This window comes from Dermacentor variabilis, chromosome 9 (genome assembly GCF_050947875.1).
Source record: "Dermacentor variabilis isolate Ectoservices chromosome 9, ASM5094787v1, whole genome shotgun sequence".
Lineage (NCBI taxonomy): Eukaryota > Metazoa > Arthropoda > Arachnida > Ixodida > Ixodidae > Dermacentor > Dermacentor variabilis.
Genome location: NC_134576.1, coordinates 34,159,039 through 34,231,127, shown reverse-complemented (window position 1 = coordinate 34,231,127; position 72,089 = coordinate 34,159,039).

Below are 72,089 nucleotides of genomic sequence, written 5' to 3'. Positions count from 1 at the left end.
GGGATCCAGAGAAAAGACGGGGAATGCGGGAGATGGAAATTCAAGACGATGAGCAAAACGTGAACAAAGTGAATCCAGGAGCCAACGTTTCGACAAGTGGACTTGTCTTCTTCAAGGCGACATATGCTTTCCTCGCCACAGTATATATAGGTGGGGTTCTTCTAAAGGGGAGAGGGTGTGATGCGGGAGGACGCGGAAATGAGGGAAAATGTGTTAGCGTGTCGAATTGAGAGTAAAGAAACGCTGAGTACAAGGTCAAAGCCAGGCCCCCCACCCCGGTCTGTCAACACACGCGTGTTAGCCGGCGTGTCAAGGGCGTCTGACACGCCGGCTGACAAAAAAAAAAAAAAGAAGGGAAAGGGAAGGGTGGAAGAAAAAAGAAGGAAGGGGGGCATACACCAAGAAATTAAACTAAGTGTTGTTGCCTATAGCTTGAAGTTTAGCATAGCGAATAGATTCTAAAGCTCCCTTTGAAACGTTTATGTCTATTGGTTGCAATGTCTGGAACTTATGGATAAGGTATGATTCTCTGTATTTTCTTTCTCGTTCACAACGGAAATTTGACTAAGTTGTAGAGTTTAAGTTCATCAAAGTTATGACCTGGTTGGCTGAAATGCTCGGCGACGGCTTTGGGAAGCTTTTTAGCTGTGTCCGCGCGATGTCCCTTTAATCTGACGTTCATTGATTGTCCTGTTTCACCGATACATTGTTTCTTACAGAAGGCGCATTCAAGCATATAAATCACATCCGCACTTGTGCAAGTGAAGCTAGATTTGACTTGATGTGTATAACTATTTGCGGTGCTTTCAATTTTAATGCCACTTTGAAGGTGCCTGCAGGTTTTGCTCCTAGAGCGACAACATGCTTTTATTACGGGGGAATGCTGCTGGATGACTTTTGCGTGCACTAACATGTCTTTAATGTTCTTGTTTCGGCGATAGGTAACCCTGGGTACATCCGGGAACGCTTTTCACAGACGCTCGTTACTTGATAATATTGGGTGGTATTTTCTTAGGATGTTGTTTGTGTTTGGGAGTGCATTAGAATAATTTGTTATAAAGGCCGGCGGTCTGTCAGATTCTAATGTGGGCTGTCTCTTCGCCAATTCCGACTGTCTCTCCAATCTTGACGCGGCATCATAAGCTCTATCGAGAGCAACTTGGGGATAGTTCCTTTCTGCTAGCGTTGATTTAAGGTCGTTCAGGTGGTGGATATAATCGTGGTCTTCACTGCAAATTCTTCTTATGCGTTTCGCTTGTCCGACGAAAATTCCTTGCTTGCAATGTCGCGGGTGATGGCTGTTGTAGTCTAAGTATTGCTGGCTATCTGTAGGCTTCCGGTAACGTGTCGTTCTCAGTTTCCCGCTTTCTATGTAGACCGTCGTGTCCAGGAAGTTGATTTGACTAGGAGTGTGGTGAGCAGTAAATTTAATACTCGGGTGGAAGTGATTGAAATGGCTAATTAAGTCGGTTAAGGCGCTTGTGCCTTGTTCCCATATTTTAAATATGTCGTCAATGTAACGAAGATAGGTGTGGGGTTTTAAAGGGTAGGATTTCAGCAGGTCTGCTTCAAACTGTCCCATGAAAATGTTCGCATACGTGGGAGCGAATGGCGTACCCATGCTATTGCCGAAAAGCATTCCCCCGTAATAAAAGCATGCTGTCGCCCTAGGTGCAAAACCTGCAGGTACCTTCAAAGTGACATTAAAATTAAAAGCACCGCAAATAGTTATACACATGAAGTCAAATCTAGCTTCGCTTGCCCAAGTTCGGATGCGATTTATATGCTTGAATGCGCCTTCTGTAAGAAACAATATATCGGTGAAACAGGACAATCAATGAACGTCAGATTAAAGCGACATCGCGCGGACACAGCTAAAAAGCTTCCCAAAGCCGTCGCCGAGCATTTCAGCCAACCAGGTCATAACTTTGATGAACTTAAACTCTACAACTTAGTCAAATTTCCGTTGTGAACGAGAAAGAAAATACAGAGAATCATACCTTATCCATAAGTTCCAGACATTGCAACCAATAGACATAAACGTTTCAAAGGGAGCTTTAGAATCTATTCGCTATGCTAAACTTCAAGCTATAGGCAACAACACTTAGTTTAATTTCTTGGTGTATGCCCCCCTTCCTTCTTTTTTCTTCTACCCTTCCCTTTCCCTTCTTTTTTTTTGTCAGCCGGCGTGTCAGACGCCCTTGACACGCCGGCTAACACGCGTGTGTTGACAGACCGGGGTGGGGGGCCTGGCTTTGACCTTGTACTCAGCGTTTCTTTACTCTCAATTCGACACGCTAACACATTTTCCCTCATTTCCGCGTCCTCCCGCATCACACCCTCTCCCCTTTAGAAGAACCCCACCTATATATACTGTGGCGAGGAAAGCATATGTCGCCTTGAAGAAGACAAGTCCACTTGTCGAAACGTTGGCTCCTGGATTCACCTTGTTCACGTTTTGCTCATTTCCTCCTTGGGAGTGGCAAATGATACAATGCTATATATCTTTCCTACAAGTTACAAAGGAAGCCGCAGATATCGAAATCCGAATGCATTTCCTGGAACTCCAGTACAAGTACTCCTGCACGGAGTTCTACACAGACGCATCGAAGTCACGCGACGGGGTGTGCTATGCAGCCGTTGGTCCATCCTTCTCGGAATCTTATGTACTGCATCCGGAAACTAGTATCTTTACGGCTGAGGCCTACGCACTGTTGTCGGTTGTAAAGCATATAAAGAACTCAAAACTCCAGAAATCAGTTATATATACGGACTCCCTAAGTGCTGTGAAGGCCGTAAGGTCATTCTCTAAGCACAAAAATCCAGTAATCAATGAACTGTATTCCGTCCTATGTAAAGCGTATACATGTAACCAGCATGTCATCATATGCTGGGTGCCAGGTCATAGGGGCATCGAAGGTAACGTTCTGGCGGACCAGATGGCCACATCAATTGCACCGTATTCTGTTAATACCGCTGCAGTCCCTGTCACAGATCTGAGGCCCTTCTTGCGCAGGAAAGTGCGAAATTACTGGCAACGCTCGTGGGACATGGAAACAAATAACAAGCTGCACGTAGTAAAGCCACAATTAGGGTTCTGGCCTTCTGCAACAAAATCACGCCGAACAGATGTCCTATTCTGTCGTCTAAGAATAGGACACACATTTGGGACCCATCATTTTCTACTTACTGGAAGTGAACCTCCAACCTGTGGTAGATGCGGTGAGAGGCTGACCGTCCTCCACGTGCTCCTGGAGTGTCGGGACGCCGAAACGGAGAGAAACATTTTCCGCTTGCTTACCAGTATTACATTCCTCTACACCCGGCTATTTTTCTTGGTAAGGAACCGCTTTTTGACACCAAGGCAGTCCTTAACTATTTAAATGATGTACTACACGTTATATGCCCATTAAATTCGTAGAGCATCCTCGCTCCAGAGGATGCCACTGCGATAACAGTTTTGCATAGCACATGCCTCCTGGCCCTTGTTTTTCAAGGGCTTTAAGGAGGCAGTAGTGCTCTAGCATATCTTATAACCTTATATATTTTTACACATCGTATCATTCTTTTTAAATGCACCTTAATGTTCATAGTACACGTCATAGGTCATCGCCATAATCTTATACAGATTTTACGCACTTTAGCGCAGCCATTCTTAAGGCCCCTCTACAGCCACGTCATACTAACTTCATCGAACTCATGATTACACTGCGAAGTCATTACCACGGACATGGCGCTCTTTGGCCATACTTGGCCCTTGCGCCATAAAACATCAAACATTCATTAATTCGATAACAAACTTCAACTTTAAAACGTACATCTTCTTTTCAGTGCACATCACGTGCCGCAACCAAGAGCACCGAGGATGTTGTCGGCCGGCAAGTCGAAGAATAACGCTGGTAGCAAACGAACAGGTTCTCCAGGGGGAAGTGGAAGCCGCGGAAGTCCGCCTAGTGAGGCCAAGATTGACAGCGCGAGTAATCGGACCGGAGCTCGGGGTGGAAGCAGCAGCAATGGCAGTCCGGCTAGCAGCGACAAAAAGCCCTCTCCGAGCGAGGGCTCTCCCAAGCCAAGCCCTCCCAAAGCGTAAGTGTGTGTATGCAGAAAGTTACGCAACCGCCAGACTCACCGGCGTACATGTGTGCGGGAATATCATGTGACTGTTCTCACCACACGCGATGCAACATTTAAAGCAGAATATATATGCAAACCGGCTCTAATATCAATATAACGTTGACCTAGATTTGCAGGTCACGGATAGGTCAACCCCTGCCAATTACGGAAATTTCTCTACTACAGAAAAGGTGCGAAAACGGAATACAGATGGTGACGCGATACTTAATGTTCCCACAATCTCTTACCACTAAGTAATTCATTTCTTTTTTGGAGTTTAGCATAGCAGTCCCAATAACGCGCTTAAGAATATTACAAATCTACTTATCCAAGTATTTTTTCTCCTTTTGGAAATGAACGTAAGTGCTTAACGATGATTTGAGCCACACGATGTAATGACGAGATTACGAAAAAGAAACCATCTCATCGCCTCTATCGCCAGATTCTGATCAACCATCGCTCCATGCTATCATATTTAACATTGTATAACCACATAAGTAAGCCGCCTCCTCTCTGCAACACGAATATGCATTCAGAGTACTCAAAGTAAGGAAATAATTCATTAAGATACCCTTGCCTGAAGGCTGTTGTTTTTTTTCCGCTCCCTCTTTTTCCGTTGCACGGTTTTCCCTCTTCTGCAAGCATCAACCAAATATCCCTATGACGCGCTTTCTTCTTACAGGCCATAATATTTTGTTTATAGCCGCTACTCGGGCGCTAAATTATAAACACGTTTTACGTGGCAGGTCGCCTGGCACCGACGTTGTTGCGAATCCCAAAGCCAGCGCCAGGGCTCCCGCTCCTCCATCCAGCCACAAAAAGAAGTCTTCCAGCGCCAAACAATCAAAAAGCCGAACGAAGCAACGGGCATCTACAGCGAACAGCGCTGGAGTTAAGGTATCACTCCCCCCCCCCCCAACCTTCCCATTTTTTTGTAATGCAAAGTATTATTGGGCCATTACCAGGCGCTTTGCCTTAGGTCATTAGGTAGATGCGTGTTTAGGTTAATTTGGCCTCGCTTCTCCAAAAACAAACAAGAAGAACAAATCAGCAGAACCCATCGAGAATTACTGCCGATCTAAGCGAATAGCACGAACGGATGATCAGAGGAGAGCGAGTGAGCAAGCGAGCGGTCGAAAGAGTAAGAAATCGAACGTTTTTCTTGCGTGTCCGAACACCGACCAACCAGGAAAACGGCCAAAAGTGCCAAAGAAACCTATTCGCTCTTAAATCTTTGTATCCGATGGTTTGACTTCCACTAGTCTTCCAGCGCAGTAGCCCGATCTTCCACTCTGTAAGATAACCTACATCCTAATGAAATTACGAAACTGATACATTAGGAAATTATGATATAGAAAGCTTGCATGTTGCACCTCTCGAGGGTGTTTACTCGCAAAAGGAATTGCGATAGCTTGCGGGAGGTGATTTTGGATATTTTTCCTTGACTGAGAAGCTCGTAGTCCTCCGGAGGAGCAACGCGTACTATGCATTACTGCAAGCCTATAACCTAAGCACCACCATCATGCCATATTCAGGCTGAGTTCAGTTATGCAATATCTTCGGGAAACAAACCCACGGAAAGACAAAAGAGAGCGCAAACTATCGATTATTCCATGAAGAGCCGGCAGAACCTTAACACTCTCAGCAGTAAGGTTGTTACCACGGATATAGGTTTGCACTGCTTTAACTCGGTTGGCGTTAAGTCGCATAGCAAGAATTTATTCCAAAATTAAAAGCATGCCTGTTTTTCCGTCCATCACTCGATTGTGGCAGCTGGCGCGTTGATGCGCTCTGTGACATTGCACAGCCCTGAATATCGGCCAACTTAGCAAAGTTCGCTACCCAGTGGATTGGCTTAGGTCGCAAAGGTACAAGTTGCAAATTTTCTTTCCCGTACTTTAATTAACTCAGCTGCTACAGCTTCGCCGTCATCGTTAAGCTATCGTCACCGATGTGCAGTGGTGCAATCATGTAGACGTTTCCACAAGCTACGCTGCCGTCATGTATACGCAAATGCTTCCCTCACATGAACACGTAGTGCCATGTGGTATCGCTCTGCAGAATGTAAAGTATTGATTTCAAAGCACTGGTGTCTACGTGTGCTGCTAGCATGGTGGTTCAGCTAGCATGGGAATGGTGGTTAAGTACTTGGATGCGTCCAAGCTTCGTCCTTATGGCTTCAATCGGCTTTGCGATTTTGCAAACCGATCATACTCAGCAAAATGTTGCGCTACAAATGCCACAATTTTCAGTGAATACGCAATATGTACAGAGTCTTACTGCGCTCACAAAACTATGATTGTTTCTAAATTTAGGCCAATAAAATGTTCATAGAGCATAGTAACCAAGCAACAAGAAAGTCTGAAGCCCCAAACCCGAAAACTAGGCAAATGCATGTGTACTAATTGTCATTCCCATTGTAGCTGAACGTTCGCAGTGCCGGAGTTCTCTGGCGTCGAAGAATATTAACACCGGCATTGAAAACTGTTTCAATGTGTGGGAAACATACAAAATAAATGAAGCAGTGTGATTTTGCGCACCATTCGTCTGTCTCTGCTCCTATTTTTTTCATCTTGTACAAAGGGCGCAAGGAAAGACAAGCACAGCCATCAATTAACCAATTTTGTCACCCTTCTGTCCCTCTAGATGGTAAAGGAAACTTGGTGCAGTACCTTTCTTTGGAGTTCACGTGGCGTGATTTGCAACCAACAGAGGGCAGGCGTGAGCTCTCACTAAAAAAAATCAACTGTGGTTTAGCGGTAAACGCGAGAGATTGGTTATCATTACGTTGCACCTCTAGGATACCCCGGCACACACGCACACGTTTGTCCTCTTTGACACTCCTAACACTAACGCCTAAAACAAAGGGGCGACTGCACAGGAAACCGAGGCGGAAGAAGACGGCAAACGCCCGGGAGGCTCGACCTCCCCTGCTGACGTCGCAGCCGCTGAGCATAGAGAGCACAAGAGTTCTCCTGACGGTCAACAAAGCCACAAGGGCAAGCTTAAGATGCCCGATGGAACGTACGTGGGCGTCAAGGAACGCAACCAATACATCAGGCAAGCATTACAGCGAGACTACAATTAATACTCGGCCCAGTTGGAGAACTGGGGAAAACATCGTGTACGATGCCTTCATACATTTCTCTTCTGGGCATACGAAGGACATTCCCAAATGTATGTCGATCCGAGCAACTAATCCATTAAACAGAGGGAAATTGTATGAGGCAGTTTTCATACCCTTTCGAGGGTAGTAGGGGTTTGATTTGCCACCACCAGGATATCTAAAGGGCACTTTGCTAACGCTTCACCACATCCCGTGCTATACATCCGTTAAACTCGAGCATTTCCCTATGCTTCAGTATATGCGCACAAGCGCATAGTCCTGCCTTGCATTTTTTGTCGTGAAAGAAGAAACAGTATGACACAAATGCGCTTATAACATAGCAGCATACTAAAATTTATCTTAGTCAAGCGCCTCAGACTTTGTACCTTCAAAGTGTTCGTCTACCTACATTTGGTCGAGCGAGTGGAGCATGAAGTGATGCATAAAGTGCGATTATGGCAAATGCATAACTGCGAGTCGCGCAGTTCGCTGCTACAACGAATTCTCCAGTGTGAAATAAGTTATGTTAGGCCCTGTAGCTGGTGTCAGTACGTATAGACAGTTCGCGCTTACAATGCGTAAAGTTGATTCAGCTAATGAGTTAACTTTGACAAGCCTCATGATTGTTACAGATGTAACATTTCGCGCGCTGCGACAAATTTACGCAAGTGGTGGTCTAGTCGTCAGCAGAGCGGCCCGCATGATTCTTACACTTCTTCAAAAACGACACTGGGCCCAACCTGTGGTCGAACAGGAATGTATCCTTGATAAAAAGTTGGTTTTCGTCATGTTCCGAGGTGGTGGAAAACATAGTTTTGTTCGGTTCCGGGTCGGCTGAAAATGACGGTGCAGCTCCGGTTTTCGGCTCAATGCCGGTTCGGTTCGACATCTCACGCGCACGCGATTGTCGCCTTCGAAAATTCCGTCTGTGATTCGTATCCTAGTAGTTGAACGTGTGAAGAAGGGATGCAGGTTCTCAATAAATTAATTGCGGTGACAAAAGTACCCGAGACTAAAGCATTATTTGATTATTCGGAAGGTTCATCGATCAGTCAAGCCGTGCCCAAAACTTGTCGATTATTATTATTATTATTATTATTATTATTATTATTATTATTATTATTATTATTATTATTATTATTATTATTATTATTATTATTATTATTATTATTCGAATCCTCTACGAACTCGGTGCCGTCAAATGGTCACCAAGACTGCTTGAGCTATTCATGAGCTACATGTTTTGTACATCTACATCCACCACAGTCTTGCATTTTCCCGATCGTTTTTCTTTTCTCAGAATTTAAAACCTTTGTGCTTATATCATACAATTATCTCTATGCCCGTAACGACTCAGGCTTTATCGATATCTTCTCGCATTTTCCCATCAATGATGAAACGTCTCTTGCTTATCTCGAGTGCAGACCAATTACTGCTTCCATCCGCATTAAAATGCGCATGTTCCCTGCGGATTTGGCTGTGCGAATATCTTGGCATTCAATTAGGATGTGTTCAGTCGTATCTCGACTTTTGTTACAGCAGTCACGTGCGTCATCCTGTTGCGAATGTTCACTAAAGTACGCTTTTGTTTCCGTCAAGCCAGCTGTTTAAGTTACCTTACAGATTTCTCCTTTGAATTCCTTTATCGGTGTATTAGCAGAGCTAGTTGGAACTTAGGAGATCTGAGACGTTCCTTGCGCTTCAGCGAAAAAAATGAATAACGCAGAACAAGAACGGTGACCGGATATGAAGGGCATTAGAGGAAAGCTGGATAGGAAGGATGCAGGCGTCTTTCTATTCCTGTCGTACTTTCATTTATTTTTATGTTTGACTGAACCCTTCTGCGAAGTGAAGGATAAATTGAATCGACTTGCTTGTGCACTGCAGCGGAGCCGCGTCAACTGCCCTACAAGACGCATTATAATTTGCGGGAACAAACAGTGCCAAAACTCCAGAGAAGCGGACCGCATCATTGCGTCCTCTCGTTTTTTGTCCTGTGGTTGATACGTCTTTATTCCCACGTGAGCAACGACTAGCTCACGTAGTCGCGTTCTTATATTTTTTTCTTTCTTTCTGTTCCTCGGATGCTTGCAGAGCCACGCGAGAGAAGCACCTCCGGTGCCACTACGCTCCCTACGTCTTCGTCTGCGGCGTTGGCATCTTGATGCTGATGTTTCTGTACATCCAGATATATCACCCAGGTGAGCCCGGGGGCGGTGATGACAGGCCGCTTAAAGACTATTGCGCGTGAATGAGGCTGTAGGGTCGTCAGTATTTACTCTAGGAGGGCTGGGAGCTGCACTTTCGCGAAAGTTTTACACCCTTTGGGACTTCTTCACAGCTAATAATGATTTGGCCGTGTGCGAACACTGGAAACTCTAAAGGACTAATCGAATGCTGTCGTATTCAATTTGGTAATGCAATCAAATAGTCACTACTAGTAGTCACGAATCTAATGGACGTGGAAAATATGAATAATTTTCCAGTAGTCCTCAAGTACTTCACGAGGTCGATCTGGCACATTAAACATGAATCAAAAGTGCAATACCTTTCATCCTGTCCCCAATAATCACAACGCACTCTGCGTCGATCAGAGCGTGAGACGTTTCTGACAGAAATACAACCAATAGCAAGAAAATACGACCAGTGGCAACAAATTTCTACTTAAAGATGCAGATTAGAAGTGGGTGTTGTTTGGTGCTATACATAGATGCAAATCGTGTCTTGTGATTGAACTACATGTGAACAAGTATCATCGCAGCATACTTCATAGAACAGTGGCACCATTTGCCGTGGCCATTCGAACTAAAAAAATTGAGCTTTTTGGTTTCTCGCTGCCATCGCCGCAGATGCGGAATCTTTCTGGTTTGGTCGCAAAGATAAACACAGCTGTTAATTGGCTCACAAGTTTACCTTTACAACTTTCATTTATAATTAATGACTGATGAGTATGCCCTCCAGTACCTTCGTTGTCTTACAAAGCACTCATTTCTTGCTAATGTGCCTTGTATATATGTATCTATATATACATACATACATATATATATGTCTACATATATATATATATATATATATATATATATATATATATATATATATATATATATATATATATATATATATATATATATATATATATATATATATATGTCTACATATATATATATATATATATATTGTATAAAAATACCGAGATGTTAAGAAACCAGACAAAGAGCAACTCATTGTTCCACCTTCTCTTCGCAGTGCCCGCCTGCTCCGTTTATTTCTTTTTCTACACACTCCCGCGTTATCCCATTCAAGTATGTACAATTTCTGCACTGGCCTTCTAAGCTTGCCATCTTGAGCTTTCACATGGCAGGCTCGGATTATTCCATCTTGACCAGGGAAGACGTCCACGTCTCGTCGCAGTGGCCAAATACCTCTAGAGATGTTAGGTTCCTCGATGAGTACTGGAACATCTACTTGTAGACTGCTACTAGGATGCGATGGGTAGAGGTGAAGTGCCTGCAGCTCGAGGGGGTATTCTTTCTTCCATCGGATCCACAGGTGGTCCACGAGCGTCTGGCGGTATCGCAACTTCTTGCTGAGGTCACGTCACATTGTCTGTGCACTTCGAGCTTCGTTGTCACTATTGGGTCGCTCTGGAGAGGCAAGAAAGCTCCCGACCAGAAAATGAGCAGGACATAGTGGAGAGGGCTCTCTAGCGTCCCTATACGTATAGGCTAGGGATCTTCAATTGATAACCGCCTCTACCTCCAGTAGTACAGTCTCAGTTTGTTCGCTGTTGAGCTTGCTCTTTCCCAGCACTTTCCGTAAAGATGACTTGAGTGATCAGATAAGTCTCTCCCACCAGCCGCCCCACCAAGGCGCACCTGGCATAACAACTTTCCATTATATGCGATGCGTCCAGAGCAAATATGCAAATGAAGAGCTGTTCATGATGTTCCAAATATCCCATAGGTCTCGCGATGCTCTCTTAAATGCAAGAGCATTATGGGAGTACGAGCACTCCTCTACTCAACACTCCTATGAGTCTTGTGGGCACTCCTCTACGAGCCCAACACTTATGGAACGCTAGTAAAAAGGAGCTTGTAGAGATTCCACTCGTCAATTCAAAGTGTACAGCTCTCGTGGTCGCATATCTAAACAACAGAATATAAGCTTTGTATGTAAATCCATTAGTCTCATGTTGCTTTACGTATAGTGGGCCTGCAAAGTCTAATACCACAACTTCAAACGGCCGTGATGTGAGAAGCCTGTCTTCAGTCATTGGCGCAAATTCCACCTTTAGAGGTTTGTCGTATTTTTTGCAGAGAAAGCAAGCATTGATGACCCGTTTAACTTTTTGTCAAGCACGTATAACCCAGTAACGCTATCGAATCTGCATCATAGTGCTGGCCACACCGCCATGTAAAACTCTGCAGTGAGTCTCATTAACAACTAAGGCCGTGAAGGGATGCCTTTGTGGTCGAATAACCGGTGCGTTTCATCATACGTAGCGCTCATTCTTTCAAGTTGGCCACCAAGTCGAAGCTGCCCGCTGTGATCAAGGTAAGGGTATAGATCCCGCAGTACGGAGTGTTTCTGGGCAGTGTCTCTAAGCCGAATGTGTTCAATGTCATTCATCAATACTTCGAGCTGCACGCGACAGATCCAGAATATTTTAGCCTTTTTTAGCTCCTCCGCCAAAATAGGTCCACTGAGCGACGTTTGAATACCACGACATCGATCCACAAATCGACATACCCAGGCGGTGACGTGCAGGAGCTTCTGTATGTTGCCAACCTTCCTTAAGTCAATCAGGGTGTCCACTATTCTCGGCGCTTGAAGAAGTACATGTTGCGTGTCACACACTGACTCTTCGTAGATCGGTGTGCTCATGTCCGAGTCTGTAGGCCAGGTTGATCGTGGCTGGGATAACCATTGAGGTCCCCTCCACCAGCTGCGACATGTACGTAGAGTCTTTAAACATACGCCCCTAGCCAATAAATCTGGACAGTAACGCCATAGCAGTGGGTCAGCAATTGCTGCGAATTCAGTCACTCTGTGCTTTACGAACGGACCCCACTTGTTACGGTCACACCGGATCCAGCTAAGTGTGATCGTTGAGTCTGTCCACATGACGCAGGGAAAATGCGTTGAATCCCACGATGAGCGGACGTATTTTATTATTCTGGCTCCTACTACCACAGCCATAAGCTCCAGCTTCGGCAGTGTTAAATTCTTGGTAGGTGCTACTCGAGACTTCGCTACTATTAGTGATGTAGCTGTATTTTCGCCGTCATCAACTGTTCTCAAATAGGCACATGATCCATAAGCCTTCAGGCTGGCGTCGACGAATGTATGCAGCTCTGCCTTCTCGACCACTCCATATAGCCCATCTCTCACCCAGCGCGGAATCTTGATGAAGTCAAGCTGGATTGCGCCTGCGCACCATGTTGTCCACGTCGTCTTGATCTCCTCTGATAGCTGGTCATCGCAAGACTGGCCTAAAACCCACAGTTATTGGAACGAAAGTTTTGCAGTGACGGTGAAAGGCGAGAGAATACCAAGAGGGTCGAAAATCCGGGAAGCAGCATTGAGAAGTGTACGTTTTGTGTCCGGCTGCGCAGAGGCTATGTATTGCGCTATAGATTTGGAAGAAAAATTGAAGTAATCAGTTTCGGTATCCCATTGCATTCCCAAAACTGCAGTTGATTCCCTTGATGTACCTTCCACTTGCTCCTCCTGGTTGTCGAAAATATTCTGTAGTTGCTGGTTATTGCTCTTCCATTCTCTGCGACTCATGCCTGCATCTCGCATAATAGCCTTTCATCGCTCATAGATGCTCAGACCATCTTCGAATGTCTCTGCACCCACCAGTAAATCGTCTACACAAAAGGACTTCTTTCGCTTTGTCCTCACAAGCGGTGTCCAAGTGGTGATGAATGGTCGCCATGAGCAAGAAAGTGCTTGATGTTGATCCAAAGGGTACTCGGGTCATGCGCCATTCAAAAATGTTACTGTTTTGGGTGACCGGAATGGCATCACACCAGAGAAACCGGAATGCAACTGGGTCGGTCTGCGGTATCTCAATTTGTAAGAATGCCTTCTCGATATCCGAGTTGATGGCGGCCGGAAACCACCGAAAGCAAAGCAGCACTGGAAGTAACTCTCGGCTGAGGTTCACCCCTTTGTCCACGCAGTCGTTGAGTGATGGAAAGCCTTGAGCGTGTGACGATGCGTCGAACAGGACCCGGAGCTTGGTCGTCAGCGATTCGTCTCGTGTAACTTCCCGATGTGGCATATAATAGGTGGCCCAATCAATAGGAACACTCTTAGGTATTAGGTACCACTTCAGCGTGTCCTAGCTCTAGGTATTGTCGGATGACTGCGTTGCATCGCTCCAATAATCCTTCATTCGTTGACAGCATCTTTGCCAGCTTTTGTAGACGTGCGAGCGCGGTATCACGGTTGCTTCCGAGTAGCTGCTTCTGATCTTCTTTCCAAGGTAGCGCCACGGTGTATCTGCCATCTTTCTTGCGAATTGTTCCTCGGAACTGTGCAATAGACTCATGAGAGAGAGGTTGACTAGAATCTGTGATGCCCATAGCTTCGAGCTGCCAGAATGAATCATCAGTAATCGTTTCCACCCGCAAAACGCAGACCAGAACGTTAGCGTCGCAGTCAAGAAAGGCTTTTTGGCGATTCGCTCCATGCAGTGTCCATCCGAATGCCGTGTCGATTGCGACCAGTCCTGGAATTTCTATGCTCCTTGCAACTTTTCCCGTCATGATTTCCCCAAAGATGGTCAGCTCCAATCAACAAGTTGAGGCCGTTTTCAGTATCCGCTTCAAGAAAATTCTTGTCGTCAGCAATAAATTTGCCCTCACCTCTCAGCTTCCTTATAAAGTTGTTATCAGCTGTCGGCGCAGCAATGTCGTGACAGATAACTGGAACTGTAATTGCCTGTACCATGTGGATGTCGGAACAGTGCTGATTACGTAGTGGTACTTCAACAACATTTCGTATTTCAGCAGAACTTGGGGATGCGTTGCCAAACGTGTTGAATGAAACTCTGGTTTCTCCCAGTACTTGCAGTTGTAGTTTTATAGCCAAATCTTCTGTGATAAATGATGTGTGACTGCCTCCATCCATGATCCCTCTGATGTATCTGGACCTGTTAACTTTAACGAAAAAAGCGCGAAAAGTCTGCAGGTCCACTTCTCTGTCCGTCTTTGCGCAAGCGTTTATGGAGTCTCTGTCGCAAAGCATTACTGATTGCGATGGTGGTGGTGGTAAAAACGTTTATTTCCTCTGAAAAGAGGGAGTTACATGGAGGGTGCTCTGGAGTCAGGCTTAGTGCCCTTCCCCTCACAAACACTAGGTGGAGTCCCTAGTACGGGACCCCAGTGGCTTCCGCTGCCGCCATAGCTCGTTCGACCATCGCCTTTTGGGCTTTCAGGTCGCAACAGGCGAGTAGGGTCGCCTCCCAGTCCTCCCGGGTGGGGTTTGGGTGTGGAGTAAAAGCAGGGTTGGAGGGGCACGCCCACACCATGTGGTAGAGGTCCGAGGACCTCTCCCCACAGTGCGGGCACTCCCCGGAAAAGGCAGGGTCAAAGTGCGTTAGCGAGGCCGGGCACATCATGGTGTTCGTGACAAGGCGGAGGAACAGGCGTTCCTCCGCTCTCGTTAATCCTTTACACGGGTGGGGGTACAGTTTATGTCTATCTTTGTATAATTGTGTTATTTCCTTGTAAGTGTAGGTCGGCGTGGCCTCCGCTACTTCTTCAGAGGAGGCGGGGGACGAGGTTGCCCGGTTAGAGAGCGCGCGGGCGGCTGCATCTGCTGCCTCGTTTCCTCCTAGCCCCGAGTGGGCCGGAGCCCAGACTATGAAGCGGTGGGATGGACCTCCTACGTACGAGCTATTTTGCAGTAGCCGGTAGGCCAGGTACGGGACCCAGCCCTGTTGGACGTTCCGACACGCCCCTCGCGAGTCGGTTATGATTGTCTTGGAATCGGAGTGTGTTGCCGCTAAAGCGATGGCGACTTCCTCTGCTTGAGTGACGCTTCGGGCTTTGAAGGTGAGCCCGTTCACCGTTTTGGACTCGTGGATCACTGCCGCCGTGTACCACCCGCCATGGTGCGGGCCGGATGCGTCCACATAGTATACCCCGGGTTTCCTTCCGTAGTGGTGAGCTAAGGCCTCTGCCCTGGCCCTGCGTCTACCCTCGTGGTCGTCCCTGGACATCTTAATTGGGAGTGGTCTTACGTGCAGGGCGTAACGCCATTCCTGAGAGAGTCTTACTCTCTCCTCGGTGAGAGTCGTGTGTTCTATGTGCAGACGGGCCAAAAGGCGGCGTCCTGACGGCGTCTGCGATAATCGCGTGTATTGACCTGTGAGGTGGGCTTCTCTAAGTTCATCGAAGGAGTTCGTCATACCCAGACCTTGGAGTCTCAGGTTAGACGTGGTTATCGGGAGGTCGAGGGCCTTCTTCGCCATTTTGCGTATTATCACCTCGATGATGTTCTGGTCGTGTTTGTTCAGGCGGAGATAGGGGGTCGAGTACAGGATTCTGCTTGTTACAAAGGCATTGGCCAGCCGCAAGGCGTCTTTGCTTCGCAGTCCCCCTTTCTTGTTCGAGACTCTGCGGACCATTCGGCCCACCTGATCTCCCACCTTCTTTAGTTTGTCGAGCGTGGTCGTCGCCAGCCGACGCTGGTGGATGAAAAGACCTAGGACTCTAATTTCTTTTCTTTCGGGTATCGGTTCCGATCCAAGTCTCAATTCTATCTTGTTTGTGCATTTTTTGTTGGGGCGAATGTGCACGAATTCGGATTTTTGAGGGGAGCAATGAAGGCCACATCTTTTCGCGTACTCGTTCGCCGCGGTGGCCGCCTCCTGCAGGCTGGCCTCCATTTCACCGAGAGAGCCCTGCGTGGCCCAAATGGAGATGTCGTCCGCGTACAGCGCGTGTTGCACACCCGGGACTTTCTCCAAGTGGACCGGCAGGTTCTTCATTGCCAAGTTGAAAAGCAAGGGGGATAGCACCGCTCCCTGTGGCGTCCCTCTCGTGCCTAATAGAAAGGGGCCGTGTTCCGCGTTCTGGATCTTCACGTAGGCCTGTCTGTCCGTGAGGAAGCGTTTTATATACTCGAAAGCGTTCCTGCCGCATCCCGTCTCTGATAGGTGTGTGAGGATCGCCTCGTGTGTCACATTATCGAAGGCTCCCTTCAGATCTAGGGCCAGCACTATCTTATCCCCGTTCGGATGTTCGATCGGGTTTAGTACCTCCCTGCTGAGCTGCAGCAGGATGTCCTGAGCCGATTTATTTGGCCTGAAGCCGTACATCGAGTCGGCGAAGACTCGCTTGTTTTCTAGGTACTCAGATAGTCTGTCTCTGACCATAGCTTCCATCAGTTTGCCCACGCACGAGGTGAGAGAAATAGGTCTTAGGTTATCCGTATCTATGGCCTTGCCCGCCTTGGGGATGAAAGTTATCAGCGCCGTCTTCCACTCCGTGGGAAATGGAGCTTCGCCCACCCAAATCGAATTAAAGTGTTCTAGGAGGGATTCGTATGTGCGGTCCGGTAGATTGGCTAGGAGTTTTACCGAGATCCCGTCCCTTCCTGGCGCGGTCCCGCGTTTCATCCTCGCTAGAGCGGCCTTGAGTTCGTATATTTTGAAAGGTTCGTCCAGCTCAGCATTTTGGGCTCCATTGTATCTGTAAGCGTCTCCCCTTGGATCTTGGGTTGTGGTCAGGTACTGGTCCCGAAGCTTCAGTGCAAGCTGGGCCGTATTTCCTTGAAAAGCATGTACCGCTCTCTGCAGGTGCTTGTGCGTCTCGGTGCGCGTCTGGTTGGGATCTATGAGTGCCCGGAAGAGGCGCCATGTGTTCTTGCTAGACATCTGCCCAGCGGCCGCGTTGCACCTATCTACCCAGTTCGCGTCCGCGAGTTGCGCCGCGTACTCCGCCGCTTCTTTAGTGATTGCCGCGATCCGAGCTCTTAGCTTTCGGTTATGCTTCTGTCTACGCCATCTTTTGACCATGCTGCGTCTGGCTGCCCAGAGGTGGAGGAGGTGGGTGTCCACGTCCGTCACCGCCTCTGAGAGCTTTACCTGCGTTTCCGTCGAACGCAGGTTGATCAGCAGCTGTTTTGTCCAGGCTTGATATCCCTGCTCCTGGATGGAGCTTACCTCGTATTCCTTTCTAAATGTCGTCCAGTCCGGCAGCATAGTGTGCCCCGTAGGCCTGGTAAGGGGTTTCGTACGGATCGTTATGGTGATCAGGCAGTGGTCACTACCGAGAGTTTCCTCCGTATTCGTCCACTCCACTCGCCTCGCGTTTTTCGTGAAGGTTAAGTCGGGACACGTGTCCCTCTGCACCGAGTTCCCTATCCGCGTGGGGCACGCCGGGTCAGTGTGTAGGGTTAGACCTAACGCGGACGCCGCCTCCGCTAGCTTCCGTCCTCGTATGTCCTCTCGATGATAGCCCCATGAGGGACTCTGCGCGTTGAAATCTCCCATTACTAGTAACGGGTGTCGTCCTGCTTCCCTGATAGCTCTGCTCAGGAGTGTGGAGAAGGTTACGTTTTTTGCTTTAGGTGGGCAGTACACGTTCAGGATGTGTAGCGGCGAATCCTCCTTTTTCAGTGGCAGAAGAGTCACCATCACGTGCGAAAAGCTGGTTTGTAATTCTAGATCTACCAAATTTGCAGTGTAGTTTTTGTGCACAAAGATGCACGTTAGGGGGTCGAGTTGGAACGTTTTGTAGTTTGTGAGGCTCACGTTCCCGCCAGGTTCCTGTACGGCCACTACTGCCGGAGTATGCTCGTACGTAGACAGGTGCATCCTAAGATCCGCTCTCTTAGTCCTCGATTTCAAGCCTCGACTATTCCACTGCGTTAATGTTATGGGACTCTTTTTAGTTTGTCTCGCCATGTTGTATCTGGAGATTGTTGTTATTCGGGAGGGGAAATTGCTCCTGGTGGTCTTCCTCCTCGTCCTCGCTTATCACCCTACGCATCCTGTAGGCTCGGGGAGTCTGGAGTCTCCTCGTGTTAGCGTATTTGCGAACCGTCATCGCTTTCGCTATCTGTTGTGAGACTATGGTGGGAATGGATTCTTGGACCCTTCGCATCATAGCTTCTAGTTTATTTTCAAGACTAGGTTCTGTGTCGCTTTCCATCGTCTCCTCTTGCTGAAGTGGCTGGGGTTTAGCTAGCGCACTTTCTAGTTTGCTCGTTAGCACCGCGATCTGCGCTTTTAGGACTGCTATCTGGTTTCGTAACTCTGTTTCTACTGGGTTGGGTGTGGGTGGAGAGGAAGGTTTGGGAGGAGGAGGAGGAGAGGCGGTCCCACTCACCTGCCGCATCCCGTTCTGGACTATGCTGGCCCAGGTCTTCTTTTGCTTGGGTTGATCAGAAGTCGACTCCCTGCTAGGTGGAGGGGGCGGGCGATTCCCGCTTCCTCCCTTCTTCGTCTTCTTGTTTTTTTTCTTCTTTTTCCTCCTCCTTTTCTCCTGATTGCTGGGTTGTTGCTGCGCGTTCGTGCGAAATTTCGCCGTGCAGTCTCTGGAGTTCGTGGCGTGTTCGCCGCCACACACCGCACATTTTGGGTTGCACAGGTGAGGGGACCGCACCCCCTCCACAAACGGGGCTAGCGTTCCGCAGAGTCCGCAGTTTTCTTGTCTCGGTGTCGGGCAGGTATCTGGCCTATGCCCCACCGTGCCGCACAAGTTACACGCTGGTATGGTGCGGCGGTACCTTGCTACCGGTATGACTTGCGCGTTGTACAGTACAGCTCTGGGCTTGTACTTGCCTTCGAAGGTGATTCTGGCTTTGTTAGAAGTTCCGAACTTTCGGATCTCCAGGATGGTGCTTTCTCCGTGAAAGCTTTTCACCTTCCCTCGCAGGGACTCGGTGGTTTCCAGATTGGCCACTGTGATGACTCCGTGAATCACGTTGTCTTCGCTCTGTTTTACGTGCCCGTGCAAATGGAGGTCTGCTCCTTCTTGGATTTTTATCGCAAAGTCCCCGACCAGTTTGTCTGCCGCGTGGATGCTCGACGTGCCCACGATGATCAGGTTTTGGTCCGGGGATATTGTGAAGTAAAAGTTGTCCGCTTCGGCCTCCCCGACTCGCTGTCGTAGGGCTAGGCCTAGCTCACCGTGTTGTAAGTTCTTCAAGCTTGTCGCCGTTAATGGTTTGATGATTAGCACCACATCGTCTGGTCTAAATCTGCAGAGAAACTTGGGTTTCCATGCAGCTTTGACTTGCCTTGGGCCTCCGGCTGCGCGCTCATCGGATGCCTTGTCGGGTTGCGCATGGTGGCCTCCGTGAGCTGACGTGGCCTTCCCTTGTGCGCAGGCTTGGAGTTTCTGGGCTCTTGTTTCAAAGGCCCGGATCACATTAGCGTTGCAGACTTGGTCCCGACTGGTCTGCGGCACAGTTGTCCATGCCATGCCTTCCGGGTCGTAGCCGCGTTGCTGGTTTGCGCTTGCCATGTTGGCTTGGAGCGGCCTCCCCGCCGCCGAACGCCGGCGTTCAGCCTTGAGGCTGCGTCGCGGCGCTATGGCGGATGGGAGGAAAAACGCTTAAAAAGGTCAACAAATCGGCCCACCGGATTGGGAGTGGTCTCCCTGCGTGCCGGCTGACCTGCTGGTCCTGTCAAGTCCAAAATTGTCGGGATCAAGCGCGTTGGGCCGCCGCCACGGTCGAAAATCGCCGGAGCCGATGTCCCATGCGTCCGCTCGCTACCCTGATTGCGATGAGACCAAACGTACTGTGCTACCTGAAGCCACCGCTGGTCTCGAAGTTTCCGCTGTAGTATCTTTCTTTCTGTAGTTCGGGTCACATATACTTGAGGCGTGTCTTCTGTGACAAGCTGAGCACGTGAGTTTGACATGGCAAGACCGTGCCTGGTGACCTCGTGATGTACATCTATACCAGCGGTTATCCTTAGCTAGCTTCTCTTATTTGGAAACAGGAGATAGGTTGGCGTCGCAGGCGCGTGTACCGTGCTTCTTAGATCGACAGAAGAAACACACGTTCCAGCTGTACGATGCACTGTGGAGTATGGAAGCGGTGCTGCTTCCTCGAGTTCTCTCAGCGTGGTCATCGACAGATCGTTGTGACGATGTGTTTCACTGCTCTCGGCATTCTAACTCAACACGTGTGAACATGAGCAGCTCCTTCAACTCCGATTCCGATGTTGCAGCTACCACTGCTGGCTCCGAGGGGTTCGTATCAGGCCCATGTTGATGTAAAGTCTGACTTCGCTTTCCTCGCGTATATGCAAGAACGGTCTCGTATAGCAATGCCTTCTGTAGAATATCTATCAGCATTGCAGAGAAACTGAGAGTGGGTACTTTTAGGGCAGTCAGACAGCGGACATTTAGTTGCCTGGCATCATACAGCTGCCTGAGGCCGCGTACGTCGCTTCCGGACTTCACATGAGGTAGATGGCGAAGCGCTGTCAGGTGGTGCTGCACTATTCTTTGACGATCGCCAAAACGTTCTTTGAGAAGTTCTACGGCATCCGAGTAGAAAGCTTCAGAAGTCGGTAAACCGGCCATGGCCGCTGCCGCTTCCCCGGCAATATAATGCCGTAAATAGAAAAACTTCGTCGTTGTCGATATAGCGTAATTGAGATGAACAGTCTGCTCGAACTGCTCCCAGAAAGGTACCCATTTGTGAATGTCTCCTTTAAATGTCGGCATATCAAGATTCGGTAGCCTTGGGCCAATTCTGGGCACAGCGTCAGGAACTGTCGGGGTTGCATTCAGAGGAGTAGACTCCGCTGTACTGTGCACGCGTCCCAAAGCGTCGATCTCGCACCGAATCTCGGCAAGCATACTGAGAGCTTGATTGTTATATTCTGCAGCACTTATGTATTCTGCTTCGAGCTCATCATCGGCAATGTGCTCTTCGAGTGCATCGTTAAGTTTCGAGAGCTCGTTGTTACTAGCAGATAGACGGTCAAAACTACCCGAAAGCTTGGTCTTGTCCACGGTAGGATCTGTAAGTAGCAACTGTGCTTCCTGCAGAATCTTCGTATTATGTGCTCGTCGAGGCGATCGCTTGGTCTTCAGGCGATCCATCCGATTAGCTTTTTATAGATGCCTGGTTTCCATGCCGATCATCAACGATGCGTTATCATTCCTCGCCGCTCGCAGCGCGAAGCGGTGGAGTAGAAGGCCCTTGGAGACGTGTGACGAAAGTAATGCGCCCGCACGGAGGTTTTCGGCGCCAAAAAATGTATAAAACTAACCAGATGCGAAGAAACCAGACAAAGACCTACTCTTGGCAGTGCCCGCCTGCTCCGTTTATTCGTCTTCTCCCTCTCTCTCTCTCTCTCTCTCTCTCTCTATATATATATATATATATATATATATATATCTCAAGGAAAAGTTCTGTAGGTCCGGTGCATAGATAGTTGAAGAAACGAAGGAGCACACTTACGAAAATTCCATTTTTAATGTTGTAACGTTTCGGCCGTGGCACGGCCTTCGTCAGAATACACCTGACGTGTAGTCTGACGAAGGCCGTGCCACGGCCGAAACGTTACAACATTAAAAATGGAATTTTCGTAAGTGTGCTCCTTCGTTTCTTCAACTATATATATATATATATATATATATATATATAGTGCGTGTGTGTGTGTGTGTGTGGCTGGTTGTGCGCACGCGCAGCGTCCGCCTCTTCATTTTTAACAGAACTTTTGAATGCCACCCGTGGCCTGTAGCTCAATTCTACTTCTTCAGCTAATTACTCTCAGACGCAGACATTATTATCAGACAAATTGTAAGTGAATATCTTAATAATTAGCTCATTTTGGTAATTCCTTTTCGAACTAAAGACGTACTACATCACACATTGCTATTTATCAGTTATAGCCTGTGACCTTTTGGTTATATCCACTTGAAACAAAGCCTCAGTGAAACCAGTTTTGAGATATGCGTTCCCAAAGTTTGCGACGAAATACATGGCTGTTCCATTAACTTCTGAGCTTCAACGAACAAAAAGGCGTTTCGTTAAAGCATTAAGTGGAACAACTGATCAGTTACACACCTAGTGTGACTGCGTTTATCACAAAAGTAGTGCTAGCTATTTTCCAAAATATCTTCGTCTGAATGTGTCTTTTGAAATCACTGGATTCAATTCGTGTATTCAAATACATGCGCTCATGTAACTTCCTGTAAAATTTATTAGTGAAATTTTGTTAGAGGAATACGCGTATTAATTTCCAGTATAAGTAGTGTATACCTCTGCGAGTATTTGAGCTCATAACTGAATTTCGCCTAAATGCCACAGGTGAGGTTTAAACGTTTTGTTAACAATAATAAAAAGCACACGGAATGTACAACATGTTTCATAATGTGCAGTGTAATATAGTAACTTTCTACTGTCGCTATTACCAGGTTACTATTGCTGTTAATACCAGGTTAATGCCAATTATTGGTGGGAAAGCTGCACGCTATTCTCAAACCCTTCGAATATTATTAGAAATTTGATTCTATTGATTTTGCTTTTGGCACTGTTCGATTTTTATTCAATTTGGTCTCAACAAGTGCTATTCACACACTTCTGTACGTGAGCAGTCTTTCACAGCAGGCTGCTAACGTGAAGCAGTCGACAGCAATATTTCCGAATATTATTTCATTCTAGAACAGCTGACGCCGAATAAAAGTTCTTCATTGTCTCCACTAAAGTTAAATGCTATAGATTTTGAACGGAGTGTAGATGCAGGTACGTAAGTGTTTGATAGCTGTATTGGTACTGCACTTGTGTACATGGGGCTGTATATCATTACGCTATGCTTTACGTACAAATATTTCAAATCTGCACGCAACCCTTGCATCAGTGAGATCTATTGTCAGAAAGACTTGAACCAAGATGCTTTTCCGACCTTTGATTTTTTCCCTCCTTTTTCTTATTTCAGATGTGTGGGACGACGTGAGTAGAATGCGTAGGTCGCCTGTCTTCGAGGCTTGAATGCAAGAATATCATTTAGAAAGCATGCTTCTCTGTAATAGCACGATAAGTATATATATATATATATATATATATATATATATATATATATATATATATATATATATATATATATATATATATATATATATATATATATATATATATATATATATATATATATATCTGAAGAGCTCCTACCAGTGTCTAGTGGGTGGGTGTCGACAGTAATGCGATAAACGATGTTTTTCGTTTTTTCTTTCTTTTTGTGAATAATTTCTTAGGAGTGGTCAGCAATATACTGTTCAGCTTGCATGCTGTTTCAGCTCGCCTACACGGCGTTTTTCGCACTTGGAATCGTGTTGTTGTTGTTGTTGTTGTTGTTCGGGCAATGAAAACGTCTTCCTGAATGTTATCAGAGGGAACTTAGTTGTTGATGGGGTGGGAGGGAAGGGGCCTGGGAGTAGTCACTGTGTTGATGCATTATAAAACAGCGTATTGTGGCAGTGCAGTTCTGGCAGATGCATCGTGTCCTCTCGTTAGCTACTTTCTTGCTACAGTGACAGCATATATTCGACACAATACGGGCTCGAAGCAAATTCGGCACAAATTACGTGTTTGTTGATGAGAAATTTGTTTCAAAGCTTTCACATAGTTTCGAAAGCCACAACTCTCGCGGAACAATCAAGATGACAGCATCGCTGAGATCAGCTCAAAACGCGCAAAACGTTGTAGATACATTTTATCGGTGACAGAGGGACACCTACGCTTCCTTTTTTTTCGATGGAGTATTTGTAAGATGGCCACACATTTCTGTGCTGAAAGTAAAGCGTCTCACGACTTGTCGCACACATACAGTACACAGGAAGTGCAGGCTCTTTCCACCACGCTCCCGTGGTCGCCGCCATGTTTGATCAAGAGGTGACCCGTGCATGGCTTGCCTCAGCCTCTGTTTACAAACTCAGCACACGATGCCGGCGCGACGCGGCAAGTCGCTGGTTCGGCATTTCTCGCCGTAAATGGCTGCGCGAATAGCGCGAACCTTTGGCCATAGCTTCAGAAAGCACGTAAACGTTTAGTATCCACTCTTCCGAGCTCACTGCGCCTTGTTGAAAGGCTAAGAGCACCGCTGTGTGGTGCATGCGCGAGCAGAAATAGTTAACAGTTCTTTTCGAATACAGTATACGCGCGGTGTAAAATTTACCTGAATAATCAGTGGATTGCAATTAGCGTTATATATCGCCAGCCCGTCTCTTGCTTTGATGTCCGTTATGCTATGGCAAATTTCATGTGCCAGGCTAACATTACTTCAAGATTTACGTGCATGAGTTATTTCAACGCACGTGGCATCAACTGGCCATCACTAAGTGCAACAGGCCATGACGCAGCAATTCGTGACTACATAATAAATATCTCCTTTCCCTTTTGGCTCATTCAAGTTGTTTCTAGTGCAATTAGGTTAAATTTCATCCTCGACTTAGTTTCTTTAGGTGCTGATCTAGCTAAAAAGGATTTCTCTTGCCAGTTATTGAGGGACTATAAAGGCGTTTTGTTATGATTCTGATGCCCAACCTCCAAATCACCCTATACATTTACTAGTTTCCCCGACTTTAGTCGTGCGGATGACAATTCCATTACTGATCTCTCAGCTGATCATTTCGATATGTTTTTTACTCTGTCAGACAGACAGGATATATATTGTCATGTTAATTACTTTGAGGATCTTGTCAAGTCATGTAAGTAAAGTTTTGTACCCGTTAATATTAGGAACAGTAATGCTAACCTACCCTGGATCCATAGCGATGGCTTGCATTTATCTCGTCGTATCCGTAGACTTAAACGTTCTAAACGAACCAAAGATCCCATAATCCTTTAAAGATGTCGCAAGGCAAAGAATTAACTTAATTTTCAGCCGCAAACGGCCAAACATTTCGTTTTTCGGGTTGAATTGCCTATCTGGTAAGAACTAACCCCTGTAGATACTGATCTTTAATTTTACCTAATCATGTTTCAACCATTTGATTCAAAATTGATGATGACGTCATCGGTGATCCGTCAGTAACATCAGGTGCTTTCAACAGGTATTTTAAGTCCATGTTTGTTTCTCATAATAATTTCATTCTTTCTCTCACCAATATAGTTTGTTCTGAAGCAATGCGTGACATAAGCAATGATAGCATTTTTAACCTCAGAATAAAGTATGACACACAATTCATTCTTGGTTCAATATCCCTTGTGGTCATCAAGTTATCTGAAGGTCATATTCAACAAGTCTTAATCATCTGTCCCTGCTCCTTCCTCAGGGTAGTTAAAGTGCTCTTTCTTTATAAATCTGGTGATAGCAGTCTTTCTCGAATTACAGGCCGATTTCATTGACATAACAGACATGCCAAATGACAGAACGTGTGATGCATAAACACATCGGGTTTTTTTCTGGATGCACATAATACACTATCTAACACACATCATGGGTGCAGGCACGGTTTTAATACGACAACACAGTTGACTTTACGCATGACATTTTCCTGAATTTTGTTTCTCGCAACCAGGTTAACACTATATTTATAGACCCCTAGAAAGCATTTGGCACAGTATTACACTCTAAACTTGTTGCCAAACTGACCGCTCTACTGAATAAACCTGAACGAGTTGACTGGATCTCAAGCTTTCTTTCACTTCGCTCTCAGTTCGTCTCTTACTGCTCGACTGACTCTACTGCTACAGGCGTGACATCTGGAGTGCACTAAGGCTCGGTTCTTGGGCCACCTGCTTTTCTTAATCTACATAATGTCACTATCTCTTCTAACATTGGTGTCTATGCCAATGACTATGTTTTATATGAAATGATTAACTGTTCTAATGAGCATTGCGCTTCCAAGAGTCATTCGCTGGGTTCTTTAGTTGGTGCAACACCTGGCTATTCAGCATTAATTTTGATAAAACCATATTGATGCCTCCCCCCGGTAAAGAAATCTTCTTAATCTTGTTCTTATTACTCCTTCAAGAACCCTGCTGCAACTAGGGTATATGAATATAAGTATTTAGGTGTCATATTTATGTATAACATATCATGGTCCAATAAACGAGAAGAAAGGGGGTTAACCGAGGGGCCCGATTTTTATTATTCATATCATAAGAAGCCAACAAACACTGACACCAAGGACCACATCGGGGAAATTACTTGTGCTTAAATAAAATAAAGAAACGATAAATTAATGGAAATGAAAGTCGATAAATAAACATGTCGCAGGTGGGGAACGATACGAATGTTGTGCGATCGTTCCCCAACTGCGCCAAGTTGTTTTTTGATCTACTTTCATTTCCATCAATTTATCGTTTCTTTATTAAAGCACAAGTAATTTCTTCGATGTGGTACGTGGTGTCACTGTTTGTTAGCTTCTTATAATATCTCGTGGTCTAAGCACATCAACACATGTAACAAAGCACTTTAAAAATTTGCTTACCTCCGTCGTGAGCTATCTAACTCTCCAAACGATACTACGCTACTATTAAGTAAATCGACAATCCGTCCTGTCCTTGACGACGCATCTGTCGTTTGGAACCCTTATAAGGCAGTGTGAGATTAAGAAACTAGAAGAAAAAAGGAAGCTGTAAGATATATGTGTCACCGTTACGATCGCGAATTTTCACTTTCTTCTCCACTTCGCTCCTTCAATTTAACTTCGCTCTATTCACGTTGCCGCATTGCACCGTTAGATTTCTTGGGCAGCATCGCCAGTTCTTCCTTGAACTTTCAAAAAACAACTACAGTAACCTCGCGCCAGAGTCATCGGCGAGACGGCATCACAAGTTAAACTTGATGTCTTACTTTGCACTCCACTGATATCTCTATATTCAGCTTTTTTTCCTCGTTCCTTAAGAGAATGGAATTCCTTACCTCGCTCTTTTCGCTCGTGCTGATCCCAAAAGTTTGTATCTGCCATCCAATAAGAATGGTCCCAGCACACCACCCTCAGCATGTATTTTTATGTGTATAATTTCCCCCTATTAACCCACTCCTGCTATTGCGCTTATTGTGCTGAAGTATGTATCAATAAATAAATAAGTAAATAATAGGGAAGAATGAAGCAAAACTCTAAATGGCTTGATTGGTTCTTCCCTCTCAGGGGTAGAAACATACGTACTCCTGTATTTTGTTTCTGTGCTAACAAACAGAGGTTAGTGTAGTTCACATTTATATCCAAATCAGAAAGAATAGTTAAAATAGATATTATCAGATAAACACAAAGGCAAGACGCTTTACGCTTTCTACTAAAGTCCTGGCTCTTCGCTCCAATTTCCCGCTGTGATACAATTTTCGCATGGACGTTACATTAATACACGGTCTACGAGCACTACCTAACCAGTTTCGTCCACAATAAATACGAAGTGGGCTGTCATTGGCGGGGACGCCAAACAAATTATTTGAATTGTATTTCCATCAAACGGTCTCATCTTCTACAGCAACGACGAAAGCACGGTTTTCGCTGTTATTGATTACTTTAGGCGCGCATTGCAGCTTGCGAATTGTAGCCAGTGATTTCGTAAAATAAATTCTGAAGGCGGCACCGGCTTTGAAATATTAATTACGTAAATGTGTGACGAATTAGCTTTTTCGGTTATTGTGATTCAGTGCACGAAACGTAATTGTGTTAAACAGCTTAGAGAAGCTACAGCAAGCGGTGTTAGGCTCAGAACTAGTTGCAAGTATATATTTATTGCAAGCTCACCGGCTACAACACGTTAGCTTCCATACATGTCGTTAATCAATTAGTTATAGCCTAATTAGTAAAATATTGGCAATTAGTCAATTGTGTATTTTGGTTTATTGCGCAAGTAATTTCCACCTATTGCAGCAATCCATGCTACGAGCGATGGCTCACTGCTTAAGTGCTGTCATATGCTGGCATTCGTGCAACGACCAGCACGAATGCCAGCATATATGTTCGGCCTCAACGGCATCATCAACGCAAATGTTAACTTTTTCTTCTCACAGCGCTAATAGGGCACATTCTCTGGCAACTTCCTACGCAGTCAGGCATTTTCTTGGCATTCCCGAGAAAACGGAACTGGCCCAAAAGGAGAGAACCAATGCTACGACTACGACCGGTCAGTTTGCAGCGCGGCTCTGCTTTCCTCTCTCTTTCGCTTTTTCGAAGGGAAAGGGAGAGGCACTCTCACTCTGATCGCGTTTCTACACGTGGCACTATTTTGCCAATGGTTGGTCCTCAGAATTCATTTTATGGCTTCATTGAATCCGAAGGCCGGTTATAGCCTTTCATTTTGCGCACATTGCGACAATGCCGCGCGCCCACGACAAGCGCGGACACAAGGCAAAGGTAACACACACACGCACTAAAGCGAAAGTCGGTATATATATATATATATATATATATATATATATATATATATATATATCCAGGCCAACTAAAAAAAACCGAGCCAGCGTCGCGTCATACGGCAAGACGCATTCGGACACGTCAAAGTGCGCAAGGTGAGCGACAGGAAAGAATGCTTACGTACTATTCGACAAGTCCCGCTAGGGAGTTCGTGCAGTAATTCCTTCTCCGTTCCTTATTATTTCAACATCTCCATTTTTAATGAAGCAACAGCTAGTTTCCTCTACGCCTTCAGCGGCTACGTCGTCTGCTTGCTTCATTTCATATGTGCAGCCACGTGCAATCTGAGCTGCAGCACAATGCCCGCGTTCAAGAGAGCCCAAAGACTGCACGGCGGTGCCGACATACGCAAAGTGGGTACAATAAATGCCAGTAATTCATCTACGGGTTCTTACTTCTCAAATTATTTGTGCCGCCGAGCCGTCTTGGGGCCCTTTCGAACACGAGCGCCCTGTTGCAGCTCATATTGCGCGCGACTGTACATAGTCTCTCGCAAAGAACACTGAAGTGACAACTCCCGCTCGTGTCCGCGTGCGTATTGGTGGTGTCAGTAGAGGTATAGGTGGCAGTATAGGTGTTAGTACAGCTGGTGTCTAAAAGGCGGCGTTTGTGATGTTTCCGGCTCTTGAACCGCTAGCGCATGCAGCCAGCAAAAGCACAGCTTTCGAGATCTGGTTCCACCGTTCCAGAAAGAGCCATCACTGGGGCGTGGATTTAGACGCTACCTGTTGCTGATTCTCCATTAGTGAAATTAAGGGCAGTATACACTAGGTTCACGTCTCTGTCGTTGACGGGCGTCCACAGTAGCGCGACAGTTTTGATTTTCGGAAATTTAGTATCGGTTTTGGGTGGAAGCTGACCGAATTCAATGCGTTGCTGGAATCGCAGGTGTAACCATATGTCATGGAAGCGGCAATGAACTCGTCAGGTGGCGACTTTAAAGTTTCGCAAGATAATTCAATCATGCGATTTTTTGGATAGAACATTTGAATCTTTAATTTTCCTAATGACTTATCTAATTACTACCTCAAGTAAATTTAGTATCTATGAATCTTCGGTAAATACAGTCCCAAGGAATCGCTCAATTATCGCGTGTACTTCATATTCATATTATTTTGAACATATTTTCTCAAACACTCTAGTGTTCCTTTTAAGGCATAGTGAGGTTCCCTACCTAAATGCTTCCATACTTTATTTCCATTTTATTTCAGAAACTACAACGATACCTCCGTTCAACGCTTCAGAGAGCACGTCTTCTGGTCCGCCCTCGCCCCCAGCGAAGGAGACTACTGGCGGGTGATGACCGGCGCCGCAGCAGCGTGCGCTTCGTGTAGAAGTGTCCTTTATTTGTGTAAATCGACTGTTATTGCGAATTGTTTTACATCTGCTGCATATTTTTCTATAAACTATCAGCCGCGAATTTGTAAATTTGGTACAGGGTTTCTTTTTATGTAGGCAGAAAGGCTGCGTTGCTCCCATGGGCCTGGCTGCGTGCGTGCGTGCGTACTCACGACAACCGATCGCGCTTCGCTTGGTTTTGAATCAACCCGTCTCTATCAACTGCGGCAATGCTAATTTATCTGCCACATTGACGTTTTACAAATGCTTTCTTCGCTTCTTTGATTCTATCTGCATGATTATTCGGCTTGTTTTGTCCCTTCCGAGTGTTGACGTGTTCTGATGCTCGAATTATTTGTTTATACAGCGCTTGATTTCATGCATGTTGGCTTCTTTATCTATTATTAAAACATCTAGCTGAGGATGTATAAAAACTTAGAACAACAGAAAGCTGAGCTAGTTGGTAAGGATTCAGTATGCAAGAAGGTGAGGCATGCAGACAGGACACAAGAGAATAGAAGTAGACAAGTCGGCGTTTGTGTTGTCCACTTCTCTTGTGTCTTGTCTGAATGCATCACCCTATTGCATAATGACGCTGTATAACCCTTCCAATGGGAACTGACAAGCGCAGGTGGTTTCCCGTCGCTCTCACCATGTCCAACTTTTCTGGACACGAGGGTTTAATTCGTGTCAGTACCACCACGGGGCATACTGACCTTAAACTTTTCAAACTTCCCACGGGGACGCGTTGATGACATCAACAAAAAAATAAAATAACTAAAAGCTATCTCTGCGCATTGAACTTCGCCACAACGCTTGTCCAGCCGGCGTTATCAGTATTCTTGACAAAGCGTAGCCGCTCGTCGCCTGGAAATTATTTATCCTAAGAGCATTCAGTCGTTAAGCGATGATTGATTCTGGGCTTTTGATACGATTGTCTTTTTTTTTCTTTTTTTCTTCTTTTTGATGCTACGGAGTAAACAAGCTAGGGTAACCGTCAGAAGCACTCCGTGGCAACCTTTCTTCAGTAGGCACACATTCCTAACGTCCGAACATTGCACAGCGTCTACCAGAGACGCGGTCGTGGACGGCTTTTGATTTTCACCTATCGATTTCTTTAAGGTGTCCCCAATTATTTCTATGCGCCCTCATGGGCTACCGCAGCAGCTGCAAATTGATATGTGCTTAAGTATGAATGAATAAATGAATGTTTATTTCATCTTGAGAACACTTTCAAGAAAGGTGCAGGGGCAAAAGGCGCACAGCGCTTGACAGGGGCCCCTGTACCCGCAATATACGCTTTTATTATACATTATTTAGTGGTAGTTCATTGGCAGTGAGCGCACACAGATAACGTTACATATTTTAACACATTGTACACGAGTTTACACAAACTGAGAACAGAATTGACAAAATTATTGGTTTACAGTTTGTTTACTAATATAGACGGGGAAATAAAAAAAAATGTTCCCCTTTTCCCCCCTCTTCCCCTTTCCTCTCCCGGTCCACAGGCAATAAAGTACAGGCTATACAGGTAAATTACCATAGTACACTGAAGTGCAGCATATAACTATGAAGACGTATGTATCCACGTGAAACAGAAAAAAATGGAAAAAAGCGGGTTATAATAAATTTATGGTTGCAACAATCACTCTCTCAAAAACTGTGTTAGTAACAATTCCTTCACATGGTTTTTGAAGGCGTTTCTAGTCATACTGAAATCACTGTTATCTTCTAGCTTCTTTAGGATTGTTAGTACTTGGTACCTGGTTGTTTGTGTACCATACTTGGTCCTTGTGTTTAGGGTCCGTTTTCTTTTTAGTCGCATGTCGTAAGGAGCTTCATTAATGTTTTGGTGTATATATAGTGCATTTTTATATATATACTGCAGTAGTTTAAAATCATAAACTGTTAGCTTTAAGCATTCGTTATTTAAAAAATAATGGTAATGTGCTTAGTTCCTGACATGGTCCCTGATAGTTTTCATAAATGCGCAATATTTTCTTTTGTAGAACAATGAGCCTGTTGTAGTTAGCTTTTGTTGTGGTACCCCCCATACCAATATGCCGTACGATAATCTGGAGTAGAACAGTGAAGTATATAAGTTTTGTTTCATCCAAATAGGTATTAAGTGTGCAATTTTGTGCAAGCATCCAACAGATTGGGAGAGTTTGGTAGTTAAATTATGTGTACATTCCATGAAAGATGCTCTTGGAAGGAAACACCAAGAAACTTTTGCTCCTTAACCCTGCTTATCTGTTGCCCTTCAAAAGTTAAAACTACTTCTCTACTTAGTGGTTTGTTAAGTGCAGGAAATATTATGTACATTGTTTTCGCTGTGTTAAGCTGCAGTCTATTTTCCCGGAGTCAGGCCGCGAGGGACGCAAGGTAGGTGTTGGCCCTTCTTTCTAAATCTGTTAGATCTGTGGAATTAAAAAAGATATTAGGATCATCAGCATACACAAGTTCAGGAGAGTTGGGTATAGTTACAATGTCATTAATGTAAACAAGAAATAAAAACGGTCCTAATATTGACCCCTGTGGAACTCCTTGTGTTAACTTTAGCTGTGATGATGTGGTGTCTCTTATTTGCACAATTTGATAGCGGTCACTTAAGTAGTTTTTAACGAGCTCTAGTACAACTGCCTGCACACCATACCTAGACAGCTTGTGCAGTAGGATATCGTATATTATTGAGTCAAATGCTTTCTTTAAGTCGAGAAATAAACGAAGTGTTAACTTTTTACTGTCAATGTTTGTAAGTATGCTGTCTTCAATATAGCACAACGCTTCTTCAGTTGATCTATGTTTTTGAAATCCGTATTGGCTACTAGACAAGATATTGTGTTTGTCAAAAAAAAAATCAGCCTTTGGTTAATCACACTTTCAAAGATTTTGGACAAAATGGGGAGCACCGATATCGGTCGGTAATTTGATAAATTATTTTTATCGCCTCCTTTAAATATAGCTCTTACTCGTGCTATCTTAAGTTTTCGTGCGAAAACACCGGTTGTTAGCATGAGATTAATAATGTGAGCAATTGTCCCCCAAACAAGGTGAGATATTTGTTTTAATTCTTTAGAGCCAATTTCGTCAATTCCAGGGGCGACGTTACTTTTCAGCAGCCTTATGGACGCCTCCACTTCGGTAGGAGATGTTGGTTGCATGAATATTGTTTGTTCTAACATGGGTATAGCTGTAAGATTAGTCTCACAATCAGTGGCATTAGGCTCTTCATAACATCCTGCATTTATGAAATGGGCATTCATTGAGTTAGCCAGATCCTCACCACAAGTAGTTCTACCATTTATAGTCACTTCCTTTATATCACCAAACTGTTTTTTTTTTATTTGTTAATGCATTTACCATTTCCCACACCTTCTTAAGGTTGTCATAAATGTTCTCAAATTTTGCTGTGTAGTAATTATTTTTAGCTTTTCTTAAATCATTGTTCAGAGAATTTCGGATTTTTTGTATCTACAAAACACTTCAGGATCCCGGAAGCTAGGGAATTCGTGGTATAATTTATTCTGATCCTTTATACGTTGATATAGATTTTTGTTTATCCAAGGTTTTCTGTATGTTTTATTTCTACGCACCACGATTCTCTTGAATGGAAATGCTTTGTCAAAACAGCTATAGACCATGCGAAAAATCATATCATATCGCTCTGCTCTAATATAACGCTCCAGTCATGCCCTTGAACTAAGTTAACGAATGCCTCGCGTGAGCTATGATTGAAGTTTCGTAGAAATGATACCTGCTCATGAGCCTCATTTTTATATCGAGTAGTTAGTAGAAAGAGTGGCAGATGGTCGCTAATATCGGAAGAAAAAACACCCGGTTTTATATAATCTGCGCTGACGTTTGTTATACAGAGATCCAATAACGTAGCACTGTGTGTGGTGATTCTAGTGGGTATATCTATATAATTTTGACAGGCATACGTTGACAACAGGGCCGTAAATTCCCTAGAGTACCGGTCTGAGGATTTCAGGTCAATATTTATGTCGCCCATAATGACAAATGTACCCCTATTGAAAGCATTGCCACATAACAGCGTCTCAAAGAAATGAAGAAAATTTTCTTTTTTTTCGTAGCGGTGGCGTATAGACAACTACTGTTAGTATCTTGCCAACGAGTAAGGCTAAACATTCCATATCGTCATTCATGACGGATAGGTGAGGCAGCTTCTCACGTATAAGTGTGTCCTTAAAATATATAGCAAGGCCCCCTCCCTTCCTTACGCTACGGCAAAAATGCTCAGAATGGTACCCAGGTAGACACGGTACTTCATTTCCGTGAATCCAAGTCTCTGAGAACATTATCACGTCAAATGATACAGTACAGGAGCCTAGAAAGTGGGTAATGTCATCAACTTTATTGTTGATGCTCCTGCTATTGATATGCAGAAAGCAAAAATTATTTTTGGAGAGAGAGCATTTAGAATTAAAGGCATCAATCATGTAATAATTTATCTCATCTTCTAGCACGGCCATGACAAAATGAGGGCCAAAAATGTTCAGACGACGCTACGCTCGAAAGTAAGCCACTATGAATGCGCAGCCGTATCAGCACATATCTTATTCAGATCTGCTTGTGTGGCGACATGGATTATAGGCGAGCCTTCATCTCTTCTTGCCAGAATTTTCCCGCCGTTTGTCCAGACAAATTTACAGTTTGCAGCTTTCTTTTTTTTAGATTGCGGCTGAAAGCAGCGCCTTATTAGCTTGCGTGAGATTCTCGTTTACGTAAACAGGCGTCTTCGTCGTACTTCCAAGTACTGAACTGTCTATGCTTTGTTTTTGCATTTAGACAAGCACGCGTTGCGTTTGCTCCGTCGCACAAAACGAGCAATAATGCTCTGTACACCCTGCTGCGAGCCACGTACCCAGTGACACGTATCAAGATCGGCTTCTTCGACAATCTCACCCACGCTTTTCCCAATTTTTTTTATTGCGTCCACCGGATCTTCTCCCACCAATGCTCCTTTTATTTCTACATTATTGAGGCGCTGATATTGCTCTAGTTCTTTACATTTCGGAACGAGCCTTTCGTTTTCCGTTTTCAGTGCGCTATTCTGGTTTACAATGTCATGCACTTCCTTCCTGAGCTGTTTTATGTCATCTGCTATGCGCTTTACGTCATTGCAAATGTCCGTACAGAAGGATACGCTGTCCTTCAGTTCCCTCATATCTGATCTCTAGTCTCGCTTGAAAATGTCAAATGCTCTCACTAATTCCCGGAGGTCCTTTATATCCAATGCATCTTTTTCAATATCGCCACCGGCGTCTTTTACAACTCTCTTTGCCATCACAAACACTTTTACAAACACTTTGCGCTAAGTTCGGCAGCAGTGCGCAGAAAGCTAATAAAACCAAAAGATTTTTGTGAAACAAATGTCTCACCTGTAAGGCAAAGCAAGATCCCTTAACTTGCGCGTCTTTCGAAGCACCGCTGCCGAACTGAGCGATAGACACGCTGTTGCAGCTATATACCGCTGTCGGTTCCCTGGTGGCCTTCCTTGCTGTCGTCTCTGCGCAGATCCGCCGATCAGGTCCGCCAGGCACGCAGGCTGGTATTGCGACGATTTCCCGGCAATGGTCACGAGAAGCCTCCGTTTCGCTTTGCGATGCCACGGAACCACACCTGTTTGTCTTGCGATGGCTGTAAGGCAAAGCAAGATCCCTTAACATGCGCGTCTTTCGAAGCACCGCTGCCGAATTAGGATATATACATGGATATATTGGTTTTGCACTTTGAGGAAAAGTCACGACACAAGAATTGAGCAAACCGTCCCTGTGTCGTCGTCCGTTAGCATGCTATCCGAAGCTGCTCGCAATATTGCGCGACATTTAATGGCCACCGGGCCAGGCGTACCTTTGGGTCTGACCTATATAGTACTTGCACTTAGTTCCCAAAGTAGTCTCCCGTCACGGTTATCCACACGCGTGAAGGAAGACCGCTATTTAAGATTATTGTGCAGTAATATATACAGAATTTGTCTGTTCTCCATACTGTCTACCATGTTGCCGTTCCGCCTTCATAATACAGCCGCAATGTAGACCAGTATGTATCGGACGCCACAAAGGCTACACACATACTCAAAGACTTCGCGGACAACTCCTGAGACTTACTTGTATTCAAGAGTTGGGCGACTGCGAAGGACATCCTCAACGAGTGTCACATAATAAATTAGGACGTTTTACGTGCCAAAACCACGATCTCATTATGAGGCAAATTGTAGTGGGGGATTCCGGAATATTTTGGACCATTTGGGGTTCTTTAACTTGCGCCTAAAACGAGGTACACCGGTATTTTCGCATTTCGCACCCATCGAAATACGGCTGCCGTGGCTGGGATTCGAGTCCGCGACCTCATGATTAGCATCCGAACCTAATAAAATCTAAGCAGCTACGGCGCGTAAGGAATGTTGGCAGTTTGGCAGCGGCGGTTGCGGTCGCGAGCAAGTCGCTAATCTACTTCTACTTTTGCCACAGGACAGCATATGCGGAACAATCCACGAGCCGAAGCAAGGAAAGGCTATCACCTCTGCACGCGTAGTGCGCAGCTGACCACCTCATCACGACAGTGACTGGTCTGCTGCGTCTGCCCTCTACCGGCCAAGCTCCCACATATAAGCAGGCATCGCTGAAGCTGTCGCTCACTTTTGGCAGCGGCGGTTGCGGTCGCGAGCAAGTCGCTAATCTACTTCTACTTTTGCCACAGGTTGGGCTTTTTTTTTTCCTTTGCTGTCCAACCATATCTTTCTCTGTGTATACCGCTGCCGCTGCTGCCAAATTGCGTGCTGTTTACACAATGCCGACCAATGCTGAGTTGGCAAAAGAAATGGACGCTTTACGGGCTGCGGTTGCTGTGATGCGTGACAGCCTGAACATGTTTAATGAACTTTTCGAGACGGTTAAGAAGCATAGCGTAGATCTTGCCGTTGAAAACAGGGCTCTGAAAGATGAAAATGTCGACTAGGCACGCAGGGTTTCTGAACTGGAACAGTACTCCCGACTAAATAACGTAGAAATAAAAGGTGTCCCTGCAACCAAAGGTGAAAGCTGTCTTGCGGTTATTCAGTCTATGGGTGATGCTATAGAATGCAAAATCGCTCCTGAGGATGTCGATACTGCACATCGTGTACCAGTTAAAAAAACAAATATTATTGCACGCTTTTCCTCCCGAGAAAAAAAAACTGAGTTCCTGAAAACGGCACGCAAGGCTCGCTTGACCACTGTGCACCTTGGGTTTGCAGAAAAGGAGCAGAAGCCCTTATACGTTAATGAACATCTTACGCAAGAAAGAAAGCGGCTGTTTGCACAAGCTCTTGAGCTGAAAAAAAGCAAGAGGCTGGAAACACCTCTGGACAGACCACTGCGTAATCAAGGCGCGAAAGACAGATGACAGCCGTGTGTACCGGATTTCTAGTGCGGGTGATCTTACTGTTTTCACCTAGCTTACTAGTGTTTGCGGCTGCATATCTTAAACCTGCGCAAGAATGTTTTCTTGTCAGGATCTTAAAAAACATTTCAGTGATGAAACTCCCAAGTTATCGCTAATACATGTCAATATTCGCAGTCTACGAAAAAACTATGACAGCCTCATAGCATTTCTTTCCATAATTAATCACAACTTCTCTTTCATCTGTCCATCTGAGACATGGTTGTCACCGGACGATAGAAATTTATATGCGCTACCAGAGTACAATGCAGAGTACCGCTATCGTGCTACGCCACGTGGCGGCGGATCTGCCGTATTTATTAAATCATCATTGCCATACAAACGCCGCAATGATCTTGCCTTTTCTAATTTGATCTGCGAATCTATATGGTTAGAATTTGATCAGAGTGTTTTTTTCAAATGAAGGTCGGAACACAGAGTTAGCGGGCATTTATCGTTCATCATCATCGTCATACTCTGAGTTTTGTCTACAGTTTGAAAAGTTGTTGCACACTGTTCCGAACGAAAACAAAAATTTCATTATCTGCGGAGACATCAACATAAACATTATCGACCCTAATAGTCCATCATGTTCTGATTATCTTGCGTGTTTTCTTAGCTATGGCCTTGCTTCTTTAATTAATTCTCCAACTAGATGTGACATGACAGGATTTAATACGTTAATTGATCACATATTAACCAACTTTACTACAGATCATGCGGCAGGAGTCATCGAGCACAGCATAACCGACCACTACCCTGTATTTTTGACTTTAGGTAGAGAAAATTCTAAAGCGACTGAAAAGAAAGAGAAAGTACATTTTGACTCTCAAAAATTTATCTCAGTGATACAGTCAAATGACTGGGCCGCAGTACTCTGAGAATCTTCCGCGGAATAGGCTTATCAGTTGTTCTTGGCTGAAGTTACACGCTGCATTCATGAATGCACTACTACATCTATCACAACTAGTTTCTTCAGTTCCCCTCGTAAACCTTGGGTCACAAAAGCGCTACTTCGATGTATATTGAAGAAAAATCGGCTCCAGAAAAGGGTAATTTGTGAACCATGTAACTGTGACTTTAAATCTCGTTTCAAAAAATATTCTAACACGCTTGCAGCAGCACTTAAATGTGCTAACCGAGATTACTTTCAGAACAAGATTTTGAATAATGGCAATAATACGAGGCGCAATTGGCAGGGCATTAACGAATCCTTAAATAATAAATGCCGTGAGCATTTAACAAAAATAAAAACTGAGACATACATACTGCCACCCAGCTGATAACGCGAATGCCTTCAACGAATATTTTAGCAGTACTTGCGATTCTCAAACAGATCTCCCATTACCGACATTGCCTCGTCATCTTCATTCTTTCTACTTGCGACCTACGAATGCAAAGGAAGTTCTTCATGTTATATCTTCGCTTAGGTCTACTGGCCCTGGCCTAGACTCTGTTCACCCATCACGTATCAAGTTAGTTTCTAATAAACTGTCTCCTATCATAGCCGATATTGTTAACAAAATGTTTAAAGCAGGCCTATTTCCCAGTTCTCTGAAAGTTGGTAAAATAACACCTGTTTACAAAAAAGGCAATCGTGAACTTCTGAATAACTACAGGCCTATTTGTATTCTTTCATTTTTCACTAAAATCATTGAACGACTAGTTCATACACGTTTATCATCCTACCTAGCAAAATTTAATCTATTATCACCTAAACAGTATGGCTTTCGGCGGGGTTGCTCAACTGAGCTTGCGCTTCTAACCTTCGCCCATAAAGTCAAGAAGGCAATCGACCAAGGCTTGCTGGTTGGAAGTGTATTCATAAATTTAACAAAAGCCTTTGATACCATTAATCACAAAATTCTAATGGATAAACTTGAATCTTACGGCATAACTGGCCCAGCACTTCAGCTTATTTCCAGCTACCTGACTAACCTACTCAAGTTGTTCAGATTGACGGCAAACTCTCATCTGCTAAGAACATATATCGAGGCGTTCCTCAGGGCTCGATCCTTCGCCCGCTGCTGTTTCTGCTATTTATCAACGACCTACCTAATGTTCTAACCGCTACGGACTGTATATTATATGCAGACGACACGACTATTTTTACTTGTGCTAACAATGTCGACGAGCTACAGCAAAATGTTAACGTTGATCTGCATAACATGACTTCCTGGTGTCAAAAAAACATGTTGTGCATCAATCTGCTAAAAACGGTTTTTATGGTTTTTCATTCCTTCCCGACACTAATTTCAAACTCTATATCGGTGCGTCTTGAAAACAACTTAATACCAATATCTGTTAGCACTAAGTTTCTTGGCGTAGTTTTAGAAAGGCATCTGAAATTCAATCTTCATGCGCAGTCACTTGTCCGTAAAATATCGTTTAGAATACGCGCCATAATCAAAACCCGCTCGTATTTTCAGCCACACATTATCCATTCCCTTTATCATGCACACATTCACAGTCATTTATCTTACTGCATATTAGCCTGGGGAAACACATATTTATTTGTTTGTTTGTTGGTTTATTTATTTATTTGTTTCTTTATTTGTTTGTTTCTTTATTTGTTTGTTTGTTTATTTTTTGTTTGTTTTTTGTTTGTTTATTTATTTGTTTGTTTTTTATTTGTTTATTTGTTTATTTGTTTATTTGTTTATTTATACTTTCAGGGCCCAAAGGCACTACAGAAAGGAGTGGGGAGGAAATGGCAAGGCGTGCAGTAAATAAACAAAAATATTACAAGGCGTCTCGTAAAGCGATCTTGAACTGGTGGTCATCAGCTATGCTGGCGATTGTGGAGGGAAGGTGGTTCCATGCGACACTTGTTCTAGGAACAAAAGAGTCATTACACAATTTTGTGCGACAACAAGGTAGCCCCACCTTGAAGAGATGATCGGTCCTTGAAGATATGTAATGAGGTGGATGAAACAAAACTTCATCTCGTTGTTATAATAATAGATTTTATGAAAAAGATTAAGGCGAGATGACTTTCGACGCAACGAAAGGTCAGGCAAGTTTAGGGTTTTCTTCATAGATGTGACACTGGAATGACGTGAATAATTCGACAAGATGAAACGTGCGCCGCGATTCTGAATGGCTTCAAGAGTTTGAATGAGTGTATTCTGGGTAGGATCCCATATGGCGCTTGCGTACTCTAATTTAGAACGTACCAAGGCTTTGGAAAGTGTTAACTTCAGGGACGATGGGGCATCAAAAAAGTTTCGACGCAGATAACCAAGCATGCGATTGGCGTTGTTAGTTACATATTCTACATGCGTATTCCACGATAGATTAGAAGAAATGTGAACACCAAGGTATTTATAGCTGTTAACAGATGGTAATGGAATATTATTGAGGCAGTAAGTACGCGGACAATTAGTGCTGTGACGAGAAACCTGCATATTTTTACATTTAGTTGTATTAAGTGTCATGAGCCATTGACTGCACCATTCAAATACCCTAGCTAGATCACGTTGCAGATTGAGATAATCGTCATGGTTAGTAATTTTCTGGCAAACCACGCAGTCATCTGCAAACAGTCGGACAGTTGAGGAAGAAAGGCAAGCAGCAAGATCATTAATATAAATCAAGAGCAGAGGGCCCAAAACGGACCCTTGCGGGACACCAGATGTTACGGCAGAATTACGTGAAGAGAAGTCGTTCGCCGTCACATACTGACTACGGTTAGAAATTCCTTACATCCATGCAAGTACATTGGGGTCTATGTTAAGTTGATTAAGCTTGAAGATAAGTAGATCGTGTGAGACGGAGTCAAATGCTTTAGCAAAATCTAAATATATGCAATCAGTATCAAAGTCATGGTCCGCGTTAATAAACAAGTCGTTAGTAAAACATAACAATTGCGTTTCGCACGAAACTGCTTTACGGAATCCATGCTGATAAATGCTGAAGAAGGAATTGGACTCAAGGAATTCAATGAGGTACGAGTATATTATATGCTCTAGGATTTTTACTGGAATGGATGGTAATGATATGGGGCGATAATTATTGGGGGAATGTACATCACCAGATTTATGCACAGGGACCACTTTTCCTATCTTCCAATCAGAGGGCAGTGTAGACATCTGTAATGACTGTTGAAAAAGCTTTGACAATATCAGTGCAGAATAAACTTTCGTACACTTCAGCATTTTTGATGAAATACAATCTGGACCGACCCACGAAGACACTTTTAATTTGACAATCAGCCTTTCGACACCAACTGCATCAATAGCGATATAATCCATTGGGAAGAAGTTGGTTTTTGGTATATGCGGAAATACTGTGGGAGTGCTCTTATCAAAATGAGTAACAAATACATTGTTCAGAACATTGCAGCATTCGCTTTGAATTACTGGGACATCAGACTGGATTAACTGAATGTGTGTCCTTTTAGTACCGTTAATAATGCTCCAGAATTTACGGGGATTAGAACGAAGTAGTAAAGGAAGAGCTTTATCAAAGAATTCCTTCTTGGCTTTTGAGAGCGCAGTACAGAATTCTCTGTTAAATTTTTGATAGCAAGACCAGTGGTCTATTCAGGCTGTGAATTTTGCGTGTCGAAATATCCGCTTCTGTTTGTTGCGCATGCGCTTTAACGTGTTATTGAACCATGGTGAGCGAGAACATGATGACTTTCCTTTTAGGTACAAATAATCAATAAGAGACAAGAGTTTGTTTTTATAAAGCAACCAGTTGTCCTCAACCGATCGCTGCTCAAAACCGGCGAAAAAACGATCAGCAAAGACCTGAAATTCCCCATTCATGCTAGTTACGTCTGCTTTGCCATAGTCTTGGATGACCCTAGTTTTTTCTTGTTAGAAATCTTTGCCCGTAGAGTGAAGTGAATTATCGAGTGATCGCTAATTCCCGGTGAATGAGTTAAGCCGGTAGCTAGGTCTGGTGTAGTGGTAAGTATTAAGTCTAGAATATTAGCGGAAGTGGAAGTTATCCGAGTGGGAAAGTGAACAAGCTGAGTTAAGTTGAAGTCGTGACAAAAAGTTAAAAATTTTTTGCTTTCAGCTGAGTTGTGTTTTAAGGAAACCAAGTCTCGTTCCCATCTGATGTCAGCAAAATTGAAGTCGCCAAGTAAGAAGAGGGGTGATTTTGGGTATCTGACGAACAGCTGATTGACAACATCGTGCGGTTCATTACAGAAGGACAACGATGCAGTTGGTGGCCGATAACAGACACAAAAAATTATTTCGCGAGAATCAATGAGCACGCGCGCACATACAAGCTCAAGCGAGGATACAATTGGAATAACATGGGAAGCAAGACTATCCGCAACCGCCAGCAGAACACCACCACCAGATCGGTAATCACGATCACATCGGTAAAATTTGTAGCACTTTTCACAGTCCAAATTTCTTCATTTTTAACTTTTGCAGAAAGCCAAGTTTCCGTCAGACCAACAATATCAGCAGAGCAGGAATCAATAGCGGAAGACCATTCCATGCGTTTATTCAGAATACTCCGTATATGGGAAAGAAAAATAGAGGCGCCTTTTGCGCACGATCTGGGCGGACATAGCTATGATGAACTGGAAGTGCCAGCACGTGCAGTTACAGTGCCAGCGCTATCATGCGTATCTACTGATCGTGCTGAAGCGATTTCGCGTATGCTGTCACTTACTGAGCAGTACACGTACGTTTTTTGTCCATGATCAGTTTATTCATGCGCAGACAGTACGTCTTTCCAGCTACCTTTGCAAATTCTGCTAGCTTCCTCCTTGAGTTTCGCGTAGCTCTGCAATAATCTTCGCTAGCTGATACACCAGTCCCCTTGAGCTTATATTTCTGCGCCCAGACTGCATCCCTGACTTCAGACGACGAAAACTTGATGATAATTGGCCGAGTCTTTTTATCTGTGTAGGATCCTAATCTGTGTGCTCGGGGAACTTCCGAGTCGGAAATTTGTATTTTAAGGTGACGAGACAAAACGTCTTGAACAAGGCCTTCTGACTGAGCCCATGTCTCAGTCGGGCAGTCCGGTACTCCAAAGAACAACAGGTTATCTCGTCTCGACCTGTCTTCAAGATCTTCCAGTCGTGAATTGAGTGCCTGGCCTTCCATTCTGACAGCTTCGGTGATTAGACGTGGTGCGTCATTACGAGCTGCAGAACCGTCGAATGATTCGACAAAGGATTCAACCGCGCATAATCTTACTGATAGGTTAGCGACGGTCTGTACTAAGACCTCCTGCTTTGTCTTTAAGTCGTCGAGAGCTGCCTTGAGTTCATCGTGACGGTGGTCAACGTTTTCAGAAAGTTTAGTGATAGCATCAAGTATTTCTTTGTTAGTAGGACCAGGGTTGAGTTCAACGTCACCGCAACACATTAAGGGCTTCGTAACAAATACGCATTCGCACAAGCACTGAAAGAGCACACTTGGGCACGGTAGGAGCAGTAGGCAGACGTTGCTAGTCCGCTTACAATAGAGAGGGGGGGTTACTAACCTGCACAAAAAGCAAGATCGGGTTTTTGAGCGACTGCATGGCTGCCGCTCCACCGTGCCCACTGAAGGGGCGTCGGATTTCCAGTGCTTTTATATCCCCCTGCGTCGCTGCAGTCGCCAGCAGTGTTGTCGACCTGCTGACCATGGAAGGGATGTGCCCGGTAAAGCAGAACTGATGACATGAGGACGCATTATTGAAGATCGGGACTGTCAGCAACTCTGGTGATGGACAGCCTGTGATCGCTGGATCCGAAGGTTGTAGCCACGTGCCAGACCGAGCGATAAACTGCACAAAAAGCAAAATCGGGTTTTTGAGCGACTGCATGGCTGCCGCTCCACCGTGCCCACTGAGTTAAGTACCTCGCTACCTCGCATACCTCGCTCACCTCAGCAAACTTCAACGCATGCAGAATCAGGCGATTCGCCTCATGACTTTCAGCCATTTCCTGTCGAATGCAACGCCACTTTACTGCAGTTTAAACATTCATCCTCTTCATCAGCTCTTTCAGTTAAAATTAACAATCGTGATCTATAAGTTTTTTCGTAATATTGCACACATAGATGGCTTTGTTATTGAAACTTTTGTAAATACTAACACTACTAGGTTCTCTTAACTGGATAATCGTCTTTTGCCAAAAGTGCGCACAAACTATGGTAAGTTCACTACCACATTTGCGGGAATAAAACTAAGGAATTCTATCCCACATAGCATTAAATCATCCCCTACAGAGCATATATTCAAGAATCAGGTTAAGAAATACTTTATGCAGCAACTCTCTTTATCCTAACCACTGACTTTTGTGAATGTAATCATAATTGACTTAGCTATTATACTACGTGTTATATTACTCATATTTTTATTGTATTGAAACATTTGCATTGCTAGTTCACTACAGAAGTCTTCTTCGCAATTTTTTGTCTTACTAAACAGTTCTGAATTCTTTTTTCGCGCTGTTTCTTATTTAGTCTGTAAAGCCACCGTAACCAATGCTTGATCTGTATTGTCTTTTTTTAATTATTTTTTCATGTATGGGAGTCCCCCTGACAGTTTGTAACTTTGGGACTCCCTGTGTAGTGCTCATTTTGCATACAATTCTTGTAAATCTGACATCGTTGATGAATAAACTTGAAACTTGAAGTTCGAGAAAGGTGACCGTGGGCATGTGAGACAATTTGTTCTCATCTCCAGTGCCCGGGAATCGGTACCAGCCGTTGAGGAATGACACCGGAGAATCCACTATATATAATGGGATGGTGACCGTGTCCAATATTTCAGATCCGAATCATCCTGTAACGAGTGACGACCAGGCATCTCGCTGACACGTGCAGGCGCCTGACAGCTGCCTGGCGCTAGCTCGGCCACATGACCTATGTACTTTGCCTCTGTTCAACACTTGCCGGCCTTTCTCGCCTTATTTCCCACCATCAGATTTCCGCTCAACTGCTCCAACAGCTAATTTATTTGTGCCAAAATTTAGCCACTGTGTCAACGTTATGGTTCTTTATTTTTGGTCATCTTTTATATTTAAGCTAATGCTGTCCTGAGATTTCCAGCGGTTTCACCTTTGCCAATATGCCCGAGTTTTTGTCGGCCTAGCTCTGTTCATATTTTGGAGGATTTTTACTAGACGTTGAAACCATCGCACGGACCCCCGACCACGCTGCTCAAGAAGTTATTTTATTTTCCTGAGGTGCTGTGCAAGCTTCTGCCCTGTTGCCGTTCATCAGCCTCCTGATTTCCCTGTCACTTGTGTCCCATTTTGACGACTACGATACCACGGAAGTTGGCAATGATGTAATGGCAATGGGACTGAAGCCATTTAAATCAATTCTACTATGGACAAAACAGCTGCTTTTGAACACTGCCAAACAAAAATAGTGCATTATTGAGCGCCATTTTTAAGCTTATAATTTCATAGTCTAAAAGATTATACGCGGATCCCACGCACTGTGCGAATCTATGTAAGCGAAGCTTTCTTTGCTGTTTGTTTTGATTGACGTTAATTAGCGGTAACGCTGACTGCGAATGTATTTCTTCAGCGTATAGTGCAATGCGAGAGCAATGAGTTGATGGCAACTGTTACCTTGCGTGCCCTGCTGCTCTTCGTCGGCGTAATACATAACATACAGCGAGCCATGTTTGCTTGAGGCGTTGTTGTGCGCCATTGTTTGGAACCTGTGAATGAGTTGGGCATTGCCATTGCTTAACAAGGCACATCGCATCGAGACAGACGTGATGGCAGAATTATGGCTCTCTACGTGCCAAAACACTATGGGATTATGCTCGAGGCACGCCGTAGTGGCGTAGTCCGGATTAACTTTGATAACCCTGCTGTTATTTAACGTGGCCCTGAATCAAAGTGCCAGACCATTTTTGTATTTCTCTCCCGTACGAATCCGGCTCCCCGCGGCGGGGTTCGAACTCGCGACCTCGAGCAATGCCATAGCCGTCAAGCTACCGCGGCGGGCACATAAGTGTTGATTTGACGTGCGGCCAGTTAAGTAGTGTCACCTATACCCTACGGTAATTAATTGCTAGTTTGCGTCTGCACGCCCTGCGTCAGTTGTCTAGATGACCTTAACTTTGGCAGGCTACTCTCATTGTAGCGCTTGTAGGCTTGCGGCTGCGTGCAGATCGTCGGTCGCCTTAGATTTATTGTAAATTTGCTTTCGACGACTATTTTCGATTAAAACTGAAACGCCGGACAATAGCGAGACCTACCGTTGTTTTCTATGATTAAACCAATAACGCTTATTCCTAACTTTAAAGCAGCAAAAGTATCATTATCAGCCACTTGAACGCTCAAATACGCACACTAATTTTTTTAAAGAAATGACATAAGGATGCTGTATTTCGAGGTCGTGTCGTTGCCAGTACGGGCCAACACCACGTATCGACGAAAGGGCATCACACTGCCGATGCACGCGGCAGGTTACTGAATAATGAAAACAGGAAATACGACTGTTTTTCAGTTTTTGCAACTTATTATACACAGAACACAAGGCACCCGCCACCATGGCACTTCTTTTTTCGACAACAGCGACGTGGTGCGAAAGGGTGTAAATTTTTAGAGTGCACTCTAAAACCAAATTACACCCTTTGTGTTGTATCTTGCCACACAACAATAAACGTGCACTCTAAAACAAAATTACACCCTTTGGGTGTACCTTGCCCTACAACAATAAACGTCATCTCTCTTGTCCGCCTTTCCTTCCTTTAACGCTGCGAGCCCGGGACTTCCCAGTAACGAGCGGCATGCGCGTTATCAGCATTACATAGCATTCCCGGCAGGAAAGTTGCGGTCACGGCGTTTTCAAGAAAGGAAACGCAAGCAAGGCAGTGACGATTATTTCTGTGCGGCAGATATACGCGCCAAAGGGTGTATCTTTGTCTAAGAGTGTGTAGCTTAGCAACAAAGCATGCACTCTCATCCTCGAAGGATTGGCCGGGGCGTGAGGAGCGTGTGACGTCGCACACTCTTCTGCCGCGGTGCACAAATAGTGCGCGGCAACGGGAACCACTCTAAAATCCGCATGAGCTGCGGAGAACGCAAAACCGCACTTGCAAATGCGAGGCGCAGCAAGGAGAGAGACACCAGACTGGAAGCAAGATTTTAGATATTAGATACTCCGTATTGCTTATTATCTGGCAGACCTCTATAGCAGAGGACATGGCTGCTATTCAGTGACGTATAAGCCTCACCAGTTCTTCTAACCTCAGTAAGGCAGATGATATTCCAAACAATGTCTGATAGTTCCTCGAACAGTAAAGCTAAGCAAGCCTCATTCGACAGAGTTCAGCAATTGAAGATTGACAGGGTCAGTTTCCATTGGCTCACAAGCTCATATGGCGCAGAAAAAAAACTGTGAGCTTTAGACCGCTCAGCTGTCTTTTTCAGGTTTTGGGAATCGTTATGTACGTAAGGAATAACTACCGCGTTTTTCTTCGGCTTCTCTGAGTACGGCTGCGGAGAATTTTCTGAGAAACGTTTCTTCTAAACACTCACTTGAACTGCTGCTTGAACATGCATAGAATAAACGTCTTCAGACAACCTCTTAGACTGGGCTTAGAAGACCAGTGGTCCAATGACCTTTTTGATGATGACGAAACAACAAGCCTATATTGTCACAACATTGAACAGAATATGGACCACATCGGCACGCTGCAATAGCACGCGAAACAAATTGAACCGAGACCACAAACAGGCGAAGGACGCGCTTTACTGTCCTGACCGCTATCTTGTACGCGTTCGAAAAGCCGACGTTCGGTTATGCCTAACGCGATGGGCCTAGATTGACTTAGGCCGCAATATCAGTGTTGCCTGGACAATCGCGTGAGGTGAAATTGAACGTCGGCTTTTCGAATGCGCACGAGATAACGACCCTAGTCTTCAAATTTTTTTTTCTCGCGTCCTATTCCATCCTAGCATGCGTGAAGCAACTAGAACAGCAAGAACTGCTGAATGTCCGTGCAATGCGACAGTGTAACCAAACTGCAGCGAGCTTTGTTCTGTACGATTCGAGTCAGATCAAACGCCAACAGGGGAGCGCGTTGCCGAAGCATGCCTGAATTATATTTATTCGGTTCTATTCTCTAATTTTTTTGTTTTCTCGCATTCAAATGCGCGATGTCGGCCAGTAACCACCATTGACAGGCACGCCCGTACGGTATATGACCGCACTGTGTGATAACTGCGCCCCTAAACCTCGTTATTACCGTTTTTTTTGTTTTTTTTTTTCACTTTTATTTGAAAGTGAGACACTCCAACGACGCCACCTCGCCCTCCCTCTGGTTTTCACGATGCCACAGTTTTATTTCTAAGCTGGCTTATACAAGAACCAAAGCTCGTTTTATTTTTTAATGAGGGTGAGTAAACACACCCAATTACCTAAGCAGGTTCGGCGACTACTTGTCCCTAGAGGTGATTGTCATCAGGCGATCAGTGTGCGTGTGTGAGCGTTATTTATACGATGGCGACTACAAGAATGGCAAAGTGTGAACATGGACTAGAGGAAAGCCCCACGGCAGCGAAACACCGACGTGGGTGCACCGAGAATATCAATATCCTGAAATGCAATTATGAATGAGAAAGAAAACTAATTTACACGAATGCGTGTATGCGTAAATGCACAACGGCAACGGCTTCCCGGAAAGAAGTATTCACGCAATTTATTCGACACGCTAAGTACCAATTCCCCTCCCGAGCAAACAGCAGCATCGCCGACCGCGTACTGGTCTTCACTTGCCCATACGAGGGATACTGCTCGGTTTCACGTGCCACGGGAGGCCCGCATCCAGTTGGCCTTGAATCCGGACCAACTGCTCGCTCAGCAGACCGACGGTGTCCCGCAGTGCATCGGCGTGGTCCGGCTTGGCAGAGGCGACAGCCAGCTCGAGCTTTCCGCATGCGGTGCCCAGGTTGTCAAGCAGGGAGCGAGCGTCCACGGCGCGAAGAAAGACTCCCTGCTTGCCGCTGCATGCAGTGTAGTGATTCCGTAAATCCTTGTAGGCAAAGACGTCTCCGCATTTGGAGCACGTCGTCGTGTACAGGGCGCAGTTCTTCCGCAGGTGTTCGTTCAAGTCACTCAGAGCTCCAACGAAGTCGCAGCCACAGCTAGCGTTGATGCAACGTACTCGCTTACAACCCGGCGTCTAATCGGAACGAATAATAGCGCTCCGTGAATCCGCAGCACGAAATCGTGTATAAAGTGTCTCGGTATGCACTTACAGCCGCACGGTTCTTGTCGGTGCAGAGGTCACATATGACGTGCCGACAGCGCAATAGCGACAGTTTTGAGGACACCGCACTACGCCAAGCGCAAGCGTGCCAGTCCTCGAGCTTCTCCAGAACTCCACTCTCTTCACTTCCACGTGGCTTCCGAATCCATGCACGGTCCGTCTAAAACATTGGATTGGGCCGTTCATGCTTGCCGAGTGGCGAGACGTTTCGTAAAGCACGGTTCGAACCTTGCGCCAGCCCCGCAGGGGCGTCTGCGTCAGCAGGCGTTTGGTGTGTGGCGACACCACGTACCCGAGCACACGAGGGTTGGACCCTCCCGTGTGTAGCCGTGCGCGGCTTAGCCGCGTCCGGGGAAAAGGGGATCCTGGGGGTTGAGCCAATGATAGGTGCTTGGACCTTTACGGCGCCTCGGCGGCGGCAACACACCCCTTTGGCCTCGGCTTCACGTAGACGGCACCCCGGACTGACCCACCCGGGGGAAATCGGTAGTTGCCTTTTCCTGTCTCTCTCTCCCTCTAATCTTCGTCTTTCTCTTACTTTTCATCTTTCCTGTCTTCTCCTAGCTTCCGCTTACTTCCAATTTTTTCCAGGCAGCAAGGCTTAACCTAGTGTGAATAGCCAACCTAGGTTATTTCATATTTGGTTATAGTGGTAATGTACAGCTGGCGTTTGCAGGCCGTGTTTCACACGCCCTGCAGCGTCCCCTTGTAGGACTCCACGGTGGGTGGCTGGCGTTACTGCCGAAATTACAATCTCCTATGGCTACTTCCTTTCCCCAATTACCTGATCGCTCCCTGAAGAGGGGGCGCACCGATGATGTTTTTGAATTTTCCGCCCGTCAAAAAGAAACTTTTCCACGTTTCCACGTAGTCCACTCCGAAATACCAAACAAACCCGTACGAACAATCTCACCATTTCTCGTGTCCAAGTCTCTGACCCAAGTTTTTGGTACAGGTCACAAAGCATCCAGAAGCACCAGCCCGGAGGTCGATGGCGCTCCTCAGGGAGTGCCATCCGGGCTGCTGGGTGCAGGGGTCTTGCCTTCCGAGGCAGGACCCTCACAGAAAACTTCTCGCTCGCAAGAGCATGTGTCCGGCGCCTCACAAGAGGCAATGGACACTACACCTGTCCTCACGGCGCGCCAAGCGCCTAAGGAGCGGCGAGGCTCCCTCGAACGCTCCAGAAAGGACAGAACCCCGGTTACAGGGCCTCGAAAGAGCTCTGTAACCTAAGGCATCACTTCCGTTTCTGTACACACAGCACCAATTTACTCTAAATATGGATACACAAATTATTCAATGGAACGTCAGAGGTCTTCTTAAAAACCTGGATGACGTACAAGAACTCATACACAAACACAATCCAAAAGTGCTGTGTTTGCAGGAAACATACCTAAAATCAAAACACACAAACTTTCTCCGACAGTACATAACTTATGCATCATCGCATCATCGGGCGGTGTTGCCATCGTTATCCAGAAAGGCATAGCTTGTCAACGTTTGCAGCTACAAACGCCCCTTGAAGCAGTGGCGGTTCGTGCTGTTCTCCTAAACAAACTTATCACTGTGTGCTCGCTCTACATACCCCCCCATTACAAATTAACGAAATATGAATTTCAGTCCTTCATAGATGAATTGCCAGAACCTTATATTGTTCTTGGCGATTTCAATGCACACAACTACCTGTGGGGCGACCCTCGTATAGATGCGCGAGGACGACTTCTTGAACAATTCCTTTTCTCTTCTGGTGCGTGCATTCTGAATAAGAGAGAACCCACATATTATTGTCTTGCCAACAAAACCTTTTCTTCAATTGATCTCAGCATATTTTCTCCTTCTATTCTGCCTGAACTCGAATGGGAAGTTACAAACAATCCTTACGGAAGCGACCACTTTCCCATACTGATCAGAACATCTAAAGAAAACGAATATCCTCCACAAGCTCCTAGGTGGAAGATTGACACAGCCGACTGGGAGAAATTCCGAACTTTTTCTAGTATTTCATGGGATGACATGTCCTCGCTAGGAATTGATGCTGCTGCGGAGTATTTTACAGCCGTTATAATAGATGCCTCATCTAAATGCATATTACAAGTAAATGGCCTGTCGTGCAAACGGCGTGTCCCGTGGTGGAACGACGATTGTAGAATCGCACGTAAAAAACAGAACAAAGCGTGGGGGTTGCGACGCGCCTCTCCCACTGCGGAGAATTTTGTTAACTTTAAGAAAGTAAAGTCCGAAAGCAGGCGAACCCGCCGACAGGCCAGAAGAGAAAGCTGGTAGAACTTCTTATCGGGCATCAACTCGTACACAGATGAGGCCAAAGTCTGGAACAGGGTTATCAGGATAATAGGGCGACAAGCACAATCACTCCCTCTGGTAAACACACAAGGCGATACCCTGGAAGATCAGGCAGACTCACTTGGTGAGCACTTTGAGAGCGTGTCGAGCTCAACCAATTATTCTCAGTCCTTTCTCAAATATAAACAAACAGAAGAATGTAAGCCACTAATTAGACAATCCAGACAGAATGAACCCTATAACCGCCCTTTCAGTATTGCCGAATTGAGAGCTGCCTTGAACACATGCAAAAGCACTGCACCGGGACCTGACAGAGCCATGTATGACATGATCAGAAACTTCCATACTGACACACAAACTACACTACTTACACTTTTCAACACACTGTGGGCTGCCGGATACCTTCCATCTACATGGAAAGAGGCGATTGTGGTTCCTGTCCTGAAGCCAGGAAAAGACCCCTCCTTGGCAGCAAGTTATCGTCCGATAGCTCTAACAAATTGTTTGTGTAAGCTCTTTGAAAAAATGATTAATCACAGACTCATACACTTCCTTGAACTCAACAATATACTCGATCCCTATTAATGTGGCTTCAGGCAAGGGCGGTCAACAACCGATCATCTTGTGCGCATTGAAGGATACATTCGTGATGCCTTCGTACACAACCAGTATTTCCTCTCCATATTCCTCGATATGGAGAAGGCATATGATACAACATGGCGCTACGGGATCTTGCGAGACTTGTCGGAAATGGGCATCTGTGGAAATATGTTGAAAATAATTGAAAGCTATTTGTCCAATCGCACCTTCCGCGTAAAAGTCGGCAATGCACTGTCACGTCCCTTCACGTAGGAAACTGGTGTACCCCAGGGAAGCGTACTCAGCTGCACTCTCTTTATCGTCAAGATGAACACACTACGTGCTTCACTGCCACCGGCCATTTTTATAGGCTTCAAATCCTGCAACCTCACAGTATGCGAGAGACAGGTACAGCAAGGCTTGAACAAGGTTTCCAAGTGGGTAGACGAAAACGGAGTTAAGGTCAACCCCCACAAAAGCTCTTGTGTTCTTTTTACTAGAAAGAGAGGCCTGGTTCCAGATCCTTGCGTTCAACTGTGTGGACATCAAATACCTATCAACAAAGACCACAAATCTTTAGGTATTATACTAGACTCCAAGCTTACTTTTATACAGCACATTAAATATCTTAAAGAAAAATACCTAAGGACAATGAACTTACTTAAAATTCTGTCCCACTCAACATGGAGTAGCGACAGGAAGTGCCTGATGAATGTTTATAAGAGCCTAATTCGATCACGATTGGACTATGGAGCTGTTGTATATAACTCTGCCGCTCCGAGCGCACTAAAGATCCTAGATCCTGTCCACCATCTAGTTATCCGTTTAGCCACTGGCGCTTTCAGAACAAGCCCGATTGAAAGCTTATACGCGGAATCAAATGAATGGTCCCTCCATCTACAGAGAACTTACATCAGCCTTACATATTTCCTAAAAATACACTCCAATCATCAGCAACCATGTTTTAACACTGTTAACGACATGACATGTACTACACTCTTCAATAACCGTCCATCCTTAAGACAGCCTTTCTCGCTTCGTGTGAGGGAGCTTAGTAATGAAATGCGTGTCCCACTCATCGAGCTTCGCCTAATGCATCCAACCAAGCTGTTACCACCTTGGGAGTGGCAGCTGATAGAATGTGACATATCCTTTGTAGAAGTAACAAAACACGCACCAGAGATAGAAATCCGAATGCATTTTCTAGAACTCCAGCACAAGCCCTCCTGCGCAGAGTTCTACACAGACGCTTCGAAGTCAAATGCCGGGGTGTCTTATGCTGCCTTCGGCCCATCCTTCTCAGAATCTGGTGTACTACATCCGGAAACAAGTATCTTCACGGCCGAGGCCTACGCAGTATTGTCTTCTGTAAATCATATAAGAAAATAAAAACTTCAAAAATAAGCGATATATATACAGACTCCCTAAGCGTCGTGAAGCCCTTGATGTCACTCTATAGACACAAAAATCCAGTACTTAACCAACTGTACACCAACTTGTGTAAAGCGTACAGATCTAACCAGCATATCATTATATGCTGGGTGCCTGGCCATAGGAGCATCGAAGGTAACGTTCTGGCGGACGAGATGGCCACATCAATCGCATCGCGAGCTGTTAACCCTACTGCTGCGGTGCCTGTCACAGATCTGAGGCCTTTCTTCCGAAGGAGATTGCGAGACCACTGGCAACGCAAGTGGGACGCGGAAACGGATAATAAGCTCCACCTGATAAAACCACAGTTAAGATTCTGGCCCTCTACTACAAAATCACGCCGAACAGATGTCCTATTCTGTCGTCTCAGAATAGGACACACGTTTGGCACCCATAATTTTCTACTCACTGGAACTGAGCCTCCAACCTGTGGCAGATGCGGGGAGAGGCTGACCGTACTCCACGTCCTCCTGGAGTGTCGCGAAGCCGAATCTGAGAGAAAGAGACATTTTCCGTTAGCATACCGGCAGCACATTCCCCTTCATCCTGTAATGTTACTCGGCCCAGAACCGCTCTTTCACACTAACGCAGTCCTAGACTCCCTGAAAGATGTTGTGTTACATGTAATTAGCCCTATACGTTCATAGCGTCTCCTCCCTCCAGAGGATGCCGTTGTGAAAGCTATTTCGTATAGCACATGCCTCTCGACCCTTGCGTTTCAAGGGCTCTGGCGAGGCAGTAGTGCTCTTAGACAATTTTAGCATCTCGCATTTTTTATATAATGTATCATTCTTTTTTAATGCATTTTAGTGATCATAGTACATGTCATTAATGATTGGCATAATTTTATTACGTGTAATTTTATGCAATTTACACAAACTCTTTTAGGCCCCTTTACAGCCACGTCACATTAAATTCACAGAGCCCATCAGACCAAGACATATTCATTACCACTAGCATGGCGCTCTTTGGCCATACCTGGCCCTAGCACCATTAAACCTCAAACATCGTCATCATCATCATCAACCTTGCGCCAAGGACCTGCGATCGAATAGGCCCACCACGATGCTGCAGCTTGCGGGAAACCTCACGCCGTCTTCACAGCGCAAGCTTCAAGAGGCAATGTGTGCCCTGCTCTGATGCTGGCTGGCGTATGTGCGATTGATGGCGTCTATGAACGCGGCTCTACAATTTACTCGCCCTTGCGCCATTTAGCCTTTCTATATTTTTTTGGCTCTGACGCCGGCACAAAGAAAACGGTGTAAAGCCGAAGGAAATTATGACCAGCTTGTGCCGAAACGGCAAGCTTTGCGCGGCATAATTGCTGGCAGGTCAGCTGACAAAAATCGCGTATTCCTGAATCAACTATGTAGACAACTCGAGTCACCTTTCATACAACTTTTACACGACTAATTTGGGTGACTTTGCAGTAGTGATTACAGAGATGCTTTGGGAGGAGTCGTTTACCGCCGATTCCGCTTATCCACAGATTCGGCTTATCAAACTTATGGTCGTAGTAAAAGCCTCGGTGTTTTCCTTTGTGGTCACTTGGGGCCCATTGCGACTACCTGCGCAGTTGCTACTACAGCGCATCGAAGACGGCAGTGAATTGTGGCCCGTTCAGTGGCACGACGAACACCTGGCATGGGCGACGAGCGGCAAGCGTTCCGGCACCGCATCTGTGGCTTCGGAAACCACATCGAACAGCAGACTATCGAGTTCACGAAAAAAGTCGACGAGGTGCATGTTTGCAGCTGGTGCGGCGTGGTATCGGCAATGTCATGTTGCCTCTCATGCTTCCATATAGTCTGTGAGGAGTGTCTGGAAGATGCGAACAAAGCGGCCGTAACTGTGTGCTGGATCGACAAGCAAAATCTGAACGCCAGTCCCTGTACTCCTGCACTCAAGTGTATGCTGGAAAAGAAGAACGTGCGTTGTCTGAATGCCGACAGCGGCTGCAACTATACCGGATATCTCGGGGATCTGAACCGCCACTTAAGCAAGGACTGCGCCTTTTACCGGAAGGAGTGTTGTAAGTGTGAGGAGTCCATGGCTTTCAAGGACTTAGTCGGCCACTTTCGAACGTGCGAAGGCGTGGAAGGACTTTTCGTTCGTGCCACGGACGGCCAGTCCCTTCTGGAGGACATGAGAAACGCCTGCAAAGAGCTTCAGCAAGGGTTGGCCTCGACGACTTCGGACGTTCGGGACGCGGTCGCCATTCTGACAGAGCAGATCGAAAGACTTCGTAGTCAGTTGACAGCCAGCTTGGAAGGTGTGGATGATGATGGGACGTGGAATGATTGCAATCAGTGACACGGTGTCACGCAACAATGCTGTCAGAACCGACGGCCTGTTACGCGCCGTTGCAACCCGCTGCACCGTCGTAGAATATCGGCCTGGTTCGAAGCGATGTGCGCTACGCAATTGTTTGTCTGACGTGAACTCTCATTTCTGAATGTAACAACATCAATGTAACAAATCGTGAAGTTTCTTGTGAACTTTTGTTTCTGAATGCAGTGACTTGGACGCCCTTCATGCGATCAATGTTCTTGCACGTTGGTTGGGAGGACCTAGCGATAGTGCGGTGCGCGTCAGTTTTAATGTGCTCTAATTGTTCTGACGCGACTTCTCCCCTTCAATATCGCTCGTAATTTCAATGTTAATAACAGTGGGAGTCGTTCGACATGTACGCATTTGAATAGAAATTATACCTAGACGATGTGAAAGTGAGTCAACATTTTTATCGGCAGTAATCTGAAAACGTAGCTTTATGTGCGGTCACGACACTGTCCCAGTGGATTGAGAGTACTGTCAGAATACCAAACTTTCTAATTTCCAGTACACCGGTACCTTAGGCAAACTTTATCTTGCCCTTGCGTAATATCGCATAGAAGAGAAACCAAGAAGATGAAAAAAGGCTAACATTAAAAATTTATGTAAAGACTCCCACATTTTTAACTATATCGCACAAGCATCGACAGCACGCTATTTTAGCACCTTTCAATGGCGATATTCTGCGAGACCAGCACAGGCACTCGCAAAGCACCCTCCATTGCAAGCGTCATCCGCTACGCTATTCTCTTCCAGATGACGCATGTGCATAACATATATTGTTCTCGCGACATGTATTTAAAACTTCGGGTGGCTGTACGTCCGACGCTCTGTGGCAATTCATGTAAGAAAATCTTTCGCGTACACTCCGCCACCGCGGTGGTAAGCCGCGCCATTCTCATGGGTCGCGAAGATTTGGCCGAAAAATCATCCAGAAGCAATTTTCATTGAATAGGCGCTCTATTCTCAACATGCATGGTGGCTGCACGACCGGTATTATCCGCCATGTTGACTCTCTGATTGGTTGTCGAGAGCTCACGTGCCTTGAAATTTGTGCCGGAAAAGAAGTTTTCCAAAAGGCAATTTTGCGTTTTCATCAAGATGACGAAACGTAACGTGTAGCTGTAAGTTTTATCGTGCAAGACTTGATTCTGGTCCTTGCAGCGACAGTGCGAGTTCAGCGCTTTAAATAAAAAGTTAGTTGTAGCGTGCCGAAGCCCGTCCAACGCACCTGCAGTTTCACGAATATGTGGTGGTGGTGGTCCACGATGGGTGCCATGTCACCTTGCTGATTGGCTGAAGCAATATCCCGTGAGGAGCGTCACAGGAAGGAAAGTTTCGTAGACGTCAATTTGACATTGCGTGACGTTGCGCTGGGTCGCCATTGCAGATAAGTTCCGCCATAATTTACGGTGAAACGGACCGTGCGAATTGTGCTAATGAGCGACCATGAGCGAAAACCATGAGCCGCTCATGACTATGAGCGGCTTGTGCGCGCAGACGGGGCGCTTTTACCCCGTCGTTTGGGGCACTGAAATTTTTTTCTTCATAACCCGTGCTCATAGTAATTGAATCGCTGTCGGGTGATGCTGGCATTTGTGTTTTGGGGCATCAGTTTTGAAAAGAAAGCGTTTACTTCTAATGATATTGGTTGAATACTACAAACTTTCTGCGACATTTTGCACTTCCCGCTGCTGTGTTAGTATTGTGATCACGATCAACGACTTTTCACATCATCAGAGGTTTTGACAACGGTGGTTTTCTACTTTATAAAAAGAAATGCACGCAACGCGGCGCCTTGAACTTTCCTCATGCTGTGCGGGTAAGCAACGAATTGAACAAGAGATGGCAGCGCCGGCGCTTTCGTCGCGCAAGCGGGTACTTTTGGCGCGCGCAACGCTATCGGTGAGGAGAAGGGGAAAAACATTTATTTAGCACCATATATGCATGGAGCTTAAGTTCAGTGTGCGAGAGTCCACTTTTGGTCAGGCGCCCAGGAGACCTTGGGCCCTGGTGGCTGCCTTTGTCCACTCTGTAACCCATTCTTGCCTTTCCGGGTCAAAGCTAAGCAGTGCGGCCTACCACTGGTGAGGGGTAGCCATACGCGAACCCTGGGGATTATTGCTGCTTTTGAGGTTAGTCCCAGATTATGCGGTAGAGATTTACATTCTCACTTTGGCAGAGTTTATACAACACCTGGAGTATACTGAAGGATTATTCCGCGATAAAATAAGATGGTTTGTCATAATCGGCCGTTGCTCAGCCAGCCGAGTCGGGCTGAGTCATTTGCTCTTCCCGAGATAGGGATAACGTGGCTCCGAGCGTGCCTTCATCACCACTGGTAGGTCACGTAGATTGTCTCAAGGTAGAAGACAGGCGCGTTGTCGTCAATACACAATGACTCATTCCCTTTCCCGGGGACAAGCATACTAGCTAATGAATCAGACGACGCAAGCGAGAAGCGTGTTCGGCAGAATAGCCCTACGCTTTGAGCTAGCTGCTTTAGTTTTGCTGAGGCGGAAAACTTCATCATCAACGTTAGGTCCTGTGCTCTCATTTCACTTTCTTCGGCAGAACGTCAACCGCCATTTTGTACGCGTCGCGTCTAGGTCACACCTCGAAGAAAATGGCGGAATGTCCAGAATAGAGCCCTAGGACGCTTGTGGGGGCAACGATTGAAACGCTGCTAGGTAAGGAGGGAACAAATGACGGAAAAGAAATAAAAAACATGGTTTCGCTCAAGAGAATGTTATCGCTATTTCATTCAGATACATGACCACTATCGTTTAGATGTGGAGTGCAAGGAGCAGACAGTCTTGTACTTCATCAATGCTGGTGCATTCGGCTCATCCTTTTCGAGCACTCCAGAGTGCTCTGGCAGCGCGCATTACATTCGTCTAGTCAAAAAGGAGTACTCTTTAACTCATTCGGCTTGTTCTTTCAGTTCTTTCTTCGCCCTCAAGAGACCACAGGAACACGCATATAACGTTTTCGAACTCTAAAGCCAGCAATGCTGCACCGCCTACCACCACAATAGTGAACGACACCAGCGATATCGACACCAGTAAGATCGCTGACAGGCGTTGAGTTACTCCGTTGCCTTCTCACATCTGTGGCAGATGGAACAGATCTATTCTAAGCCTAATGCAGGGGGAAACAGCACAGGGTTCTTTTTTTGTGTGAGGAGGTTGAAATAATTAGCTTGTAACTGACTGTGGGCTTGCTTTCTGTTTCTGAGCTACGAGTAAGAATTGAGGGATGAGTATACTTAGGTGACTTTGTTCACATACGCGAGGCAAAAAAGTGTTAACCCCCATTTAATTTTGACTTAGTGTTTAGGTAAATCATGTATATCTTAGCTCGTCTGTAAGTGCACCTTTCCGTTTATATCTCTATGAGACTAGCAATACTAGTTTTTTATAGAACTACAGACCAGATGGCCTGCTAAGTATTTATGTGGGATCTTTCATAGCTCAAATAGAACTCACATGACAGTAGCACGCAGCCTGCGTTGTTGTCATCTTTATCTTATAAGCGATAAGTTCGAATGCGCAAAACCATGAAACCACAAGTGCTACTAGTATTAATGCAGATAAATGTTTGCTGTTGCTGCCAACTAGCGAGTTTCCTTTCACGTTATTGTAAAGAAGCTACGGCGTTTCCTGAAATATTGTTGCATCGAGGTACCAGCTGTGCCTCACGGTCTGCTGGTCTTCATTCAACCTTTTCGCACAGCCTGTGAATTTGCAACTTTCAAAAGACCCTGTTGGTGCCTTTGTTGGAGCAGAAAAATGTGAGTGCACCATCTGTCAGTCTATCGCATGCGTAAATTGATTTGGTCGGTGGAGCACGGAGGAACGATCCTATCGCTTTCGTTTTCATCGGGTACCCTCACAAATTTGATAAACGTACAAAAACTAAACCGCTGTCAGCCGCACTTTGTCCTGTCAAGTTGTGTTTACGTCTTGCTTCTTCACGTGGCGCTTTTAAATCACGGTGGTTCTAAAAAAACATAGCCCCTTTCTTAAAGAAACAGGGTTGAACACGAACCTTTCCCCCAATGCAAACCGAATCAAAGTCCAAAGCCAATGACCACGCAACGAACCCAACAAAAACTGAGCGGCCCTGTGCTATGCATATGTGATTTGATCGATTGTTTAGGACTGTGTTTTTAGAACTTCGAAGTTCACTGAAGACACATTTCGTTCAATTCCATAACCTTTATTTTATATCATGTAGCCCGTTGATTACCCGCACATACTTACACTTTCAAGGACGACTCTGCACTTGCACAGTATTGCCTTGTGATCCCTGCGGTAGACGGTCAGAGGCTCTGCCTTCGTAACGTGACGCAGCCTGCTTGCGAACGTGCGATGAACGCAGGAACGGCGTTCAGTCGTCGGTCTCTGTAAGGTCTTCAGTTTCAGCTAGTAGCGATCTATCATGAATCTCTTGATCCATTTCCGTGCTCTTTCGCCACATCGATGTTAAAGTCGCCGCACACGAGAGTCGGCGTACTATCTTGCTTTAAGGCCTTCATCGTTTCTGCCAGGAACGCTCCCGCGACACAACGAGGCGTGTGCGGTCTGACCTACACGCCGACGATCACATGACCAGTAGGCAACAGGACTGCACAAGCGTCTCCGACATGGATTCTGCATGACATTGCCAGCACACGGGATCGGCCTTACGATAGCGCTCGCGCTTACGTTCACGTACGGCAGCCTCTTCCGCCATGCGCTGCACCCGCGGCCTACCCATGGTGACGGCCGGAAATGCATTGCCTGACGCGTGCAATGCAATGCAGATATGTACTACAGTTCGTCTGGGTATACCGTGGCGTTCAACCACCTTTCTTTAAGAAAGGGGCTCTGATTTTTTTTTTTTTCAGATCCTAAGACGAGTCCGTGTTCACGCACACTTGCCGTGTCCGCTAAGCAGGGAAGCTCAGTTAATCGCGACAGGGGTGATGTCATGCCTAGCAGACGCAGCATGCGCTTCCAGTGAACTTTGTGTGCATGCGCTACTCTTGCTGACATCATCGCTTCGCGCCTTTATCGGGCGCTGACCAGCTGGCCAGTCGACGCTGGAGTGGTACTGCGAATGTAAACTGTAGTGTTCTACGCGGATGTGTAAGCCGGCTTTTCTGCAGTGTGGATTCGACGCTCACAGACGAATCAGTGAGGCATGCATGCAAAGCTTCGCTTTAAAAAAAAAACGAACTACTATACGTGACAAAATATTTTTCATGCGCCGGCATTCAACTGATCATGCCACATAAATAGAACTTCTGATCTGTGAGAGCTGAGGATAGTGCATTTTTCTTTCACTTTTCTGATAAAAAGCACTTCCGCTATCTCGCGGATCAATTGTTCCCTTCCTTGTCAGGGTCCGCGTGCTGAAAAACGTGGGGGGGGGAGGCATCTGCACGCTCGGGAATGTACAGACAGGTGCGACAGAACTGCACGGACAGTTCGTGCTCTCGAAGGCGTGCGTCGACGCACCTCCCACTTTGCCCTACGTGAGATTTTCTTCGTGACAAGGGTATCTGGTAGCGATTCTTCCATTACAAGGAAACGAAGGCTTCACTTGGCAAACACCTCCACTGGCGAAAGAGACAGTTTCGATCCTTTTTTCCAACTGGGTGCAGGCTTTTGAAAGATTTTCCCGGACCGCGAATACAGTTTGCAATCAGTACCGTGAGTCTATACTCTTTAGGCTGTGCGATAATCGGTGCACCCATGGAATGCCAGCGAGTTTTTTTTTCTTGCGCTGTTCGGCGGTTTGCGTAAGTTCTCGCTATTCACGGTTGCCCTTAGTCTATCACAAGCGCTCATCACGAGGTGGCTGGGAAAGTTCTTCTCCAGCCTGGTAATCTGCTCGGAGAACTTTCCCAGCCATGACATTATCAGCGCATTGACACAGACTAATTTCCTGAATTACAAATAACAGTAATAAGCTCAATTTGTACCGATTAGCCCGACTTTCGATCCTTCTAATGCACTTCAGCCTGATTTAGGAGTAGGCTACAGTGACTGCAGCGCCACTGGAAGATTCGTGCTACCAGTGCAGCGTTTTGTTTTGTAGCTTTCTATGCGATTTGCTTTTGCAATACAATAACTTAATGCCTCTCTAGGATGTACCATTCTCACCACTACCGTGAATATTTTTTAAACAACTGCGTACATCTACCTGCAATTGTGTTGCTTCTATTCATTTTATGAGAAAGTAAGAAATTTCTTTCCCGAAAGAAAAGACTGATGTGTCCACAAGTTTATAAGCTTCAGAGACATCGCATGCAACTAGATATTTACTTGAAGAAGAAGAGAAACCGAGGTGCCCGATGATTGTTAATCATTAACCATATAGAGCCAGCAGATAATGAAGAATAGGAAAACATAGAGGAGTCAATTTTTAGGTTTTTATTGAATTATAGAAACGATAACCTAAAATGAAATGACAGTACGCGAAAAAAAGAACTTGCTGCCATTGGGATCCGAACCCCCAACTCCGCCATACGCTTGCTTTGTACTACAACTTGTGCTAAGGCAACGACTGTTCCCACGTCCACATTATTGGTCATTTTTTATGTGTGCAGGACATGGCCTTGGAAATGTTAGCCAGCACCGCTGAAGGCCATGGCGGCGAATGTGGAACACCCTTTTTGACTACTCGTTCCACGTAGATTGCGAATATTGTCACGTGGTGGTGACGTTGAAGAACACAGTAGCAATACTGTGAACGACAAAACTAACTTTTATTGGGCGAACCTGTGCCCACAAAACAGGCTACACATATAGCAGAACGATAGCGACGAACACGGTCGGCGATCGTCAAAAATCTGACCAACAAGTCAAGCGCGTCGGCTTTTATACATCAATCGTCGAATGTTCCAGACTAATCGCTGGGACCGTCTTCCACGAAGTTCTACATTATTCGCGTCGCGCGCACATGCAATCAGTTTACACAAGGTTTGGTCAGAGACAGAGGACGGAACCATCGATAACATTCCAGAAACGTCTTTTACGTGCAGGCGCGTCCTGCGCTGTGCGATAACATTTGTTAGGCGGCGAAACAGGTCGCCCGATAAAGATAAGTACACGTGTCATTACCCCCCTCTTAAAAAGCATCGACCCGATTCTGAAAACAAACGAAAGTAATAAACGAAGGCACTCGTAGCAAAGAAAACAAAAAAATAAGGAAGTTCGTCAGCGTCCGTAAAAGGGTTTAAGACGCACAACGTGGACCACTTCCGATCCTGCGCGGCGCCGCTGTGAATGCGAAATGCCGTCTGGCACGACCTCATAGTTCAGCGCGCTAATACGTCGGATGACCTTGTAGGGTCCGAGATAGCGCCGCAATAGTTTCTCACTCATTCCTCGTCGGCGAATCGGCATCCATACCCAAACACGGTCGCCGGGCTGGTACTCGACGAAGCGTCGTCGGAGGTTGTAGTGTCGGCTGTCGGTCCTCTGCTGGTTCTTGATCCGCAGGCGGGCGAGCTGCCGGGCTTCTTCGGCGCGCTGGAGATAGGTAGCGACGTCAAGGTTTTCCTCGTCAGTCACGTGCGGCAGCATGGCGTCCAGCGTCGTCGTCGGATTCCTGACGTAAACTAGCTTAAATGGCGTGATCTGTGTTGTTTCTTGCACCGCCGTGTTGTAAGCGAATGTTACGTACAGCAGGACCACATCCCACGTCTTGCGCTCGACGTCGACGCACATTGCTAGCATGTCGCCGAAGGTCTTGTTCAGGCAATCCGTGAGACCTTTCGTCTGCGGATGGTAGGCAGTTGTCCTCCTGTGACTTGTCTGGCTGTATTGCGGAACGACTTGCGTGAGCTCTGCTGTAAAAGCCGTTCCTCTGTCGGTAATGAGGACTTTTGGAGTACCATGTCGCAGCAGGACATTCTTGACGAAAAATTTTGCCACTTCGGCTGCGCTGCCTTTCGGTAGAGCTTCAGTTTCAGCGAAGCGGGTGAGATAGTCCGTCGCCACGGCGATCCACTTATTTCCGGAAGTTGATGTCGGAAACGGTCCCAACAAGTCCATCGCGATCTGCTGAAAATGCCGGCAAGGAGGCTGTAATAATCCCGCTGGCCTTGTCAGTGGTGTCTTGCGTCGCCGACAGTCTCGGCATGTCCTGACGTAACGAGCGACATCGGCGGTTAGGTGCGGCCTTTCTTTCTTGTATCCTCGATAGCGTCCGGGAGAACCCAGTGGTCGGATCGTCATGTAGGGTGGGCAGTACTTTTGGACGCAGCGCCGACGGAACAACACGAAGGTAGTTGGCGCGGGCTGGTGAGAAGTTCTTCTTCACGAGTAGCTTGTTTTGAAGCGTGAACGAAGACAATCCACGCTTAAATTCCCTAGGGACAACATCGGTGTGCCCTTCCAAATACTCGACTGGGGCTGTTAGCTCTGGGTCCCCTCGTTGTTGTTCGGCGAAGTCTTCCGCGCTTATTATTCCAAGGAAGGCGCCGTTATTCTCGTCATCTTGCGGCGCGGGTCAATGGGGGCGCGTGATAGGCAATCGGCATCGGAGTGTTTTCGTCCGGACTTGTAGGTTACAGTGATGTCGTATTCTTGTAGTCTGAAGCTCCACCGCGCCAGTCGTCCTGAAGGATCCTTTATATTCGCTAGCCAACACAATCCGTGATGGTCGCTGACGACTTGGAATGGCCTGCCATATAGATAAGGGCGAAATTTAGCTGTAGCCCAAACGATGGCGAGGCATTCTTTTTCGATCGTAGAATAGTTGCCTTCCACTTTTGACAGTGACCGGCTAGCATAAGCTATCACCTGTTCGACTCCGTTTCTCCTCTGGACTAGAACGGCACCGTGGCCTAGACTACTGGCGTCATTTCTGTATCGGCGTACTCGTCGAAGTGCGCAAGTACCGGCGGCGACTGCATGCGTCGTTTGAGTTCTTCAAATGCGTCGGCCTGCGGCATTTCCCACTTGAACTCAACCTCACATTTAGTTAGACGTTTCAACGGCTCAGCGATGCGTGAAAAGTCCTTGACAAAGCACCTGTGGTAGGCACACCTCCCAAGGAATCTACGCACTGCCCGCTTGTCAATGGGTTGCGGGAACTGTGCGATTGCAGCTGTCTTTTGCGGGTCTGGGCGGACACCAGATTTGCTGATTACGTGACCTAGGAACAGAAGCTCATCGTAAGCGAAGCGGCACTTTTCTGGCTTCAGAGTGAGCCCTGATGATTTGATGGCCTCTCGTACTGTCGCAAGTCGCCTATGATGATCGTCCAAATTTCCTGCGAAGACGACGACGACATCCGAACAAACAAGACAGGTCTATCACTTCAATCCTGCTAACACCGTGTCCATAACGCGCTGGAATGTTGGAGGCGCCGACCACAGTCCGAATGGCATGACCGTGAACTCGTAGAGGCCGTCCGGCGTGATGAAGGCCGTCTTTTCGTGATCTCTTTCGTCGACTTCTATTTGCCAGTAGCCAGACTTATGGTCCATCGACGAGAAGTGTTGAGCGTTGCAGAGCCGATCCAATGCGTCGTCTATCCGAGGAAGGGGGTACACGTCTTTCTTCGTGATCTTGTTCAGTCGATGATAATCGATGCAGAAACGTAGGGTTCCGTCCTTTTTCTTCACCAGGACAACAGGAGATGCCCATGGACTTTTCGACGGCTGGATGATGTCGTCGCGGAGCATTTCGTCGACTTGTTGCCTAATAGCTTCACGTTCTCGCGTTGAAACTCGGTAAGGCCTCTGACGGAGTGGTTGAGTGCATTCTTCGGTTATTATGCGATGCTTTGCAACTGGTGTTTGTCGAATCTTCGATGAACTCGAAAAGCAGTCCTTGTATCGTCGAAGTAGACTTCTGAGCTGTTGTTGCTTAATCGTGGGGAGACGGATTTATGTCGAAGTCTGGCTCGGGAACAACGGTCGTCGGGGTAGATGCGGCAGGATCTGAGAGGACAAACGCATTGGTGTTTTCCAGAATTTCCTCGATGTATGCGATCGTCGTGCCCTTGTTGACGTGCTTGAACTCCTGGCTGAAGTTTGTCAGCAACACCTTCGTGTTTCCTCCGTGCAGTCGAGTGATCCCTCTTGCGACGCAAATTTCACGGTCGAGCAGTAGACGTTGGTCGCCTTCGATGACGCCTTCTACGTCAGCGGGTGTTTCGGTGCCGACAGAAATAACAATGCTGGAGCGAGGCGGGATGCTCACTTGATCTTCGAGCACACTCAAGGCGCGGTGACTAGGAAAGCTCTCCGGTGGTATCGCATGATCTTCCGACAGCGTTATTGACTTCGACTTCAGGTCGATGACTGCGCCGTGTTGGTTGAGGAAGTACATGCCGAGAATGACGTCTCGTGAACACTGTTGGAGGATAACGAAGGTGACAGGGTAAGTCCGGTCGTGAATGGTTTTTCTTGCCGTGCACATTCCAGTCGGCTTATGAGGTGTCCTCCAGCGGTCCGAATTTGAGGGCCTTCCCACGTAGTCTTAACTTTCTTCAACTGGGCGGCGATGTGTCCACTCATGACGGAGTAATCAGCCCCTGTGTCGACTAAGGCGCTGACTGCGTGGCCGTCGAGAAGCGCGTCGAGGTCGGTGGTTCTTTGTCTTGCATTACAGTTCGGTCTTGGCGTCGCATCACGATTGCGTCGCGTTGACCTGTGGCTGGTATGTGACGTCGTCAGGTTGTCTTTCGTCGTCGCATTCTTTGCTTCCAGACTTCGTCGTGACCGCGGCGTGTCATTATGTCGTCGAGGTAGTTTCTTCGGCGTTTTCTTCAGCGGCGGAGGATCTTCGTCAGTTCGACGAACAGCAACTGCACCTGCATCGGTTGCTGCTTTTAGTTTTCCGGATACGGGCTCGCTGACCGGCCCCGGGCTGTGCCAGTGTATGGACGGCGCTGCGGCGACAGGTAGCGGCCTTGTGACGGCGAACAGAACAGTCGTCGAGAGTTGCACTGAGTGGCTGCTAGGTAATCGGCGATGTCACGTGGGCGCTCCCCAAGCTGTTGACGCGGCGCCTTGACGGCGAACCCTCTCAGTCCCAAGTCGCGTTATGGGCATCGGCGGTACACATGGCCGGCTTCTCCGCAGTGATAGCAGAGCGGCCGGTGGTCGGGGGCTCGCCAAATATCCGTCTTCCTCGCGTAGGTGCGCTGGGCGACGAGTGGGCGTGCTGGCGGCGGCGGCGGCGGCGGCGGACAACAGAATTGCGGCGTTACAGGGCCTTGGCGCGGTCGCGGAGGAGGACCTTGACGGCGTGCGACGGCGGCGTAGGTCATCGCTTGTGGCCGGGATTGCTGTGATTGAGGTTGCACCTCCGGGACTCCAAGCGACCGCTGAACCTCATCATTCACGATGTCAGCGATCGAGGCCACTTGAGGCTGCGACGACGGGAAGATCTGAAGCTCCTCTCGTACGACTGCCCTGATAGCCTCACGCAGGTCATCGGAGGCCAGTGCTTGAACTCCTGCGTAGTTTGTAGAGTTGGTGCGGCGGTCGAATTGCCGGTTTCGCATCTCGAGTGTCTTCTCGAAGCTGGTGGCCTTACGAAGAAACTCGTCGACGGTCTTCGGTGGGCTCCGTACCATTCCGGCAAGAAGTTCCTCCTTCACACCACGCATGTGTAGGCGGACTTTCTTCTCCTCGGGCATTTCAGGGTCGGCGTGGCGGAATAGACTGCTCATTCCCCTCCGTTAAGGTCCCCGTTGTCTCATTAGGTAGCTGCACCCGGGTTTCTAATAGCGCTTTGGCTCGTTCTCGTCGTACTACGCTTCGAATGTCTGCAGGAAGGCGCTTCGGAACAGCTCCCAGGTCGTTAAGGTGGCTTCTCGGTTCTCGAACCACGTCCTGGCGGCGTCCTCCAGTGCGAAATAGACATGTCGCCGCTTGTCGTCGCTTTCCCAGCTGTTAAACGTAGCCACCCTCTCATACGTTTCCAGCCAGCTTTCCGGGCCCTCAAATGTGGAACCGCGGAATTTCGGTGGTTCCCTGGGCTGGGGGGGGGGGGCTGAAGAATTATTGGGGCCGCTGCGGCTGCCATTGGGAATGTCTTCTTGGTCGTTTCTGGACGATCTTCTTGGACTGTCTTTTTGGTCGTATCTGGTAGAAGACCGTGTTCCGGGGTCAGCTGCTGTAGCCGGCGGCTTGCTCAATGTTCTTTGACGACGTTGATGTTGTCTTTGCGGTCCGGGCTTGGATTACGGTTTGTCGGGGGCGTCCGGTACATGAACGTAAAGCACCTCCAGCAGATGTCACGTGGTGGTGACGTTGAAGAACACAGTAGCAATACTGTGAACGACAAAGCTAACTTTTATTGGGCGAGCCTGTGCGCACAAAACAGGCTACACATATAGAAGAACGATAGAGGCGAACACGGTCGGCGATCGTCGAAAATTTGACTAACGGGTCAAGCGCTTGGGCTTTTATACATCAATCGTCGAATGTTCCAGACTAATCGCTGGAACCCGCGTGTCTTCCACAAAGTTCTACATTATTCGCGTCGCGCACACATGAAATCAGTTTACACATGGTTCGGTCACAGACAGTGGACGGAACCATCGATAACATTCCAGAAACTCCTTTTACATGCAGGCGCATCCTGTGCTGTGCGATAACATTTGTTAGGCGGCGAAACGTGGTCGCCCGATAAAGATAAGTACGCGTGTCAATATTATAAGCACGCAGCTGACCAATAAACCCTCGTATTCTACCTGAAAGCCTCAAATATGACGGAGCTGTGGCCCTCGCTATGCAATGAACTAGCATGAATGGGGATTTTATACGGGATAGCAGCCGTCCACGTAGTACAACTGGTAAATCAAGCCACGGACAATGCGGAAGTTGTGGTTTCAGCTCCCACCGGCCACAAGTTCTTGTTTCGTCCGCTTTCATTTCCTTTTAGCGAATCATTTCTGCGGACATTAAGGCAGCGCTAAACGGCGGGAGACCTAACGAAGACTACACGGACACAGCTCAATATATATACTTGCGCATTCGACGAAAAAAAAGGACAAATACAAAAAAAAGAAAGATGAAATGAAAGGTTAAAGAGCTTGAAGACTGTTACCTTATAGCTGTACGGGGCGTACGGAGAGAGAGAAACTTTATTGATCAGTTAATCGGAGTTGTGGCAGGTGTGGGTGGGACCCTCAGTCCAGGGCTCCACTGGCTCTTGCGGCTCGCTGAGCTTGGTCCAGGAGGGCCAATTGGCTCTCCTGATCCTCGCTTGCGAGTAATGCCTTCCACTGCCGTACTAAGTCCGTGACGCTTAGAAAAGGTGAGTTGACGTTGCTTGGCCGAGCCGTACATTCCCACGTTATGTGGGCCAGCGTGGGTTTTGCGCCGCACCACGGGCAGGTGTCCGTGTAATCTGTCGGGTGCTTCTTTTGTAAGATGTTTAGGTGTGGGTATACCCGCCGTGGTTGCTCAGTGGCTATGGTGTTGGGTTGCTGAGCACGAGGTCACGGTATCGAACCCCGGCCGCGGTGGCCGCATTTCGATGGTGGCGAAATGCGAAAACACCCGTGTACTTAGATTTAGGTGCACGTTAAAGAACCCCAGGTGCTCGAAATTTTTGGCGTCCTCCACTACGGCGTGCCTCATAATCAGAAAGTGGTTTTGGCACGTTAAACCCCATAATTTACTTTTTTAATTTAGGTGTGGGTATGAATTGGTTTGTATGCGACGCCAGTCTTGGGCTTGTCTTCTATTTAGTTTGGTGTGCGGAGGGCCGTAGATTCCTCTCTCCCTCCTCTGATTCTCTAATATGTCGCGCACTGCGGTCAGTGGTTCCTCTAGGGTCCTGGCCGCTGCTCGGTCGTTGCTTCCTCGAGCTATGCGGTCTGACCTTTCGTTCCCGCCGAGTCCGTTGTGCGCGGGGCACCACGTAATGCCGGGGTTCAAGTCGAGTCGTGAGCCGAGTATTCATTGGGTGCTGCGCGGTAGTATTCCCCGCATGAAGAGTCGACGCGCTGCCTGCGAATCTGTAAGCACATGAGCCGACTGACTCTTGAAGTCGGCGTCTCGTATCGCCAGCGCTATTGCCGCTGCCTCTGCTGTGCATGCCGAGTTAGTTTTAACCGTAGCGATGATCGTGGTGACTCTGTTGGTTGCGGCGATCGTGTAGAAGTCCCTGTGAGTGGTTACACTTGCGTTCTTGTAGTAGACAGCCGGATCCTTGCCGAATCCCTTCTGCAGAGTCCTCGTCCTGGCCTGTCTGCGGCCTGCGTGGTACCTAGCACTCATATTTCTTGGTATTTCTTTGTGCTCCCGCAAATCTCGTAACAACAAGTCTGTTTCGTCTCCTCATAACAGGGGTCGAACATTGTATCCCAGTTTTTGGAGAATAGAGTGGCCCTGGGGCATAGAGCTTAGCCTTTCCCTTTGCGATATCACAACTGCAGCGGCATGTTCTTCATATTTGTTGTAAATATCCAACCGCTCTAGGTACTCCGCGCTGATTGTGTTCAGGAGTCCCAGAGAAGATTTGTATGCCGTTCTGATAAGGGTGTCCACCTTCTTCATTTCAGTTTGGTCAAGTTTTTTGGAACGGCAGGCCGTAAGTGATGCGGCTAATCGCAAATGCTTGCACCAGCCTAATAGTTTCTTCTTCCGCGAGTGAGTTGCAGCTGCGTCCAACTCGCCATATAATACGTGCCACACTCTTAGCGGTTGGTTTTAAGCTTCGAATTGTGGTATCTGGTATCGTTGCCGTTCTCTTGGATAAGTAGGCCAAGCACTCTCATTTGGGTGACTTCACGAATGGCCTGGCGGTCGAGATGTAAGTCTATCCTTGGTGTGGCAACTTTCTTATGGCGCTTGCTGCGTACGCGCATGAACTCTAATTTTCCGAGTGCGCACGTCATACCCGCGTGCTTGGTGAAGTTTACTACCTTGTCTATGGCTTCCTGTAATAGGTACTGTTTATCTCTGTACTAACCCCGGTGTGCCCACAACGTTATGTCATCGGCGTAGATTGTACATCCGAGGTCCCGTGCTTGCTCGAGTTCTAGGGCCAGTCACCTCATCCCGACGTTGAAAAGAAGCGGTGACAAGCTTGAGCCCTGCGGAGTTCCTTAGTTGGGCGTCGCAAAGACATCAGAGCGCGTACTGCCCCACCCAATCGTTGTCTTCCTGTCGCGAAGGAAGGTACGGACGTACCGAAACACCCTTCTTCCGCAACCTATGTCTTCCAGACCTTCGAGGCTTGCTTCGTGAGAGATCGTGTCAGACGCTTTTTTGACATCGAGCGCCACAACTATCCTGGCTTCTTTGTTTTGTGGCGGGTCCAAAACGTAGTCGCGAAGCATAAGAAAGGCGTCCTGTGCCGGGACATGTGGCCTGAAGCCGGGCACGGAGTCGGGAAAAAGTTATTCCGCTCGATGTAGTTGCTCAGTCGAGGTTGCATCACCTTCTCAAAAAGCTTCCCTGCACACGACGTGAGCGATATTGGTCTCAAGTTTTGCAGATCTCTGGGTTTAGCCGGTTTCGGTATGAGTATGATAGTAGCCTCTTTTCATTCTTCCGGTAGTGCCCCGTCGTCCGACCATACATTATCGTTGAAACAGGTCGTAAGCTGCCGCAGTGATTCCTGACTCAGGTTGCGCAGCATCGCATTTGTAATGTGGTCCGGACCCTGGGCGGTGTTCTTACAGAAAGATTGTGCGGCAGCATAAAGCTCTGCCGTTGTTATGGGTGCTTCCAGCTCCGCGTTGTCTGGCCCCTCATAGTTGTACTGCACTGATGTTGTGTACGGTATTCCTATGCAGGCGCTCTTAAGAAGGGCCTCAATGAGGGCAGCGGTCGTGCCATCGTGTTCATTTTCAATTTATTTCAGAGTTCTGTTTGCGGTGGTCAGTGTTCCTGTCGGATCTATCATACTGCGCAG